Source organism: Vicugna pacos, chromosome 8 (assembly GCF_048564905.1).
Source record: "Vicugna pacos chromosome 8, VicPac4, whole genome shotgun sequence".
In the NCBI taxonomy this organism is placed as follows: Eukaryota; Metazoa; Chordata; class Mammalia; order Artiodactyla; family Camelidae; genus Vicugna; species Vicugna pacos.
This window is the reverse complement of record NC_132994.1, coordinates 16,992,379-17,064,467: the sequence shown is the minus strand read 5'-3', so window position 1 is coordinate 17,064,467 and position 72,089 is coordinate 16,992,379.

The window sequence follows — 72,089 nt, the reverse complement described above, 5'->3', positions numbered from 1 at the left end:
AAACTGGAGCTGTCCCTCTCCGTCCCCAGAAAGGCCAGATCCGTACCATCAGATGCAGCATGTTTGTCCTGGAAGGGGCTGTCCCTTGTCTCACCCCTCCTTTGAGAAGTGTGGACACTGAGGTCCTCTTTCATGGCAGAGGTTGGACTGAGTTCAACCCAAGACAGGTCCTGCCTGGGAATCATGCTCCACTTTTCTCTGCCTTAACCCTGCCACATCTCAGTTCAAGCTTCTAACCAGACACCAAGATTTGTCCATTTTATACTCTACATATGCATAAATTCCATTTTCCTTTGCTAATGCCATTTGATCAAACTCTTTCATTTCTTGTCTGGACTAAGCAAAGAGCTCCTGACCAGCCTCCTTTATGAAAACCTTTTAGTGGCTCCTATTACCTTCAGAATTAAATTCAAGCTTCTTAGCATGGTCGTGTGTGGTCTGGCCCCATTCGCTTCTGGTTAATGTCCATCACACTTTCTGAAATAGGGGAACTAGGTGATTCCTGTTTTTCTGAAGCCTTCAAGATGCTTCTGGCCTCTGAGCCCTGCATAAGCTTATGATCCTTCCTTGTCTATTTGGCAATTCCCTATAGGCCCTGTAAAACTCTGGACAGGGTTACTTCTCTGGGAAAGCATGACATGCAGGCTCGACAGTGCTCCTCCTCCTCTGTAGAGTCCTGCACCTGCCATATGATTGTTACGGCAATCATGCTATTACATTGTGATAACTGGTTTGCTTTAGGTCTGTGTTTTACCTTGTATACAATGCTGCTTTCCTCATGGCATAATGACTCTTAGGACAATGGAATGCCAGATAAGCAGAGCTTTTTTGTGTGTTTTTCTTAAAACTTTATGCCTTAGATGGTGAATATATGTCTTTTATGTCCATATGGGCAGATTAGGTAACATGAAAATCATGATATGGTCCAGAAGTGAGGAATTATTCCAGCTAGAGGCAGAGTTACTTGGTAACAAAGATCTGATCACAATAAATGATCATAATGGCCCAAGAATGTAGCCATATCTTTTATTTTGTAAGAGAACTGATGATCAGAGATAAAAATTCAGATATTTCAAATTAGATGTTTATTTATGGAAATAATATGCACAGAGAGTAAAGAAAATTGGCCATTGAAATCTATTTAGAAAATATAGTACTTTTAACTTTGGAATTACAATTACAATATGGATGTCATTTAGTAGGAATGATAGAGATATTTTTGTTGAGTAAATTTGCCAGGAATATATTTATTTTATTAGAGGTCATGGTAGTTTGAGTAAACTAACAATCAGTTAAATTGGTTATAGATAAAGTAATAGATTTTAAATGCAAATAAGAAGAAAACCACCAGAATCACCACTAGATAATTTTATAGGCTTACAAGTATAAACTTGACAAATACTCTTTTCAGAATTTGAACTTAATTATGTTATACTTGGGAGAAGTTTTTAATATATAAAATAGCCCATAGCTGTTAAACATATGTTAAATTTTCCAATAAAATAATATGACAGCTTATCTTTGACATTTGAAGATATATATCTCTCAATTGCTTAAGAATTCTAAGCACATTCTTTAATCTATCACTTATATATATAGGTAATAATACTTGTAAAATAAATGACATATACTTCAAAAAAATTAAATATTATTTTAGAGAGAGAAAGTTGAAGGGGCTAACTGAATGGCTGAATTAGAATTATGGCAAAAAATATATTGTAATATTATAAAGTTTAAAAGAAATGTCTTCCTCTGAAAGTTCAACATTAAATTATCATTGGACCTGGCAATTCCACTTTTAGGAATATATATACTCAAAAGTACTGAAAACAGATAATACTCAAACAGATGTACAGTCATGTTCATAGCAGCACTATTCATAATAGCCAAAAGGTAGTAGTAGGCTGAATGTCCATGAATGAGTGAATGGATAAACAAATTGTGGTATATACATACAATGGAATATTATTCAGCTTTAAAAAGGAAAGAAGTACTGATACATGCTAAAATGTACATGAATCTTGAAAATATTAGGCTTAAAGGAAAGAAGGCAGATGTGAAAAGTAACATTACATAATTCCATTTATGTGAAATGTTCAAAATAAGAAACTCCATAGTGACAAAATGCTCATTAGTGGTTGCCAGGGCCTGGGAGGGGGTTGGGGTTGGTGGGAGGGGAAACCATTGCTTAATGGATATGGAGTTTCTCGGGGGGATAATGAAATGTTTTGGAGTTAGATAGACAGAGGTGGTGGTTGCACACTCTTGTGAATGTACTAAATACTGCTGACTTGTCCACTTTTTTTTTTCTAGCATCAATTACAATGTGTCAATCTCTGGTGTACAGCACAATGTCCCAGTCCTTCATATACATACATATATTCATTTTCATATTTTTTTCCATTAAAGGTTATTACAAGATATTGAACATAGTTCCCTGTGCTATACAAAAGAAACTTTTTAAAAATCTATTTTTATATATAGTGGCTAACATTTGTAAATTTCAAACTCCCAAATTTATCTCCTCCCATCCCCTTTCCCCAGTAACCATAAGATTTTTTACCAAGTCTGCGAGTCTGTTTCTGTTTTGTAGGTGAGTTTGTTGTGTCCTTTTATTTTTATTTAAGATTCCACATATGAGTAATATCATATGGTATTTTTCTTTTCCTTTCTGGCTCACTTCACTTAGAATGATGATCTTTAGGACCATCCATGTTGCTGCAAATGGCATTATTTTATTCTTTTTTATGGCAGAATAGTATTTGGCTTGTCCACTTTAAAATGGTTAATTTAATCTCTGTGAATTTCACCTAAAAAAGGCATTTCCTAAGTAGTTCAAACGTTTTAAATGGGAGCATAGTCAAAGGACACAAGAAACATAATTTGGGAAGAAATCTAAATGACATTTTAAAGTTGCCATGCTATTTTAGTAGCTCAACTGGTTTTTTTTTCTTTAAAACTTGTCCTAAGATTGTATTAGTCAACCTCTGACTAATAGAAAACATAATTTCTTCAGGACGCTAGTAGAGTAACAATCTCACTAGTATTTTATGCTGAGTATTGGAGGGTGAGAAGTTAAGCGCTTTTTCTTCTGACGGCTGTAGTCAGAGCCTGATGTCCTTCTGAATAAGCTGCAGCTGTAAATTGCACAGCCCTGCCCCATGGGCCATCTCACACCTCCTCCCTAGATGCAGGCTTCTTTCACCACGAGGCAGCATATCCACTTTGAGCATGTAGGAAGATGCTCTTAAAGAGAGACAGGGGTAAGGATCAAGAGAGACAGGAGCCAAACTTTTCTTCAGTCAGATGAGTCACTTCTCTTCCTCTTAGAGTTAGGCATACATGTTGGGGAGAGAGTCTAGAAAACGTGAGGAGTGAGAAAAAGGTGGTTTGCCGTGAAAAACACAAAAAGTTGTTTTCAAGAATTTTTTTTTTGTCTTTGATATTCCAAGATTTCACTGTAGCTTGCCTAGGTTTGGATTTTTTTCTCTCTTATATGAGATTCATGTTTCTTCAATCTAATGATTCATGTATTTCATAATTTCTAGAAAACTGTCAACCATTGTTTCTTTGGATGGTGACATGTCTCCATCCTTAAACTCTATTCTTTAAGAGGTCTTGTCTGTCTTTTATGGTTCTTAATCTCTATTTTACATTTTCTCTCTCTCTCTCTGAGTCACCGTCTTGATGTTCTTTGGCATGCCCATCAGGTCCTTGTTTTAGGGCCTTTGCCCTGGTGTGTCCTCTGTCTACAATGATCTTCCTCCAGATGCTCCTGTGGATCATCCTCATGAATCCTCACTTTAGGTATTTGCTCAAAAGTCATCTCTGCAGAAATGATATATCTGAATCCTCTCTAAAATAGCATTTACTCTCAGTCTCTAGCTAACTCCTCTCCTTTCTTTTTCTTCAAAGACTTACTACTACCTGACATGATCTTATACCTTTAGTTTTGCTTATTTGACTAGTATAGCTTCTCCTCTAGATTGTAAGCTTGGAAAGGTCAGAAAAGGGACCTTTCCTCTTTATTTGTGTCCAGTATTCTATCTTAACTGTTTTTGAAAAAATTTCAGCTCTTTAAAGATGTTGCTTTATTGTCTTTTGGCTTGCAGAGCTGCAGATGAGATTTCTGTTATCATTCTTACTTTTGTTTCTTTTTACATCCTCTTGACCAACACGAGTTTGAACTGTATGGGTCCACTGATACATTGTTTTCCAATAAATGTGTAGTACAGTACTACACAATCTGCAGTTGTTTCAGTCTGTGGATGTGGAACTGATCTTATGGAGGGCCAGCTGTTAAGATGTACATGGATTTTTGACTGTGTCTGGGGTTGGCGCCCCTAACCCCTGCGTTGTTCAGGGGTTAGCTGCACTTTCTCTTTTCTCTAGTTGCTTTTAATTGTTTTTCTTTATTATTGGGTTTTAGCAATTGGATTATAATGTTCCTTGGTGTGATATTATTTAGACTGACTCTGCTTGCAGTTCTTTAATCCTTTTTCTAGGACCTGTGGGGTTGTAGTTATCATCACATCTGAAAAATGTTCAACCATATTTCTTTAAGACATTTTCTCATCTCTGAGACTGTAATTAGATGTCTGTTAGATCATTTGCTGTTCTTCACAGTTTACTGATGCTCAGTTTTTCTGTATCTCTCTTCTCTTTGTGTTTCATTTTGGATAGTTTCTGTTTCCAGATCTTCAAGTTCACTTATTTTTCCTTTTTAATTGTCTAACCTGCCGTTAATCCCACTTGGAATATTTTAAATTTAAGATATTATGTATTTTATGTCTAGAGGTTCCATTTGTGTCTGGTTTTTTTTATATTTTTCATTTCTTTTCTCATTATACTCATTTTTCTCTACCACCTTGAATATAGGGAGTATATTTATAGGAACTGTTTTAATATCCTGATGTGCTAGTTCCATTATCTTTGTCGTTTCTGCATCTGTTTCCATTGAATGGTTTATCTCTCTTTTTGTTGTTGTGGGTTATATGTTTCTACTTCTTTGAATGCTTAGCAATTTTCAGTTGTATACTAGACACTGTAATTTTACCTTTTAGGTATTAAAGTGTGTTGTATTCTTTTAAGGAATGCTGGGCTTTGTTCTGACACACAGTTTAGTCACTTGCGATTAATCTGACTCTTTCAAGTGTTGATTTTAGAATTTGTTAGGGCAGGTTCAGAATAGCCGTTAGGGGCTAATTTACTAAGGCAATACCCTTCTACAGACTTTACCCAATGGCCTAAGTATTTAAAAGTCTCTGCACCCTGGTAATATAAACTGTTCTCAGGCTTGGGTGAGCTCTGGTAATTGTTCAGTCTTATGTTTTCTGGAGGTTCTTTCTCATCCTCATAGAGTTTCACTACATTCATGGATAGATAAGAATTTAGTCAAAGGTTTGAGTGGACCCCTCTGCAGATCTCTAGAGCTTTCTCTCTGTACAGCTCTTTCATTTATAACATTATGCTCCACAAATTATAGCCTAGGTGGGAGCTGGGTATGGTATGCACATTGCACCAAGATGTGATGATCTTCCACCTTCTGACTGAGTTGTCTTTCGACAGGTGTCAAGAGGGAACCGTACTAGAGAGGGAGAATGAGTTGAGGTGTGTGTTTTAAGAGTTTCCATTTAAAACTAACAAGACACACAACAGTGCTGCTTTGAGATGTGACACGGACAAGAGAAGCACATGTTAGCGCAGTCCTGAGTACCTGCTTTGATAACAAGCTAGCATTCTCAGTGAGCTAGGATTTGATGGGCATTGGAAACATTTTGTTTCTCAAATACCTTGAGAAAGATTGTAATCCCAGAGTCCAGGAAAGACATAGAAGTGAGGAGGAAGATGTCTTCCAGAGGTTTTCTCCTTGGAAGAGAGGACTTAGGGTCTGAGTTACCTGAATTCTGTGGAAGGCAACCGAGTCAGAGAAATATTGCTCTGTTACTTTTTGGTAGTTTTATAGGCTGGTGGTCTGTGAAGTACTATTTGATCCATGAGATTCCCAATAGTCAGAGTTTTGGCCAAAATTGAAAGACTAACAATGACCGAGATGCTGCCATGTTAAGAGCTTAATTCTGATAACCATAAATCAGAAGGCAGAAGAGTTACTGTGAGGAAATACTGAATTAGCATAACTGTAGAGTGTTAAGAAAGGAGTTGTAGGTTATCCTACTTTAAAGTTGATGACAGTTTCAACTTGATTTTGGCTCTTAATTGTCTACAAAGAAAAAAAATGGAAGTCCAAATATATGTAAATTGTTAATTTAAAAATTGAATTAAATTTTTATTTACATTTATAAATTATAAGATTATATGACATATTACATAAAATTATATATTATGTATAAATTATATCTGCACTGGGTTCCTAACAAATGTTATTGGACTGAATGATCTCAAGCAATATGTTTTAACCAGGATAGATCTTTTTTTGCTTTAGGATTATGTAATTTTCTTCTAGTGTTTGAGTCTAGATGGTGTTTTAGAGTGCAAAGAAATGGATTGAATTTGGAGGATTGAATTTAATCTAAAATATCTGCTTGTCATATGTTTGCATAATGACCATATAAATTATAAATACTGAAAATTAATATGCAGAGGTAATTTAAGAAATAACAAATTATGCTTTATAAATTACAAGGTTTTCTGAGAAGCCAAAGGTTTTGTTAATTCTTTTTTCCCCTCGTTTCCTTTTATGTCTCCTTTTTTAGTAGAAATAAGTGATCTTTATCATCTTATAGTTTTGTGAGGGCTATAATTTTAAAAGTCTGATTTGTGCAAATATAGAAATTTTCAGGATGCTGGAAAAAGTAAACATGAAGTAAATAATTCAAATGCTCAACTGATTATAAAATTTTGTTTGAAAAACATTGTTCTTTGACAAAAAGAATTGATTATTTATAAATGTGATTACTTAAAAATTTAATTTTGGGTATGAATTTAAATTCTACTTTGAATGGATACTTCTGGTTTTTAAGCCTTATTTTCTCTTTCTTAAGACTTTACTTTGAAAAATATTCAGACTTATAGAATATTTCAGAAATATTATTAGGAGTTCCTTGTTTTTCACAATACCCATAAATATATCTATTATTATTTTTAGTTTTACTGAACCATTTGAGTCAGTTTATTTCCTTTTTTGATCCAGGAGTAAACCTAGGATTGTGTGTTACATAATATTTAGCTTTCTCCTTTGGTCTTTCATGACACTGATATTTTTGAAGAGTACAGATCTGTTGCTTGGTAAAATGTTAATTTGTGTGTCTACAATGTTTCTTCATGATTTGATTTAAGTTACATATGATGTTATTTTATGCCATTTACTGATTATATTAACTTTATTACTTGGTTAAGGTTGTATCCACCAGGTTTCTCCTTTTTAAGTTACCATTTCTGCAATTATTAAATTATCTGTGAAGAGAATCCCTTGAAACCGTTTTACCCAATGCATTTTACCATGTACTGATGGTTCTTTCCTGAATCAATTATTATTATTATGATTGTATAATGGTGATTCTCTAATTTTGTTCTTTTATATTTATTATAAGAAAGAGCTTTTACTCCTGCATCAGTTTGCTAAAGCTGCTGTAACAAAGTGACATAAACTGAGTGACATGAACAACAGCAATTTATTGACTCACAATTGTGACAGCCAGACAGACTTCTAGTCTGAGATCAATGTGTCAGCCAAGTTAGCTCCTTCTGAGGGCTGTGAGGGAAGGTCGTATTCCAGGTCTCTCTTTGGCTTGTAGATGACTGTCTTCTCTCTCTTGTCTTTTCGCATTTTTTTCTCTCTACGCATGTCTTTGTGTCCAAATATCCCCTTTTGATAAGGTCACTAGTCAGGGTGGATTAGTACCCACTCTAATGACTTCACTTTAACTCAATTACCTCTGCAAAATCCTTGTCTCCAAACAGGAGCATACTCTGAGATACCGGAGGTTAGGACATACGAATTTTTTGCAGGGTTGAGAGACAGTTCAACCCATAAAACTGCCTCCAATTATTTATTTAGCATTAGTATGGACTCATGAATTTTTCTAAATTCAATCAATAGTCCATTTCTGTCATCATTAATTTTAATGCTTAAATTACCCCAGATTCAGCCTACTGATGCTTCTTTGATCTCACTCCTGCATCCTTTTGACTTATGCACCTGTCATTTTTTTCAGCACTTCCCTACTATCTGCACCAGGATGTTCCAGGTTTATATTGTACTTTCCCTGCTGTACTCCTAAAATTAGCCATTTCTCCAAGGACCCCTAGTTCTCTTTTTCTTTAATTCAGACTTAGAAAACATAATGAGAGTCTGAGACTCTAAGCACTAACTAGAAGTTTGCTGAGAAATCTTGTTTGTTTTGTGGATGCTGACTTATAACCTTGAGACTAAAAATGCTTGTTAAGGGGAACTACATTTGTTAAAGCACTTTTTGTAGCAAGTTTATGTCCTCAGGCACATACATTTCTAAACTGTATTTTTCATCATGCATTGATTTTGCCCATTATAAAACTATATGGTCTCTCAATTTCTAATTAACCAGTGTATAAGTTACTGTGTAGAGTCTCTTAAAATTAAGCACATAGTTTAAGTATTTATTTTTGGTAAACATTTACTTTACCAAAATAGTAAATGACTCTAAGAGATCAGCTTTTCCGCTCCATTTGCGATAACTCTGCACCCTGTATTCATCCTCATGCCCGTCCTCACCGTCTCAGAGGAACACATGTCCTTCCCTAAGGTAAATCCATTTACCCGTGTGTTGGTTTCATTCTTTCCCATCTCCTCAGGGTCCTTGTTCCATTAATTATCTCCATTGTTTATAAATTTGTCCATCTCCATTGAATCCTCCTCGGTCTGTCAGCATTATAATCACAGCCTGTCATCACTACTTTCCGATTATTTTTAGCCCCCGCCTCATCCAGTTTGAAGTCTCAGGACCATTGCTTGAGCCACACTTTTTCTGGAATCCTCAACTCTCCCGATTTGTTGTCCTTCCATCACATCCACAAATCAAAACTCTAACCCAGATGAATACAACTGCTTGCCCTCTGCTGCCCGCATCTCAGCTGCCGGTAAAGGTTACACACACAGACTGATACCGCCATAAATTCATGCCAACAACTTCAACCAGGATGTCCGAGCTGCAGGACAGCCCCACTGTTTCCATGGCTGAGTCTCTCCACTTTTCACAGGGGTGCTTCCCACATTCTTCTTAAGTCTCCTCCCTCATGCTCTCCTCCCGATACTCTGGGCAGATGACATCTCCTCCTGCTCTGTACAGACAATAGTTGTGAGAGAATCTGCAAACTAATTGCTCCATCCTTACACCCCATCTCCTCCTTCCCTCCTGCGACACCGTCCCTCCTCTGAGCTAAGGCTCTTCCCTTCACCTCTGCTCGGCAAAGCCCCCTCCTCTCTCTTTCCGCTCCAGCTCCAGCATACCTTTTGTCTGCTAAATCTTCAAACATTTCTTTTCTGTACAGGCTTTTCCTATCATTTAAAAATTGTTCAAATCTTTCTTACATTAAAAAATAACAACAACAGTCCTTGAGCCCTTCTGTAGCTACTGCAGCCTCTTCCCCCTTTCATATTCAAATTTCTTCTCTGACTTCAAGTCCCATCACTTCTCAAGCCATTACACATACTCTCTCTCTCTTTTTTTTTAAAGTTAAATACATTTATTCTGTTATACTACTATTCTTGACGTACATAAAGTGATGGATATCAAGCAATTCATTTTACTGCATCTTTATGTGTACAATTTTTCTTGAGGTTGAATTTACAATTTTATAGTTCAAACATCCAGTAAATATATTAGCTTGCATGGTTTGTAAGCCCAAGTTGAATAAAAATGCATGCTCCTTTATAATTAATGCTGATACTTCATAAGACATTTTTGTTTGTTTTTAATTAAACCCAAACTATAAGCAAGTCTTAATTGCCAAAGACTTACCCAAGTCATGTGAACATGAAGAGCATTTGGGTTACTTAAAAAAATTTTTTATACATAAACTTACATATGTATATATATTTTTAGTTCCTTTTCCGTTATGGCTCATTGCAAGAAATTGAATATAGTTCCTTGTGCTATACAGTAGGTCCTTGTTGTTTATCTGTTTTATATACAGTAACATACATTCTCTTTTAAGTTACCAAAGTGGGAAAAAACCTCTCACCGACACCGAGCCTGACACCCGTTCAGTCCACGTGCCTTAGTCCTTTTTCACTTTCCACCTGGCAACATTTGACACCTTTGGAACTCTCTTTTTGAAGCCCGTGTTTCCCTTACTTTCCATGATCCCATCCTACTCCAGGCTTTCTTTAACTGGCTGTCATCTCTGTCTCCTCTGCACGCCCCTTCTCTGTGCCAAGATCCCCCACTTCTGTCTCTGGCCCTGACCCCTCTTCAGAGCTATAGACCCACGTGTCTAACTGGCTCAGGCTCTTTATGTGCAAATCTGAACTCTGTCTTTTGCTCCAAGCCTGATCTTTCCTTCTGATCCCTGGTTCAGTGACTCTTTGATGCATTCCTCTGCTTATATCCAACACGTTATCAAGTCTGCGAGATTCCAACTCTGACGGTCTTGAGTCTTTCCACTTCCCTTTATTCCCACTACAAATACTATTCTTTCAACTCAACAGTGCCTTTCACCCAGAGCACCTCAAGCCTCCCAAGTGCTTCTTATTGCCCTTTAATCTGTCCATTCCCTACACTGCCACCAGAGGGAGCCGTCTGCAATGTAAATCTGATCACGTAAGCGGATGAAAACTGATGGCTTCCATTGACTTCCATCAGTCCTGTCGTTTACAAGGTCCTTTCCTGACAGTCCCCCTAATTAGTCCAAGCTTTCTTTACTGCTCACTTCCTTGCACTTTATTTTCATTTCTTGCACTATGATTTCAAATTAATTCAGTTCCTTTAATAAAGCATGTGCACTCTCTCAAGTAATAAATGAGTAAATAATACCATTTTTCTCAACTGATTGATAAATACATTGCATTTGATTCTCATGTGGGGAAGATTGGTTTACATTTACTTATGGTATCTTGCATGTGATAAAGTAAGACTCTCATGTATATTCCTCCTAATGTACTCTTTGGAATGTACCTACATTCAGAGTTCTAGGAACTAAAATTTAGATAACAAAATACCATTCAAGTAAAATAATCTGATTAGGTCATTCTGACTTTAATATGGGAAGACTGATAGGACATTTTTGTTGTCACTTCTCCATCCTAATGCTAATCAACCATGACATTCTTTTTTAAAGAGCTCCTATTCAACCTCACAAACCTCATTAACACCCCAGGAAGCCACTGCCAGTAGGAGGGACTCTAAAGATGACACTAACTGTTATATATAAAACAGATAAACAACAAGTTCCTAATAGCACAGAGAACTATAGTCAATATCTTGTAGTAACTTATGGTAAAAAAAGAATATGAAAACGAATATATGTATGTTCATGTGTGACTGAAGCATTATGCTGTACACCAGAAATTAACACATTGTAAACTGACTATACTCCAATAAAAAATATATATATATACAAAAACCAAAACCAAAAACCAAAACAAAACAAAAAAATCAAAACCTCTTTGCCATTTGTGTGTGTGTGTTTGGCAAGAAATTTTGCACTGGGGACTTGAGGATAAATGAGCCCAGGGAAGTGAATTCTTGTTTGAATTTTATTTCTTTCTTGTTTCTCCCAATGAGAACATCATAATTTGCTGCACATCTATCTATCTATCTATATTTTTTCAGCCTTAGAGGAATCCCAGTTCCGGTATCTTCAACAGGGTATTTATATCCCTGAGGGGCTTAGAGACTTTCTAGGGGTACACAGCATAAGCAGCTTTAAGGAGATCATTTTGTAGATGTTCAGCTTGCACATGTTCAGCTTGCACATGTCCCTTCCTCAAGCGAGTCTGAGACCGACTCCTGCAGTCAGGTTTTCCCTTTTCCTTCCTCCCTTTTCACAGCTGACTGCCTCCTATTTTATAAAAGAAATGTAACCCTTGTCCCATCTGAATCTTATGAGGTGCTTCCCAGGGTATAAAAAAACTTAGGGGCACCAAACAGAAGGATGTTTAGTGTGTCCTGAATAAGAGTCCTTAGATTCAGTTAAAAAAAAATTAAAATTAAAAAAAGGAGAGCAATACCTGATTTCATGCAGGTTACAAACTTATGAAAAAGGCTCTGTGCCCAACTGTCTCTGTCTACGCATGTTAGAATTAGGATTCAGAAATAAAATGTTTCTGTGGAGTACATTTTGACATTTTTACTTAAATTGAAAACTGAAGTTGGACTTTTTATGACAAAAAGAAAGTCTTGGAGGAGGGTGTAGCTCAAGTGGTAAAGCACATGCTTAGCATGCATAAGGTCCTGGGTTCAATCCCCAGTACCTCCTCTGAAAATAAATAAATAAACTTAACTGCCTCCCACACCAAAAAATAAAGATAAAAATACAAAGTCTGATTTGACTTATTGGTTTGACCACTGGGACCGGCTCTGCCAGTGAGGTTTTATGCAGCAGATATATTTTGTTTATCGAATGGGCTAAATCTGCAACTCCAAGTATATTTAAAAATATATTTAAATCTCACACATAATCATGCAGTATTCAAAAAATTTCATCTTTGTAACTATTTAGGTTCAACTTAAAAATATACAAGGAGGTATATAATTTTCCAAAATGATGGTGTCAAATAAGTTGACAATATTTTAGGCACATTGGAAAGCTCCAAGTTTAATATCCTATAATAACTTTAAAACAACCGAATTATGCTTTGACCAGTAGGGCTTGAGCATTTGCAGAGACCATAAAGACCCCCGTCAACTTAACAAAGAGGAAACTCGGGTGCAGAAAATTCAGTGACTAGGCCACCCCATACTCTAAGATAGGGGCAGGCCTCATCTATTTCTCCTAATTTGTCAGGATGCATGCGTACAGCTCTACTGTGTCATAAATTTATTCTAATAGTGATAAAATATGTATAATAAGCATTCATTTAGCATTTAATTAACAGCATTTTTTCCTTACCTTCCTAACAGTTAGAAGGGCCTTTAGAAGTTCTTTTTATCATGCAGTTCTTTTCTAATGCTCTCTAGGGAACTACCGATTGATTTTTCTTTTTCATTCAATGATTTTTCCTTTGGCAAACAGAGGCATTTCCAAGCTGTTACAAATATCATTAATTTACTTAACCATCACAATACCTTGTGAAAATAGAGCCTTGGTATCAGGAGATAGGAGTCCTGGATCCTCGTCTCAGATCTATCACTAATTTGTTGTGTGACCTCAGGCCTCGGTGTATACGTGCCCGCTTCATTGTCAGGGTGTTGAGTAGGTTTCACTCTGAGGACCAGCTCTAACTCATGACAGTTTCCTAGCATTTTGCATAAAGGATGATTCTAAGGCAACTTCTGGTATTTGTGGGAAAGGATGCTCTGACGGGTTTAGAGTATCTACCATGGGCAGAGATGGGGGATGTTATATATTTATCAGCCAAAATGATAAAAAGAATTATGTTGTCAGGATTTGGTTTTCTGGTACATGGGGTGTGTAGATGTGTGTTTCCCCCTTCTAAATGGAGGTTTATTAGACAAAATAAAAAAAGTCAGGAGCAATCTTATTCCTATAATTAGTGTTAGAGTGGTTGTGCGTTAAGAGTTTTCAGAAATAACTGGCAAGATCACCTCACCATTGCCCTAGATTTACAGCTTACGAGAGATCTACTGATGAGAATTAGAAATGCATTTGAAGGGAGGCCAATGAAGCTGTCATTTGGGGAACAATTTAGTTGTAAGTAAAGCCTCTTAGGAAAAGCATTTTAATGAAGTCACCATTTCTACTATTTGTCCCATTCCCTTGCAGGTCTAGGGATAATGTGTGTGTGATTAAACGAGACATTATTCTCTCTCTCTCTTTCTTTTTAATTAAAGCATAGTCAGTTTACAATGTTGTGTCAATTTCTGGCATATAGCATAATGTCTTAGTCATACATATACATACATATATTTGTTTTCGTATTCTATCTCATTATCATTATAGGTTACTACAAGATATTGAATTGAGTTCCCTGTACTATATAGAAGAAAACTGTTGTTTATTTACTTTAAATATAGTAGTTAGTATCTGCAAATCTAGAACTCCCAGTTTATCCCTTCCCACCCCGTTTCCCCACTGCTAACCATAAATTTGTTTTCTATGTCTGTGAGTCTGTTTCTGTTTTGTAAGTAAGTTCATTTGTGTCTTTTTTTTTAAGATTCCACATATGAGTGATATCATATTGTATTTTTCTCTCTCTCTTCACTTAGAATGATGATCTCCAGGTCCATCCACGTTGCTGCAAATGGCATTATTTTATTCTTTTTTATGGTTGAGTAGTATTCCATTGTATATACCACGTCTTCTTTATCCAGTCATCTGTTGATGGACATTTAGGTTGCTTCTATGTCTTGGCTATTGTAAGTAGTGCTGTTATGAACGTTGGGGTGTATGTATGTTTTTGAATTAGATTTTCTTCTGAATATATGCCCAAGAGTGGGATTGCTGGATCATATGGTAACTGTAGTTTTAGTTTTGAGGAATTTCCATACTGTTTTCCATAATGGCTGCACCAAACTACATTCCCATCAGCAGTGTAGGAGGGTTCCCTTTTCTCCACACCCTCTCCAGCATTTATCTTTTGTGGACTTTTTAATGATGGCCATCTGACTGGTGAGAGGTGTGAAGTGATACCTCACTGTAGTCTTCACTTGCATTTCAGAGATTATTGTCTCTTGGTAACAGCCCTGCTGCTGTTACACTCACATGTATCTCATGCATAATAACACTCTATTCAATTTACTGGGTAGTAGGCCTTTTGTGAATCCCTTATACAAGGTGTGCACTTCTGGTATCAAAGTGTCTAGGAAGTGAGCTTATTAGTGAGTGGAAGATGAGCATGGCATGATGGTACTAGAGGCAGAGTGTGTTGAAGAAGCATTGAAAAGGCTCACATGGTACACTGGGCACCTGGCTTAAGGGACAATGTCCTCTAATCAGTAGGGGACTTGTTTTCCATTTTTTCTTAGGATGTTGAATGGCACATGTATGCACCTGTTTTGATTAAATCATACCCCCTTGAGTCACAATTTGGTGTTTGTGGAACTTGAGGAGGATAATCTTGGGGCTGGTGTTACCCTAATTCATCTGGAGACGTGCTGTAGCTAGCTGGGGGAGGGCTGCTGCCTGACACAGAACCGCAAGCATTTCAGCATGAAGAAAAGTCAATAAGAGTGATCTTCAGGTACAAACATCCCAAAATGGAAGCAGTAGACTGTGCTAGTTTGCTTCTTTCTTTCCTCCTTTTTATGGGATTTGAACTATTATGGTGACTGAGAGGCTGAACTGGGAATGTGTGATGTGTGGAGGTTTTTATCTATGGAAACTCATCAAAGAGGAGTCTTTGGGTCTCTATTTGAGATGCTACATTGCATACTGTGCTTTACAGGCTCTTAGGAACCCACGTTAAAACAGGGAGTCAAAACGATGAAGTAACAGTGGGCTAGGATTCTGAAGTCCCCATGTGGCCGAGACTGCTGATTGCCCTTCACTAACCATTCTCGGTTGTGGGATTCAGCGGGTCTGTGCGTGGGCAGTAAAAGAATTTACCAGAGACAAGAGAGGATGATAGTAAAGGAGTTTATTAAGTACACTGCTATAGGCAACAGTGAGCCACACAGACGACAGGTGTCTTTGTGAGCCCTGAGGGTTGCTGAGGTCTTTTGTTAGGGAGGGTAACCTTTAACTCCTTGGGCTTACGTGACACGGGCACAAAGGGGGCCGCAGAGTGTGTGATCAGTTTGTGCACAAGTCTCTGATTGGTTGACGTTGAGGTGATAGGGAAGGGAGGGGGTCGTGAAAGGGTAGGGCTAGCGGTTTGGGTAGAGAGTTGTGATTTTCGGTAGGGAGTTGTAACCGGTCCTGGTGGTCAGGCTTCTGGGTGTTGTATAGAAAATCATTATCTCAGCTAAGGCAGGTATGAATTAGAAAAGGAATGTTCTTTGTTATCTTCAAAGGACAGCAACTGGGCACCTGAGGGGTCTTGGAGCAGAAATCTGCTAGATGTCTGTGGAACCCACATTCTCCTCTTTATTTTTAGTATTAAAATCCTTCTCCAGCCAGTTTTAGAGGAGCAGGTGGTTCTCCAATTCGAGAATCCATTTGAATCAAGGTGGGGCATGTAAATAAGTGTAAGCCAATAGGATGTGAGTGGAAATGTGTGTAATTTCTAGGTCGGCTGCTTAGAGAGCACCTGTTTGCCTTGGATTATCCCTTCTCCGTTGTCTGCTGGCTGGGAAATGGTGACAATGGGCACAACCTTGAAGGTCACGTGTCACCAATAGCGGAGCCACCCTGTGAGCTCTAGACTGCCTCGTAGGAAAGTGATGAACTTCATTCCTATTATAAGCCATTCTGTTTGGGGCCTTTTGTTATAGCAGCTAACTAATACAGAAAATGGTGCCCAGAAGTGAGGTCCTACATAACAACAACCAAAACAAGGCTTGGTCGTCTGACTGTGGGTTGCAGGGCAACAGAAACTGCAAGTTCTCATGCTGCTGACTCTGAGCTGCAGAAAAAAATATGGTAAAACTTAGTCTACAAGAACTGAAAAGACGGACTATATGCCTACTTAGTCTGTTGGTCTAGGGTAACTACACAGGAAAACTCAAATGTTTGATGTTAATCAACTTTCTTACTTTTTTTTTTTTTAACAAAAGAGACATGAAAGCAGACAAGATTAGTCCATTTTGGAAGCAGGGCTGGAAAGAAATATAAATCTGCTAAAGGAAAGTCCCTCTGCCTATGACCTACAGGTTAAATTTAGAGATTTACCGGGGTGGGAAAGTCAACTCTTCCACAGCAAACTTCTGAAGATAAAACTGTCATTTAGTTCTTTTCTCACAAACCTGTTAAGACACCACATCCAGACCAGGGAGCACCTTAGTGGCAAGGATCTGATTAAGAGCACTGCTCTCCCTCCCAAGCTGATGGTTTCAGGTGGTCTCAGGGTAGCAATCATGTAGCTGAGGAAACACAGACGGCCGTCAATAAAGGGGCGAGTCACTCAGCTTAAGAACTGTGCCCTGAGAACGTTAGGGACAGTTACTGCACTTGGAACTTGGCAGAAGCAAGCCCACAAGAGCCTGTCACAATTTTGAGGGATGTGTTCTGTCAAAGAAACCACAATTCTGGCCTACAAAAGCTTATGAAAGTTCCAAAGCCCGCCTCCCTCCCTCCTGAACCTGCGCCAGTAAGGAGTTGGGGTATTTGCCAACGACCACCTCTCTGGTCATGGGGCCACTATGATGGTGAATGAGAGGAAACCATGCAGAGGGCAATGCCAGTGACCACAGAGAGTAATTGTCAAGGAGGTGCCGCTTGATGAACAGAACCAGGTTCCAACCAAGAGAACCATACTTCCAGGACGGGGGGTCTCTCCATAGATGCCACCCAGCAGGGCGCACCATTGCTGAGGACTGTGCATTGCGGTGAGTGTGTCGTTCTTGCCTTTTATGTATACGGGATGTTATACCGCTCTCCTGGTCCGTCTCTACTATTGCCTGTGAACATGTACATGCATGCACACGTGTGGATGTGTGTGATTGGGAGAGAGGGAACACACGTGTGTTCGTCTGTCAGTCACTGAAATGTGAGGAGCCTCATTTGGACCTGATGGAAAGGACTTTTACGACTCAGAGACGCACGGCTTTGAGTTGGAGGACCTGCAAGGGACTTGGGGAGGGTGTGTTCTATGTGTGGGAAAAGGCTAGGCGTGACCAGAGGGTTGGACTATGACAGAGACTAACAACCTCCTCCTAGTACCCTTTCTCTCCTTTTTAGGGAGAAACCGTCCCTCCCAGTTAAGAATGGAATTTCCTTACCTCTCTTGCAGCAAATTACTGACCGATTGGGTGTGAGCAGAAGGGGTATGTGTGATTCCCACGTTATCCCCTTGCTGGTTAATTCACATGTCCTGAACACCCTTTTTGTCCTGATTCTAACTGGGGAATAGTGGGAACTGGGGAAGCCTGGGAGCCCTGGTAGGAGATGGGGGAGGAGATGTGAACCATCCACATCCAGCCTGCTCTACGAGAGAGTAAAAAAGCCTCTATCTTATTCAGGCCGCTGTACTTGGGGGCTGTGATGTTTCATGTATGTTTTCCCTCATATTCTTAAGTAACCCTGGTGTCTCCCGGGAGTAATAACAGGATGGCTTCCTGGGCTCTTTCTACTAAACCCTGAGGAAGTATGATCACATGTTACCAGGCCCCCAGTGGAGAACAGCTCTCTAGTGGTGGGTCGCTTGTGTCTGTCTTGAACAGCGCTAGACAGACAGTGACACAGTTTGTTTTTCAAAATCTTGTCTATTTAGCTTGCTTACCTTCTTTTCTGGTGAGACCTTCATTAGATGTGTTTATATTACTGATTATATTCTAATAGGGGTGGAAGATACCCTGTACAGTCCCATATGTATTTGTATAATTAGTCCAACCCCCAGCATTCGTGGAGAACCTCACTGTTACAGAGTAAATTAAAGAATTAGTTTAACATGACCTTTAATGAATAACAACAACAACAAAATGTGGAATGAGATCTGCCGAATAACGGGTGCTGTGTGACGTCTACAGTAGTGACACCATAATAGCCTCATTCAAATAAGGTCATAGAAATTAATGCCACCATTCATTTTACATTTGAATAAATTGAGAATGTACACCTAGTTAACGTTATTCTTAAAATATATTTGAGTTTTATACCACTGAGGCTGAAAGTAGAACCCAGCTCCCTTGGGTACCCAAAGGATGACCCGTCGCCACGTTTCATTTTGGGAGAGAGACTCTCAAGAGAGTCATGTTACCACCTACCATTTTAACTAGGCCAGAATTGTGGTAATCTTATTCGTAGTGTGGTTTTAGTGAGGCAAGGATCTGCCATAGTTATTGTTAACTGACTTGAGGTGTTTTGCATCAAAATACGTAACACGTGTAAGGAAGCTTGTTTGCATATGCGTGACGTATGGAGGGTTAGTACACCTCCTCATACCCACAGGCACGTTGGTATTCCCACCTCTATACTGTAGCAGGTAGGCTTCATAGTTGTACTAACAAATGGACTAATAATACTTGTAAGAATGATCTAAAAGGTTTTATCAAGTTGGCACTCCAAAGATGTTTTGGGATAGGCCAATAATCATATGTGCTCGTGGCAGAGATACAACAAAATATCAAAATAAAGATATTTTTCTAGGTGTCAAGAGATTTTCCAACCTGAAGAGCTGATCTCCAAGAGCTTGGATTTATAACCATGATCAGGAAGGGAGCTTTGAATACTGAATATGAGGCCATGAGATTTTAAATTACCATGATCTGCTTTTCATATCCAGACGTCATCACGGCGTCTGACCCACTGCCCATTGAGAATGCCAACTGGATTGCAGTTGGAGTAACTGTGTTGGTTGCATTACTCTGTCCTTAAGTTTATTAACTCAGGTTCTAACCCGCTGAGTTAGCATCTCTGTCCAGACACTGGGAAATTATTATGCATTTGAACCTGGTACATAGTGTTTTTATGTATAAAAAATCTAGTAAATCTGGGAAGTCAAGCTTAATAGAAATGCATCACTTCATTTATTGCTCTGCTTGGACATCCTTCAAATTAATTTAAAGACAGAAAAAGTAAACTTTTACTTTAAACATTTTCCTGTGGTTGGTAGCTTATTTATTTTAATGTCCACAAATTGAGAAAGGTCATTTAAACAGCAAGTAGAGGAGTCTCTTCCATTTCCTTTATTCTAGGTCATTGGCATTCAAATGTTCTCAGTGCTCCTATAAAAACAGAGAATAGGAACTTCTCTTTCTTACTCCAAGTTTTCTTTCCGCTTCTGGGTAACTTTTGGTGCACCACTGCGCCTGTGTCCAAGCTGTGCTGATGTGGTTTTGTGTTCAGGTATTTCAAGAGTAGAGTCAAGTAAACATCCTGCAATCACAAAGGCTTTCTTATGTTACGTTCTTGAAAATAATACGCTGCAAATACTTTGTTTTACATGAATTTTCTATTATTGTTTATTTGGAGCAGATAATGGTCTTAATAAAACTTCTAAGCTTTTAGTTCTACCGGCTGACATTATGAATAACTAAACTGTGACAGTTCAAGTTTTCTTTCTGCCAGAATGTGTTGGGATGAGCCAGAAAGAATGCTGAGATGTTGAACTTGATGTTTTCCTCTCCCTTGACACCACTGGTGTCAGGTGTGGCCTTGGCTTCGGTAGTGAGTGTGTGTTATATCCATGTAACCATGGAAATTGATGTTAGACTAGGGGAGTTATGGGATGGAGCAGTGGGAGCAATGGGGCTATTTTGGCCAATGTCAAAAGGTTAATGGTTAAGTTAAAAGTCACAGGGTCATAGAATTTTTAAATGCAAAGGACCTCAGAGATGATTACATCTCTCACTTACTTGGTTGGGTTAAGTTGCACTTGCGTCACTCCCTGCTGGTGGTGGTTTACTAGTCCCAGTGGCTCGAAAAAGGTTGGAGAAGTGCCTGGGTCACAACCTGGTCGTGTGACCTGAGCAGTTCACACAATATTCCCTCTCCTGGTGCCTGATTTATCATCTCTGTGTGGCTAATGTCCACACCACCAAAGTCCTCATTACCATCTGCACTGTCATTTTAATTTCTGTCTCTTCTTCTAAGAAATGAGTTAGGAATGGAGAAAAGAAGAGGAGGGGGTGGGAGGCAGGGTCTTGTCATGACAACTTTCCATCTCAAGAAGAAACATCATTTCTCCCTCCTTTGCTCCCTTCCCGTGTCAGTAAAACCTCTTCACCCTGCAGCACTGCGGACACGGGCTTATGCCCCTCCACACTCCAAAACTGGCCTGGAGCAGATCATCTGTGACTCCTTGATCACCAGAACCAATGAACCCTTTTCCAGGCCTTCCCTGACTTGACTTTTCTGGACACTGACATATTTTGAAACTGCATCCTTGAAATTGTTCCTCCTTTGGCTTCTGTAGCAACACCGACTTTCTCCCTATCTTCCTACTCCTTAAATATTTATGTCCCTGCTCCGTGTGCATCCCAAGACTGTACCATTACTTGGGAAGCACAATCATGTAGTGTCTAAAAACTTGAATTCTGGAGCCAGATTGCCTAGGCTTGGACCCTGGCTGTCCCACTTGGATCAGTTACTTAATTTCTTGGTGCCTTAATTATGTCATGGAAAAATGGGGATATTCCTAGCAGTATCTCATAGTGTTGTTATAAAAATTATATTATTTAGTATACATAATATGCTAAGACTAGTGCCTGGCAAATGGCAAATGTTTTGTAAGTCTTTACTGAGAGAGAGAGAGAGAGAGAGAGAGAGAGAGAGAGAAGTTTGTCTTTCCTCATCCAATACTCAGAGAACTGAAAGAAGAAAACAGAAAAGAAAAAAATTAAAAAGGAAATAAAACTGTCAGCACGTGACGTTTCTGGGAGTGAGCAGTGCCTGAATATTATTTCAGAATCTCTGGAAACAGACCCCAATCTCTGCCTTTTTATTATACTTCCATCTCATATCACACTGCAGATGAATCACCAGGCAGCTTCTCAGTATTTTGCCAAGTACCTCAGGGTGTGTGGAGGGGATTATTGTACAGGATCGAGGGGTATACATCATCTGAAAGTCACGGAGACGTTTCATGTTTTAGATTTCTGAAGAGATGAAGCTCAAGTTACTGCATTTTGGGGAAATATTGATGGTAAGAAATTGATGCTGACACTTGAATTGGAAAACTGTGATTGTAATGGGAATTTAAAAAGGGAATTCGCACAGTTTCAACACAATTTGGAGTATTACAATAAACTGGCTTTCCAGAAAGGCTGTTGCGGTTTTGATGACACTTGGATGATCTCTTGGGCTTGACCGAACACCCCTTGTGCTTTGCCTTAGAGTCATAGTGTGAGGAAGGACTGGGTCAGTTAGTGCTAAGTACACTGGCAGTATCGGTAATACATCCCAGAGTCACGTGACGCAACGAGGCCCGAACTTCAGTGTTGCTGAATGCGTCACCCACGCTCAGCGCCGGCGTAGGGATTGAAATTAATCCCAGCAGACAGCACTCACTGCGCTTAAAGCCTCGTTTTAGATGATGCGAGGGCCCCCGAGGGTGAATGACACAGCATCGCTGTCCTCTGCCACCTCACGATTTTAGTGGAGGAACAGCACTCGTTCGAAACTCAGTAAAACAGAAGGTCCTGAGTGTTGTTCGAAAATAGCTGCTGAAGCGCGCGGACCCGTGCTGTGCGCTCGCACAGTCTGACCCGTTATCCGCATACGCAGCTATCCGGACTGCAGTTGCTCTGGTGTTCACTTGCCCAGTGACAGGCTTCCCAGGTTTGGGGCACTCCTGCGTGTTTGAGACACAAACCGAAGGGGACACCGCGGAAGGCGTGGCCAGCTGCTTCTGGGCGGGAGGGGCCGGAAGGAGGAGAAGAAAGCGCAAACCAGCGGCTCCTCCAGGGGAGGGAGAGACCCTGTGAGTGGAGGGAACAGCTCGTGCCTTCTCGTGTGTGCATCTTACACGGGTGCTTACAGGTTAATCGATGTCGTTTTACACTTAGAGTTTCCTCAGGAAAGTCATGATTCGATTTCTCAACTTTCTATAACCGTGGAAGCGAGATTATCGCAGTCTCATTCCACTGTGAACATGGAGTGACGCTGTTATCGGAATGACCATGACAGTAAGAACTGAAACAATGTGTAGGGAACGCCTCGGTAATACACACCTTTCGTTTTTTTGGTGGTTTTTTTTTTCATTTCAGTTTGCTTTATGTGTGCTGAAGTTTTTGATAAATACGATGTACGAGGTGTGATATTAAATGAGAGAACCACGTTTTATGAATATTCAAAAGTCTTATTTCAAGATGAGTCAGACCTTTATTTGAAACTGCCCTCGTCCTTCCTCCTCACTGCAGTCTTTTACATATTGTAATCTTTTCTGGAAATAGTCATTAAATGGCACAGTAAATCACTATCACTTATTCTTATTTTCTTCTGGAGAGATATACTCCTTTTAGAAAAAGAAAAATTAAGGCCTGCTAAAATAATTCTAACTTGAAAATGTGGTTGTGATAGTTTTTTTTCTTTTAAAGCAGACGGTTAGTTCTGAGTATAGAAATGTCAGCCATAGCAAGGAAAAAGACACTTAAGTGACGATAGTGTAAACTGTATACTTGTTAGTTATATTTAAAATGGTCAGCTTTACCTCTGTTTCTTAAAAACAAAGACAGAGAGAGAGAGACATCAAAGGAATGTATTTATTATGTAATCTTTCTTGTTATTTCTAAGATTATTAATAACAGATAGCATTTACTGATTGCTTACTCTATCACCGTAAATCACTGAGGTAGGGACTATGATTATATTCACTTTACTGGTGAGAGAACTGAGGCCCAGAGATGTTAAGCCACATGCCCAGGGTCACTCAGCTAGTATGGAAAAGAATTGAAATTGAGCACAGATTGTCCAGAGGCAAGGCCTTGGTGGTTGTACCATCTGGAACCTGTAGACTCCTCCATCTAGGCTTCAGGGGAGGAGGGTCAGAGATCACATGATGGCTCTTAAGTGCTTCCTCCTGGCAGGGATGAAAGCTACTTCTGCTTGCAGCCTACTGTTGGGGCTGGTCACGTGACCCTCTTAACGGCAGGAGAGGGAGAGGTGGGGAGGGCAGGGTACTGGATGAGCAGCACATGTCTCTGCCACAGCTGCTATCACTACAAACTTCTTTCAAAGTTTGAAATAACAGAAACCATTGAATATTATGAATTTTAAACATTAAGCTAGGAGAGAACCTGTATTGATACTCAGAATTGCTGGGCAACCTCAGCCCCACGCAACCTCTTCATCTCATCTGCTCCCCCTGGTGTGGTGCTCCTTTCTCCGGGTGCGTATGTAAGACTGGATGATATTTACCTCTCCATTCGATTTTCTGGCACTTTCTGGACTCCATTTGACATGTGGAATCTTGGAATGATTGAGATTCTCTCTCACCTGTGCCTCCTCCTGTGGTTCTTCTCTTCCCGCTGGGATTGGTCCTGCCTTGCAGAAGACTGTCCTGGGAAAGCACTTGCCTTTTTGACTAATTCCCTGAATATGGGACAGCACCGAAACTATCTCCAAAGCTGACAGAGGAAATAAGGAATGTTACTTATTTCATTTTTCCCCCCAATTTCGTTCCCTTGCCCCAATTTTATTCTATGACCGTTGGTTCTTCCAAGGATGCTTTTATCTCCCTGTTGATAATCCACCCATTTATCCATCTACCCATCCATCCATTCATCCATATTCATCCATCCATCCGAAAAAGTTTTTACTAGGCATCCTCCTATCAAATGAGTCTCCTTTGCATCACTTTTTGATCCTTCATTTCATTAAAGACTTTTCTTCTGGAAATGAGCTTACAGCATTGTGTCAGCCCCAGCCACTTCCCCAGGGAGCAGACAGCTTACCCTGTGGTTGACACCTGTGTGCCCAGCCCATCGGATTTCCCTCAGGGACATGACTGTGGTAAATACTTGACAGACATCCAGATCCCTAGAAATGCAGAGAGAAGAAAATGTCATATATATGTTCTTTTGACATAGGAAACATGAGACAGAATCCTTGATTCAAAAATCTCACTGTTACTCAAGAAACATAGTACACGTGAAAATCACAGCTCTAAAACTCACCTCCTGAAATGTGGGAGATACAAGAGGGGTTAGACTAGACATGCATACTGAAAGATTTTTCCTGTAAAGTTTACACATAACTAAACTAAATGCCATGCTATAAACACAGGTATTGCTTTAGTCATGGATTTGTTGCACTGTGGCTCTTGCCAGGCTAAAATGAACATTCAAACCAAAAAAGCCATGGGCACACCTGGGACCTTTGGTTCTTAGCCTGGTTTTTGGTGGCCTCTGCAGTCTGAAAATGGTGTAATCGAAATTTTACCCAGGCCTCAGGCTGGGGATTACTGGGGCTCTGAACCAAACTCTGCGGGAAGGATGGATGTGAGAGAGAGGGGGGGACCTTGTGCATAAGACAGCCTTTGTTCTCTAAGGTATAGGGAGAAAATCCTGTTTCCTAAGACCCTCATCTGGCCCTTCACACAGTGTCAGTAGTAGACACAGTCGCTTAGTCATAGCAACAGCAATTCCACTAATTAGGGATTCACTTATGTTAACAAGAATCCTTTTTAAAATGCAATTACTTCAGGATGGCAATTGCTAATTTACAAATTCATGCAAAACTTCTAAATCAGATTGCTTTTCTTCTTAACACCTGGCTGAGATGAGTGTTTTTGAAGGAAACGGAAGAGGAATTTCGAATTTGGTGGTGTTGGAGAGGTGGAGATGGGCAGAGGGTAGAGACAGAAGGAAAAAAGTAATTCAAAACGAATTTTTCCAATTGTGTAAATCCTTCCTGCCATTTAGTGGAGTGCTTACCAGTGCAGGCTCCAGAGCCAGACCACAGACCATTCTTGCCAGCCCTGTGACTGGGCCAGTTGCTTCCCTCTCCATTCCCTCAGTGATAGGAGGGTAATAGTAATAATTATCTCAGAGGTTTGTTGTTGCGTTGTTAGATTAAATGAATTAATGCATATGAAGAGTTTCATATATAAAAAGCACTAAAAATATTAGCTATTTTGAATAATTTAGAAAATGCAAAAGAAAATGAGCTGCCCATAGAAAACAAACTTATGGTTACCAAGGGGGAAAACGTGGGGAGGGATAGATTAGAAGTTTGGGATTAACAGATACACATTACTATATAAAAAGTAGATAAAAAACAAGGTTCTACTGTATAGCACAGGGAACTATATTCAACAGCTTGTAGTAACATTTAATGGGAAAGAATCTGAAAAGAAAAAATATATGTATGTATATGTATAACTGAATCACTTTGCTGTACACATGAAACTAAGATTGTAAATCAACTACACTTCAATAAAAACAATAAAACAAAAAAGAGAGAGAGAAAATGAGCTGCCCGAAGTTCTACAGCATATCTCCATCATACTTTAAAATGGGTACTGTTAATATCCTGGCCAATTTCTATCTGGTATATTTATAGACCATATACAAATACACATATAAATTGGGACTATATACTATACTTATGTCTTAGTGTTTCATTTTTTTCAGGTAATATTAATTTATAAGTATTTTGGAGAGGGCTTCGTGGAGGAGGTGGCCAGTACTTCAACATGTATTTCCATAGTCAGATTTGAAAGGAGTTTCCAGACTAGGATTACAGTGTAAACAAAAGCATCAGGCACGAAGTCCAGGAAGAAGTGAGGAACCAATGAGGAGCAGGAGGTCTGGGGAGGCGGGGAGGCTGAACGAGAGCTTGGGTCTGATCAACGAGGAACAAGAGCTCTTTCTGTTTATGTAGAGTGTTGGGTTGAAGGCAGGTTTAGGGAGACCAGTTGGGAGTCACCTGTAATAATCCAGGGCAGAAGGACTAAGACTGGGCCTAAACCTTCCCTATTGGGTTGACTAGGAAGCAGTGGATAGAGGAGGCAAGGCAATAGAGGAGGCAAGGAAGAGGGAGGAAATAAAGATGGCTCTGAGAATTCTAGAAAGGATGACTAGGACGTGCTGTACTATTCAGACCTTTGAGAGAAGACTTTTAGAAGATTAATGAAGAGTAGTAAACAGAAACCAGATTACAGGGCTAGGATCACATGGCTAAGAAGTTTAGGAATGAGTGTAGACAACTCTTTTAAGAACTTGATGTCAAAGAAGATGGAACTTGGAATGGTAGTATAAAGGAGGAATACAATGGGGATAAGTCTTTTGTTTGTTTGCTTCTTTTTTAAAAAATTTTAATTTCTTCCTTAGAGATAAGGAAGACTTTCATCCCATGGGAAGGGAGCACATGAAGATAAAGGGGAATATGAAAAGGAAAGGAAGAGCCCACCTCAGAAAAAAAGGGGATTCTTACCCTCATCTGAGGGTTCGCTCAGAAATATGCTCACTGAGACAAGGTGGGATTTGGAAAAAAATGTCCATGGAAGAAACTAAAGGAGATCAGGTCATGGGCCAAGGAGGAAACCAAGTGTGGGTCAGGAGATTTTCATAGAATGGAAGTGATTCTGAGAAACTATGGGGAAAAGATGGGCTAAGGTTAAGAATGGAAAAAAAAAAAAACCCCAGATATGCAAGAGCTTGAAGACTTATTTAATGAAAGGAGCATATATGCCAATTTTGAACCAGACTTGATATTAAGTCAAAAGCTATACAAATGCTTTAGTTATGTAAACCTAATACTAGTCATTGAAGACGTCTTCTTTCATCTCAGCAGCAATGGAAGATATAAATCTTCATTAAGGTGATGTGTTACTTAAGTTCTTAAAACTCTGGCTTGGATGAGGGGTGCAGAGAGAAGAGTGTCTTCTATGCCTGTCTCAGGAAGTGATCATAAAAGGTCCTTCCATTTTTCCAGTGCTTTTCCATTTAGAAAATATGTCCATTCATATATACTCACATGCTAAAAGGCTAGGATGGGATAACAAGTCTCAAACATAAATCACGCTGGAAAAATCTTTCCAAAGAAGGGGAAGAATCTCTTCATACAGAGACTGGAAATGAACCGCCTTTTCCAGAGAGGATGTGTAGAAAGAGCATTAATATTTAAGAGTAGCTCAGAGCTCTTCTAAGACCTTGATAAATACGCCTTCTCCAGGTTAGTGACGTGTTCTTGGAATTTGATACTTTGCCAGTAAATACTATATTTCCTTCTCCTTAAATTCATGTAGGTTGCCCAGAAGCCTCTGGGCTTCTTGAAATTTCAACTAGAGTTTTCAGATAGTATAGCAATAATTATTCCTTAGGCAGCTTTGAGCACTTTTCCAAGAATGTTGATGAGTTTTAATAGATTAGGCCAAACTTTTGTGTACGCATTTTGAAACATCTATGTGATGTTTAGGGTAGGCTGTTGTTCCTTAGGACAAGTCAGAATCACTCTTCACTCAAAAGGTTCCAAAGTATTGGCTTTGACTTTGACATAATTATAAAAAACTGAGTTAATTGCCCCGTGGAAGTCTCTCTGGGGCTTCTGTCCTAGTTTATAATGCTATGCTTTCACATTTGAAACTTGGGAATGTGGCTTGTTGGATTCCCCGTACGTGTTGTTTGTAATGATCACTTCATGTTTTATATCCTTTACAGTTGTATACACTCCATTGGCTGCTCACAAATCCCTATGAAGTGTGCAGGGCAGGGCAATGCTATTTTTTCAACAAGAAAATAAACCTGCAGTGAAGATGATTTGCCCAAGGTCTCAATGCTAGTTAGTGTGGAAGCCAGGATTGGAACCCACATCCTCTAACATCTGCTTTTAACCTTTTAATATGATATTTTGATGTCCATTTATCTCAGGCCTTGATTCAAGAGAGGACTAATTTTATTTATATTAATGGAATCATACACAGTTTCCATTTTTCTGTCTAAAATGGTTGACCATTGGCAATAGCATGTGTTTCTACCCCATATAGGTAACCAAGGCCTGTGTGGAGGTAGTGCAGACTTTAGAGTCAGACTTGCCTCGCCTAGAAGCCCAGTTCTGCTCCAAGTCAGAATTATTACCTCTAAAATATTATTCAGCCTCCCTAAGCCTTTGCTTCTTCATCTGTGAAAAAGCTTGACAGTGCTACCTACTTTAGAGGTCCTTACAAAGATCACATAGTGCAACGTTCACAAAAAAATTCCTATCTCAGTACATGGTATATTCTAAATAGGTCACCTCAAATATCATTGTCAATAAAGGTTAACAAATATTACATTGGGAAATAAAATAGACATTAATTGTTTATAGTATGTTTAGCATTGTACTTTGAGATGAGAAGTAATTTGTCATTCTTGTTTAGTACTGGTGTGCTGTCTCTTAATTTATAGATTATTTGGGGATGTGTCGAAGAGAGGCATATCGATCATTTTACTTTTCTTCCTTTTACATACAGGTACTTTCTTATTTTCTGTAATAAAATTGTGCTTTTAGAGTGGGTACGAAGCTATAAAATAAAAATTGGTTCAAGCATTAAATGATAAAATATTGAGAATGTGAAAAAGGAACAACTTCCTAAAAAATCAGTAGCCTTTAGGTGAACAGAAGTGTTTGATGGTTAAAGCGAAATCCATCTACTTTTTCCTTCTACTCACCTGCACTCACTTGCTCATTTATACATTTATTCATTCACTCAACAAATTATATTTAACTGTTCGCTATGTGCCATGAATTGTGAGGGGATGAAAAGAGAGTAATGCATTACTAGTTATCGATTATTTATCTTTTTATCAGCATGTAGGAACACCAGGAAGATTCCCCCGTCTTAGGCAGCTGGATGAATGTTCTGTATATGCATATGTGAGCTCACTAAAATGGATCAGGGCACAGAAACTCAGCTTTGGGAAAATAATAGATTATGCCTATCATCCACTCAATGACAACTGGTAAACTAATAAAATAAGTAGTATATTTGCCGTTGAAAATCTTACAAAAGATGCTAAGAATAAATAATAACTGTCATTAAAAGCCCTGTGCTAATATTAAAGAAACTAATAATCAAAACTCACACAAGGAAGAATAAAATAGGACTATAAAATTTTATGAAAAGAATGTTTATTATGGGATAGAGAAACCCATAACTGAAATTTAAGGAATCCTTCCAACGACCAACAGCTGTTAACCTGCTGTGAGTTGTGCACTGAGCTTGGCGCATTTCCTGGTCCAATGTTTTAGGGTTCAGTTAAAGGGCATTGGTGTTTATTGATTTATTTTTAATATTGTGATCAGAAAAAAAGTGTATATTTTCAGGTGTTCCTTGCAATATAACAGCTGAGTATGAATTTTGTTTCTGTCCTAGTTAGATGTATAATCTTAGGCAGGTCACTGAACAATTCTGAGCTTCAGTTTTTTCATCTATTAATTAGGCACAATGGTTTCTTAGACTTAATGACGATTGTGAGGATTAAGTGAGACAAGATGAGGAACGTGTGGAGGACAGTATCCAGGACACTGAAGAGATTCAAAAGTGTTATGCCAAAAATTCAAACAATTTGATGGATGGAAGGTGTGGTTTTCAAAGATTTGCTATGACTTCAATTCTACTTTTGATTATTTCTTAGAGTCAATATTTTTTCCTCCTGCGGCAAGAGGAGAAAGTATATATAAAAATCAAATGGGTAATATAATTTAATTCCTTAAATTTACTTTTTTTTTGCAGTTAGCATTTTAGGACAATGTCTATTTTTTTTTAAAGGATAGACACTGTTGTATGTTTGCAAACATTTCCACATGACACAGGGAAATAGCAGTACCAACTGATCCTTGTCAACAAATATGTATTGAGTACTTTTAGAGCATGGGGAAGCCATTGATGGAAAGTCAGAATTGTAAAAGGTCTGTCCCCTGTGTTGTAATTTAGGTTAGAGATGGTCATGGATGAAGTTGGTGGCATGACAGGTTTGGAGAAACAAGTGAAATATTAGTCTTCTTTTTTGAAGATAGAAAGTATAAGGGTTTTTGTCTGGGTTTTGGAGGGTTTTTGTTGTTGTTTATTTGTTTGTTTTTGCATGGAATGGATTGTGAGATAAAAGAGGTGAAAGATGAATCTGGGATGATTTGCAAGATTCTGACAAATAATTGGATAGTTTCTAGTACCATTTACTACAATAGGAAAAAGTGAAGAAGGTGTAGGATAATTTTATTTTATTTTGATGGTGGGAAGATGAAGAATTCTGTTTAGGACATGTTAAGTTTGAGATGCTTGTGAGACATCAAGTAGAGACATCAAGCAGACCACTAGATCAGACTGTATCATTCACTTGCTCGAAACCCTCCACTGGCTTCTCATCTTGGTTAGAATAAAACCTAAAGTTCTTATAATGGCTGGCAAGGTCTTGTTTTGGCTTCTGCTTACTTTTCTGATCTCTATCACCTTTCTTCCCCTCACTCGCTGTTTCAGGCACAGTTGTCTTCTTACTCTTTGTGGAAACTCACCTTGTCATTCCTGCCTCCGGGCCTTTACACTCACCCTCCTTTCTGCCTCAAAAATCTCTTCACGCAGATCTTTGCCTGTCTCTTACCCCTACTCCATTCAGCTCGCTGATGAAACTTCAACTCCTCAGAACATCTTCCCTGACCATTGTACCTAGAATGGTTTCCACCATCAACTTCGATACTCTCTCTTTGTACCCTGATTACTTTTTCTCCTTAGCAGTTATTGCTTCTAACACATAAATATTTTACATGTTTATCATCTTTATGAACCTATTTCCCCACTAGAAGAAAAGTTTCATGAAGGCAAGGACTTTGTTCAGCTCACCACTGTACCCCCAGGCCCAGTTTAATACCTTGTACATCACGGGCACTCAGTAACTCCATAAATATTTATTGAATGAATGGCAATGCAAGTCAAAGGGCAAAAGAGTGGTTGAGTCTAGACTATACACTTGGGATCCATGAGCATGTAGATGGTGTGTGAAACTCCCAAAGTGACTGAGATGGTCCAGGGGAGAGTATGACTTATGCAGAGAAGAGGGCCAAAACTGTCTTTTAGAGGTTGGATTGAGGAGGCTAGTGGAGGATCAAAACCAGTGGAGACTAAGGGGTGCTAATGGGAGAAGATTGAAGATCTGAGGGGAAACCAGAGTAACTTAGAAACTTAATTCCAAAAAGTGTGTACTATTAGAGAGCAGAAGCAATCCCTTCTTGTTTTATCTTTTCTCCCACAAAGTTATTTTTCAGCTATTACATTATGATTCAAAGCTAATTTCTTTACATACTTAAAACCTAGCCACACTGAGACTATTCATTATAAATTGAAAGCCCTCAAATTATTAATCTGCTATTATATATCATAATTACCATCCTTTCATCAACTTTTTCCCCCATTACTGTTTACTGAAATTTATACTTAGAATAAATGTTATACTTAGAAATAGCTTCATCCTTAAATGGCTTCATAAGATTATTTTTGTTCCCAGTTGCCTGTCCTTTCAGCTTTGTGTAGATATCACCATATAGCTGTCATCAGAGCTGGGTGGACTGGGGTTGGCGGATGAGTGAAACCAAGGAGGCATCAGGATAGGTGGGCCATTGAGGGAAATACAGTTGGCCCCTGTATCCGTGGTTATGCACCATGGATTCAATCAACCATGGATTGAAAATATTTTAAAAAATTCAGAAAGCTGTAAAAAGTAAAACTTGAATTTGTCATGTGCTGACTACTATTTACATAGTATTTACAACCATTTACAGAGCACTTACATTGTATTAGGGATAATCGTAATCTAGAGATGATTTAAAGTATACAGGAGGATGTGCATAGATTATATGCAAAAACGACACCATTTTATATAAGGTACCTGAGCATCTCAGACTTTTGTGCCCTCAGAGGTCCTGGATTCAATCCCTCGCTGAAGCTGAGGGCAGAGGGCTGCCTGTAGTATTGTCATTCATCACTTTTATGCCTGTATCCTTGAAGTTACAAATACAGTACAAAGAGATCATAAAAGTTGCTTGAGAAGTTATGGGGTGGATATTAATGTTTTATCTATTCAACTAATACAGATTTAATAAATCAAGATTTCAGGCTGGGTGCTACTTAAACAAGGCTAAGTTTGATTTGATTTTCTAAAGCATTATCAGAAACTTAATTTTACTTCATTGTTGATGTTGCCAAATAATTTCCTTGGTTTTGAACTACTTCAAGGAGGTCTTAAATAAATGAAGCCAAACATGCATTTTCATAGCTGATTTTATCTGCCCTCTAATATCCTGACTTATTTTATTATTTAGAAATGTGTTTAAAGCCAGTCACCTTGGCCACTGGTAAAATCCACATTATCTGCTTCTCTCAGAAGAAATTGTTCTTCCAGTTTAAATACCACATAGTGTTTCAACACTGTTCTCTTGGGCCACAAAGAAAATACTGCAGTCTCTGATATTACAGAAAATCATATACAATTACGGCAGACTTTGCTTGAGGTTATTTCTTACTGGTCCATGCAGTGTTCATCACTGCATATGGACTATGTTAGTTTTAGGAAACTCTAAAACCATTTTTTATTAACTTTAAAATATCAGCAAAATGGTTTCTCTTATAATTATTGTCTCTAATATAAGTAGGACAAAGTGTTCTGAATTTGTACCTTCATGTTAATTTCAGTTTGAAAATGTAATAAATGAAGGCTGAAAAATCTGTCTTTTCATCATATATGGAAACTAATCTTTCTCCCTGTCTTCCTCCCTCCCTACTTTGGTCTCTCTCCTTTCTCTCCTTCTCTTCTGTTTCACAAAGATTTAAAGTGGCATGCAAAGATACAAAGAACAAATTAAAATAAATGTAAGACCAGTAAGAAATATGAGGCAAAGGGAAAAAGAAAGGATAGGAAAGTAAAAGGGAATTAGGAATGAGGTTAAGTGCTCCAATTCTAGCCACAAAAGCCCACGGATTTATGAGCGGCAGGCGGTGTGTAGAAACTGACACTTTCAACTGGGAATAGGAGGAATGCAATAAGCTTTTCCAAAAATAAAAATAAGCCAGTCACCTAGGATAATTACCATTATTCCCCCAGTGAGACCAGAAAGACTTTTTCTTCTCCCCTTGGCCCTCATAGAGGGAGCACTGTGTAGTGTAATGAGCAAAAACTTCAACAGCCTTCTCGGCGATTAGCCGCCGGGATCATTCTCTTACGGACTTACAGTATTAAGCCAAAGGGCAACTCAGTAAAAGCAATTTGGGTTCGTGGGGATGCGAGAGTGGGAGGGATGCTTGCCGTAAACTGTGGTCAAGGGGAAATACTCCCTAATGAGCCCCTCTCCTTTGGATTATATGATATTTAGATGAATAGGAAGTGTCATATCTTTGAGGACATTGATTTTTAAGCTACAGGTTGGATAATAAAATTAATTCAGTGAGGGGCAACCAACATTTTAAAAGGAAAAAGAAATAGAAGAGTACAAAATAGAAAGATCAGAGTGTCCGGAGAAATGTTTTATGTTTTCCTTCAACTACATGATGCAAAATGTATTTCTTACTGTGACTCTAGTTCAAAGCTTTGAAAAATCCTCTGTTGAAGCTATTCTTATAAACTGTCTTCCTCGCCTAATTTTGGGGAAGGTAGTACTTGGCAGTAACTGTAAGATGACATCCCTGGCAACATTTTGGGAGCTGCAATTCTGAGTTCGTTCATCAGCTGGGGGCTGGAGTGCGGGTGCAGAGGTCAGGGAGCTGAGGGAGCAGCACTGAGAATACTCTTGGAAAAGGGAGGTCATTGCTAAGTCCTCCACACTGTGGCGTGACGGTGAGCCGAGACCGTCCACACCAGAGGAGCAAGAGCCTCTTTGGGAGCAGAAGGAAAGCCTGTGGAACTAAATTCATAGCTTAGTACAAAACCTCAGCTGCTGCCTAGTTAAAAGTTGAGAGTCACCCATCCAAAATAGTCATTTTGGTCCTTTTTGCAGGTGATAACTATGCTGCAGTTTCCATGATAAGTCGTAAATTGACTGCATTATTATGATAACAATCGTCTCATTTACAAGAGAGCGACCCATGAAAAAGCACCCTTTGTTTCCACAAGGCAAGTCTCCCTGAGGCTAAAGACTGTTCCAGCACTTTGCAATCTGATTAGATTTCATCAGCTACAGTTAGAAGATTCAGCCTGTTTCACTCTCACAAACTTCCAAAGTAATTTCCTGTGTGTTGAAGTGACACCATTAGAAATGTCTTAGCAAACGACTGCACACATACATGATAATTTCTACATTCCATTCGCCCCATAATTAAACCCATGAAGAATCACGTAAGGGGAGGTTATAACACTGCGTGTCTTGTAAGTTCTTCTACCAGTTTTTAAAAAAGATACACTCAGTTATTGTGAATCGTCTTCTCACTGGCCTTGCCTTACTTACCAGCTGTAGGCTCCCTGAGGTCAATGACAATGTATATACTTTTAAAAATAAAGTGAATTTACTGATACGCGGTTTATACACATTTACCCTTTTTGTGTGTTAATGAATTTTGACAAATGTATAGTGTGTTGTGAAACCACCACAGGAGTGAAGGTATAAAACTCTTCCATCCCCATGAAAAGGTTCCTCACGCCCCTTTCTAATCATTCCTCTTTTGTTACTCCCAGTCCTTGGCAACCACTGATCCGTTTTGGTCCATATTGTAGTTCTGCCTCTTTCAAAATGTCATTTACATGGAACCATACAATATGTAGAGTTTTGAGTCTCATCCATGCTGTTACGTGTATTGGCAGTTCCTTTCTTTTTAATGCTATTGTATTCTATAAACAACTTACTTGTCCATTTACTTGTTGATGGACATTCATGTTTTTTCTAGTTTTCAATGGTAATCTCTGAAGCTACTATAAACATTTATCTACAGGTGTGGACCTATGTCTTCATTTTTCTTGGGCAGATGCCTAGTTGTGGGATTGCTGGGCCACATAGTGAATGCACATTTAACTTCATAAAAGCAAGCTCTTCTTGGCTACATCATTCATTGTTGGCCAAGGATCATTGCTGATCTGGAAAAAATTAGGTACATGTAAATGAAAAACCACCAATCAGCCACTAATCCCAATGCAATTATTACCAGAAAACACAGGAAAATTGACTGAACTTGGCTTCTACCTCCTTAGTTACTGTTGATTATTCTCAATTAGTTGCTAAAAAACAGTGCAATGGCTTAAAGGTGGCAGAAAACAAGTTAGGCAAATGAAAGTGTGCTAAATCCATAAATTGGAAAATAAGTGTCTAGAGAAGTAAGGATTAGCTATGCTTACAAATCATGCAGAGTGCTTGCTTTGATCACCTTCCTACTTTGAGCTAGAAAATTAATTATATTTCTAAAGATGCTGGCTTCAGGTTAAAAGGGTTGAATTTATGTGCAAGTAATATAGTAGTGACTTAGATTATTTCTTTCAAAAATGCAAACTAAAAAAATCCATTTTGTGTTTATTGTGATATATTTTAGCCACTTGAACAGAGACACCTCAACAAATGCTGTCAGACTGAAATGCTCCTTCATCTTCAAGTGCTCTGATGTTTTGTCACAAATAAGAAACCAGCCACAATAAAAAATTCACATTTTAATCAGACTTTCCTTCTAAATTTCCACTGTGTCTTTCCTTGTGGTTTATGTTATCTATAAGAACTCAGTTAGTTATTTTGAATGAGGCTCAAAACTCCATCCTTATGGTGAAAAGCCATTTTACATCTTTAGTGTTTAGATGAATTCCCCCAACTGAGTCAATTGTCAGAATCCCGTTTAAAGAAGTGGTGCTCACTGTCAGAATTAGAATTCACAGGACAAAAACCACATGATCATCTCAATAGATGCAGAAAAAGCTTTTGATAAAATTCAATGCCCATTTATGATAAAAACTCTCACCAAAGTGGGTATAGAGGGAACATATCTTAACATAATAAAAGCTATATATGACAAACCTACAGCCAGCATAGTACTCAACGGTGAAACACTCAAAAGCTTCCCACTAAAATCTGGGACCAGACAAGGTTCCCACTATCACCACTCCTATTCAACATAGTCTTGGAAGTCCGAGCCACAGCAATCAGGCAAGAGAGAGAAATAAAAGGGATCCAAATTGGAAAAGAAGAGGTAAAAGTGTCACTATATGCAGATGACATGATATATAAAAAACCCTAAAAGGTCCAAACAAAAACTACTAGAAATAATCAAAGAATTCAGCAAGGTAGCAGGTTACAAGATTAACGTTCAAAAATCAGTTGCATTTCTTTACACTAATGATGAATTAACAGAAAAAGAAAGTAAAGAAACAATCCCCTTTAAAATAGCAACCAAAGTAATAAAATACCTAGGAATAAATCTAACCAAGGAGGTGAAAGACTTATATATGGAAAACTATAAAACACTGATTAAGGAAATTAAAGAAGACTTAAAAAAATGGAAAGATATCCCATACTCTTGGATTGGAAGAATCAATATTGTTAAAATGGTCACACTGCCCAAGGCAATCTACAGATTTAATGCAATCCCTATCAAATTACCCAGGACATATTTCACAGAACTAGAACAAATCATAATAAAATTTACATGGAACAACAAAAGACCTAGAATTGCCAAAGCATTACTGAAGAAAAAGAAAGGCTGGAGGAATAACTCTCCCAGACTTCAGACAATATTGTAGAGCTACAGTCATCAAGACAGCATGGTATTGGTACAAAAACAGACATACAGACCAAGAAACAGAATAGAGAGCCCAGAAATGAACCCACAAACTTTTGGTCAACTAATCTTCGACAAAAAGAGGTAAGAATATACAATGGAATAAAGACAGTCTCTTCAGCAAATGGTGTTGGGAAAACTGGACAGCAGCATGTAAAGCAATGAAGCTAGAACACTCCCTTACATCATACACAAAAATAAACTCAAAATGGATCAAAGACTGAAACATAAGACAAGATACAATAAACCTCCTAGAGGAAAATATAGGCAAAACATTATCTGACATACATCTCAAAAATGTTCTCCTAGGGCAGTCTACCCAAGCAATAGAAATAAAAGCAAGAATAAACAAATGGGACCTAATGGAACTTACAAGCTTCTGCACAGCAAAGGAAACCATGAGTAAAACAAAAAGACAACCTACAGAATGGGAGAAAATTTTTGCAAATGAAACCGACAAAGGCTTGATCTCCAGAATATATAAGCAGCTCATACGACTTAATAAGAAACAACCAAACAACCCAATCCAAAAATGGGCAGAAGCCCTAAACAAGCAATTCTCCAAGGAGGACACACAAATGATCAAATCAAATCAAAACTACAATGAGGTATCCCCTCACACCAGTCAGAATGGCCATCATTCAAAAGTCCACAAATGATAAATGCTGGAGAGGCTGTGGAGAAAAGAGAACCCTCCTACACTGCTGGTGGGAATGTAGTTGGGTGCAGCCACTATGGAAAACAGTATGGAGATTCCTCAAAAGACTAGGAATAGACTTACCATATGACCCAGGAATCCCGCTCCTGGGCATATATCCAGAAGGAACCCTACTTCAAAAAGACACCTGCACCCCAGTGTTCATAGCAGCACTATTTACAATAGCCAAGACATGGAAACAGCCTAAATGTCCATCAACAGATGACTGGATAAAGAAGAAGTGGTATATTTATACAATGGAATACTATTCAGCCATAAAAACCAACAACATAATGCCATTTGCAGCAACATGGATGTTCCTGGAGAATGTCATTCTAAGTGAAGTAAGCCAGAAAGAGAAAGAAAAATACCATATGAGATCACTCATATGCGGAATCTAAAAAAAAAAACCCCATAAAATACATAATAAAAACATAAATACAAAATATAAAATACATAATAAAAACATAAATACAAAACAGAAACAGACTCATAAACATAGAATACAAACTTGTCGTTGCCAGGGAGACAGACTGGGATTTCAAAATGTAGAATAGATAAACAAGATTGTACTGTGTAGCACAGGGAAATATATACAGGATCTTCTGGTCACTCACAGCGAATGAGGATGTGACAATGAATGTATGTATCTTCATGTATAACTGAAAAATTTTGCTCTACACTGAAATTTGACACAACATTGTAAAATGACTATAATTCAATAAAAAAAGGTTAAAAATAAAAAGAATTCACAAGAACAAACACTGTGTGATGGATAATTAACCTTATTATTCCTTTAACAGTCAGTATGTTGTGGGGATTTAGTCACACAGAAAACTAAACTGATTTTTCTCTTTTTCAACTTTTTGAAATAATGATGTGCTTTTCAAATCATGCATTAAACATGTGCTGTAGACCACGGTGTTTGCAAGACAGATTCCAGGATCATGGAAGAAGAAGTCAGATCATATGGGGGAGACAATAGTAAGTTATACACAGAGACACCAAATGGTGCTCAACCAGGCCAGCACCATTGCTGGAGGATCATTAAGGCCTAATTACGTACACAGACATGTTTCTCCTTCTAAAGTCTTGCACACAGTAGCGCCATTTGTAAGTTCGATGATTACACAAAGACTTGTTGCAATGTAGAACTTGATGCTGCCTCTTCTAGTTCTTCTGGCTGGTAGAAGCCTGAATTTCATTTTTTACATTTCTATATTTTTGACTGAGGTTTTCACTCCTATTAAAAACTGTGATAAACAACATTATCTCTTACATTTGTCTTTCACACTATCGTATGAAAGACAGGCTGAAGAATAGGTGTGACTAAATAGCACTCAGGGAAACTGTAGCAGGAAAGGGAAACCTCTAGGATGGGAAAACACCGTACATGCTTCAGAATCCACAAGAATAGCCTTTACCCTGGAAATGTAAACCACCATGCTTGCTTCCTTTATTTTAGATTGTGTTTTTTTGGAGGGGTGGGGAGAAGGTAATTAGGTTTATTTATTTATTTATTTTCAGAGGAGGTACTGGGGATTGAACCCAGGACCTTGTGCATGCTAAGCGTGTGCTCTACCACTTGAGATGTACCCTTGCCCCCACTTCCTTTCTTTTAAAAACCGACACTAGAACATGTTTTTAGACTGATGAACACAGCCTGGTAGAAACTGAGAATTGATGATATGGGAGAGAGAGGGGATAATAACAGAGTGAAGATCTTGAAAAGGCCAGAGAGACAGGATCCACAAAAGCAAGGTTTGCACTTGAATAGGAGGAAAAACACATTTTCTATTTTAAGAAAAGTCAAGGAATAGAAAGTGGGTGCTGATGCAAGAAGGTGTATAGATTTGATGAGAAGAAGGTGAGCAAGTTCCTGTTTGATGGCTCCTATTTACTCCTGGGGAAGAACTGAGGAGTAAGAAAAAAGTATAAAATAATCATCTTAGAGAGTGGCAAAGCTATGGGGAAATGCAGTCAGAATGCTGACATTTTGAGGACCATTAGAGTTTGTGGTTGTAAATGTTCTGTGAAGTCGTTCCACTTTCCAATGTGATTTTCTCCATCAATGTTCGTGTTTGGTTACCCATGTCAAATACTGGCATCTAACAGGGATTTTTTTTCTCTCTATTGTTACTTACATTTAGGGAGAGAGGGGCAAAAAAGATGGGCTGATGGTGAAAAATGGTGGAGTCGATGGAATGGAGGTCTTCATAAGGTTCAAGAATTTTGTCAGTAGGGTATTGAACAAGTGAGCTAGAACAGCTGCAAGTGAGGATTGGAGAATGAAATGCTTGAAATTAAGGTTTTGAAGGTAGAGCAATTTCTGCTGAGAAACATAGGGCCTAAGATATAACCATAGTGTGGGTGACTGGGGTTGGGTGGGGTAGAGTACATTAGAGATGGTGTCATTAAAAAACTAAAATCCTATGTGGGTAATCTTGTGAACATTGAAGTCATTATGAGTGATGACAGTAGTTTCATGGACAGGAAGACCATACGTAAAGAAAGGGCGGGAGAATGACAAAGGATTAGTAGATGACAGCAGACAAGAGAAAAATGAGGTGGTGTATTGAGGCATCAAGGGTAGAACATGTGTTCTCTCCTCACCTTTTCCTCTCCCTCAGGAGGACATTGGCCTCACCCACTGAGAAGTAAACTTACGCGTTAACTTTCATGATGGCCTCCGAGGCTCTGCATGATCTCACCTTCCTCATCTATCTCCCTCATCTTTCCTAGTCTATTTCTGCACATTATTGACACTCCAGTCTCAGTGGCCTTCTTTCAGTTCCTTGAGGAGGCTGAACTCTCCTATCTCTGGACCTCTACACACACTTAGACTCTTCACATGAGTGGTCCCTTCTGAGCCTCAGCTTAGATAACATGTCTCTCTCCTGAACTCATAAAGGTGAGTGTTCCCTCCTATAATGCTTTTTCTTATAATTGCTTTTCTTTGGCAAAAATTTATCAGAATTTGAGAGGGTATGTTTAATAACTGGTTTATTTGTTTATTATTTATGTCAGCTCCATAAAAAGAGATTTTTTTCCCCTACTATTGTACTTACAGAAACTGGCAGAGTGCCAGGGACATGGTAGGTAGCTCAACAGAAGAACACTGCCTAGTGTGATCTGTGCAGGCTCTGAGGCTAGATGGCCTGAGTTCAAGTCCCAGCTCTCCCAATACTATTTATGTGATCTTGGGGACATTACTTCACCTCTCTGTGCGTTTGTCCTTTTCTACCCAATCTGTAAAATAGAGAAAGTGGTATTTGTCTCCTAGAGCAGATACGAAGATTAGAAATAGTATATGCGGTTGGAATACCTACCGCAGAGTAAGTGCTCAATAATTGTTTCTAAAGGATGCTGTAAATAAACATTCATTGGTTCAACTTTCTCCTATGCTTTCTATTTGTGAAAGAAAACCTCTTTTAATTGTACAACCATATCATGTCTAACACTATGTAATCAAACCTCTCTAATGCTCAGTTTCTTCAACTGCAAAATGACGAAACTGGAAATTGTGATCTCTGTGTGTGTGTGGTTTTTTTTTTCTGGTTCCAAAGTACTCAATTATATGACTATACAATAGGATTTGTTTTCCTCCTTTGACTTGCCATAAAAGCAGTCGTCCTCAATTACTTAAAACAGTGAGTTTTGTTTGTTTGTTTTTTTGTTTTAGTAAACGTCAGAAGGTAGTGGAATCATCTAGGAAGCTTTTTAAAATTACAGATACTCTCCTTCCTTTGCCTCTGATTCTGGCACATGTAGAGAGGGAGCGTTGTACCTTAAAAACCTCCCCAGCTGCATCACATCTCCTCCTCTGGCTTCTCCCACTGAAGACCTTCTGCAACCTGTCCTACTGAAAACCATTGCTTTAACCTGTATTATAAAAGAAGAGATGTTTCGCATCATTGAATATGTATAAGCCAAACAACAGGGTTATTTTTTTTAATAACTTGATGACTACAACCATGCACCATTGATTTTCCCCGATCGAAATTGTTATGGATATCACTGTTCAAAAACAATTCTGTTCATGGCTCTATGCAACTACATCTTAATCTTTAATCCTTAAAACTTCTGTATCAAGAAGCATTTTATTATCACAAATTACTCTAAAAATACACTATAATAACAATATGAAGGATTTTAGTGACTTGAATTTCCTTGTATTCTATTTCAGTGAAAATCTAGTTAGAGTTTAAAAAGGATTATATGCTGAAATATGTTGCAATTCAATCCCAGGGAAAGAACACAATAGATCTAGGTTTCCAGTGTAACGTTTTGGATAAATGTTTTACTCCGCTGCTTGTCTGGTTTGCTTCAACTCTTTTCACTTACCTCCAACCAAATAAAGGAGAGGGGAAGGCAGACGCACAAACAACAGGGGCATGGGAGATGGGGCAGGTGTGGGATATTTGATCTCAGTAATCACCAAGCTTTGGTGCCTGGGAGGTCCCAGTTGGATCCTTGGCTTCTTTGATGGTGGAAACTGATTTGTTGGCTTAGGGGGTGACTTTGACCTGGCTCACTTCACAGCGGCTTTGTCTGCCTTGGCTAGATAGCCCCTGAGGCCCTTGCTCTCTGCAGGTGCAGTGAGGGAATTTTCTACAGTTTGAGGAGGCCTACTCTACAAAAACCACATAAAGAAAATTTTTCAATAGAGAACTCTGAAACTTAGTCTTACTCTTCTTTCATTTTCTTCTTAGAGCCTCAAATTTTTCAGGTATAATCAATTTTGTTGTGTGAAATTTCCATTTCAATGAGCACCTGCCCCAAAAAGCTTTCCAGATCATCTCTAATTTATACCTGCCAAAGCCTGGCTCCTGTTTTGCAAGGTGTTTGGATGGGAAAACTTCTTCCTGGATTGAGAAATCTTTTTTTTTCAAATTCTTGTTTACATTTGCTGTTGCAGATGTAACTGAAGCTCTAATCGCCTCATTATTTCAACATTCTCTTAACAGAAAACCTCCCAGTGTTTCTGATATAAGTGAACATTTGAAATAAAAAAAATATAGTTTCTGTGAAACTTTGAATGGAAAAAAATTTGTCCATTCCTTAGTGCTGAAAAAACTCAGGCAATTTACTTTCTGCAGGCTTAGTGAGAACATTTCAGAAGAGAACTTTGTGTGGCTGTGTGTACCTTGGAAAATACTGACACCAAGAAAGATTTGTTTCACTTTGTGTTTAGGAGAGTAAAGTTTAATTGCGTTCTAGCTCCAAAACACAGAAACAAGAGAGAACTGCTTCTCCATTCCAGATGTCTTTTCTGAACTTAAAAGATATTTCAATATACATCTACTAGTGAGAGTAGATCAGATCAGACACGCATCGAGAAAGCATTAGCCTCCCAGGGACCCCAGAGGGAGCTCCCAGTTTTGAGTGTGGATTTTTTTTTTTTTTCATGATGGCAAGAAACACTTTATTTTTGGTTGAGTCATTGGTCTAGCTCAACTAGAGCTTGGATTATAAGCACAATTTGATTCAGTTCCGCAATGTTTGGAAGCACAAGGCATTGTGGGAGATAAGCATGAATGAGACCCAAACCTGGTCTCTGGTCTCCTGGGAGTTTATGGTGCAATGGGGGAGACTAAGAGTTAATGCACACGATTCAGATTAGGGAGACCTTGAGAATGATGTGTTAGGGATATACAGGAGTGTCTTTGGTCACACGGAGAGGGCCTCTGGAATCTTAGGCTTCTTGAGCTCAGCCTGGAAAGATGTGGCTGGCACGGTAGTTTCTGAAATGCTTCCTATTTCCATTAAGTATCATATACCCTTGGGAATAAATTAACTCTACCATTTAATCTTTCATTTATTCATTCAATAATATTGAGGACGCACTGTGGGCCAGTTACTGGACCTTCCTGGATTTACTCAATATTTATTCATTCAATGTCTGTTATTCGAGCACCTACCACATGCCAGCCACTGTTCTAGACTCCTCTCCCTAGGACTATAATCTCTCTCTAGGATTACAGTCTAAAGATGGTGAGCCATGGGAAACCACTATGACCATGGAGTCCAATTCAAACTTCTTCATAGTCCCCATACTTTACAACCAACTCAACATTGTTTACCTTACCACCATGATTGGAATTTTTCCAAAGTGGGAGCCATTTTAAATTTAATTGATGTCATAGTTTGGGATAAATCAATGAGTTAGGAGATAAAAACTTGAGTTGTAGTTCTGGACTCACCCCTTATAAGCGTCTCCATCTTGAACAATAATTTTGACTATTTAATATTAGAGTGGGTAGTGTGAGGATTGAATAAGGAAGGGTATCTGAAAGCCCCTATCATCTATGAATCCGTAAAATAACAGAATGTTTTATTGACTAGCAACTTGCTTAGCATAGCGGGTACTCAACATTTACAGAATTCTTGATGATGAGGAGGATGATGGTAAGTGCTTGTTGATGTTGAATACTATCAGTATGCCCCCAAATGATATTGGAAATGGGTCTGTTATGGACTGAACTGGGTACCCCCTCAAATTCATAAGCTGAAGACCTAACCCCCAATGTGACTGCATTAGGAGATAGGGCCTTTAAGATGTGATTAAGGTTAAAGGAAGTCATAAGGGTGGAGCCCTAATCCAATTTGATTTACAAGAAGAAGAAATATACCAGGAGTGCTTGTGCACAGAGGAAGGGCCATGTGAGGACACAGCAAAAAGGCAGCCATCTATAAGCAAAGGAGAGAGAGCTTGTGAGAAACCAGTCTTGCCAGCATCTTGATCTTGGATTTCCAGTGTGGGGTAGAGCCTGAGATTCTCCATTTCTGACAAGCTCCTGGATGACACCAATGCTGACGGGGACCACATTTTGGGCAACAGGATTAGAGCAGTGGTTCCCAAACTTCTCTGATGATGAGACTCTCCCAGAGACCCGGTTAAAAATACGAAGTTCCAGGCACCTAACCAGAACCACTGAATTAGAATGCTCTGGGGAGTGACCTGGGGAAAGATTTTGACTCTTAGTTTTTTTTTTGTTGTTGTTTTTTAATACTTTAGGTGATTCTTATCATAAGATGTTTGGGAAAGTCTTGTAGACCAGTCCTTATATTTTCTTCATACCATCTAAATGTCCCTAATAGGACACACTTGACAATGACTCAATGACCAGGGTTGTATAATCACCTCTATTTGAATATTCAGTGAATTCCTGGACATGTCTGTCTCCCCCTAAGTGATTTTGCCTAGTGGAGGAGCAGATAATTACAAAAATCATTGACTTTCCTGCTTCCTTTGTTTTGTGGTGTCTCTCCAGGAATGGGAGAGAGGATGGAAAGAAAGAAGAATCCAAATGGTTAAAACACTTTCTTCCACCTTGGAGATGGATGAATCACTCTACTACTCTCTGCACCATCTTTCCCAGCTTCTTAGAAGGGGCTGCTCTGGCCTCTCTCGCCGTGTTTTCCTGAACATAGAGCCTTTCCCAGGGACCTCAAGCCAGGCTGGGCAGCCAGAGGTGAGTCTGTCTGGAGGCTGCCGGTCATTCTTTGGATGGCACCTACCTCCCCTAGGGCAAGGATGCATGAGCATGACCATCTCCCCTACACTCTGCAGTCTCATTCTTGTAGCCTCCTGTGCCTTGCAATACATTTTGACCTAATTGTTTGTGGTTATAAAGAAATCATTTTTAGATAATTTATTGATGCATTTCTTAACCCTTTCAGTCCCAGATCCAGTTTGCTTGTATTGTTCTTCTTACTTGGAATGGCTTTTCTCCTTTCTTTATTTATTTAAAAGCTACATACCTTTCACTGTTAGCCTCGGTCTCAGTCACTCAGGAGCTTCTTTTGAAGGCTCCATCTTTGTCAGTTCCCTATTCCTTAACTACTACAGTGCTGACATTGATGCACAGGGAGGCAGACGAGTAAGGTGGTAAGAGAAAGAACATATTTTAGAATCGAAAGATCAGGATTTCAATTCCAGGTCTGCCAGGTCATAGTTGTGTGACTTTGGGCAAGGGATTTAACATCTTTGAGCCTCATACAAAAAGGGAAATTATAATATCTACTAATATTTGGGGACATATGAGGTGACATTTATAAGGAAGCTTGGACAGCATGTGAGACATAGCAGGGCTTTTGTTATTACTACCATGTTTTACAATTTTACTGCTCCATGTGTTTAAGTTTTTACCTACCTTAAAAACAACCAAAGACAGAAATAATGTTTGGCTTTGTTTTAGAATTCCCTTTGGTTCTCCAAATGGTGCCGGTCTTTGAACAAAGGTCTGAAAGTCTCACTTGAAGAAGTGTGAAACCCAAGAATAAGTTAAAGAAATTCTGTCTTCAGAGTTAGGAGCCAACACAGACCAAATACCAAACACAAGATACCAGTTGCATTTTCCAAGTGATGCTCTGTAGAATCCAATACATTCTATACAGTGATCTTGGGAAACGCATAAACTGGGGAGGTGGGGGGGAACACTTGAGTTGAAATTAGTTTAAGAAATGTTGCCAGATACAGCCTCCTCTTAACTAAAGACAAATATTAAAGCCTTGCTTTAAAGAGATCTGTTTAACTTAGTTTAACCTTAGTATTTTCGAAATGGTTTGAAACATTTTTTTCAATTAGCATCTATGCACAATAGACATTTAACTGGCATAAGAACCATTATCATTACCTTTAGAGATAGCCGTCTAACTGATCTGTGTTTTAGTTTCAGCAACTTTGTGTTCAGCTGGGTTAACCTAGAGAGGGCGGGGGTGTGCCTCGGCCTCTGAACACTGTTGTATACCTTATTCTTCTGTGATGTTTTCTTTTGATGAGTTGCACCTGGCTTGAATGAGGTACTTCTCAGCAAACATCTAGACTAGTATATTAGCAGAACTTCTTCAGCCAAGCTATATGTATATAAAGTTTATATTTAAGCTCGATTTGGAGGAGAGCAATTGAGTTTCATTTACTGCATGCTCAAATGGCGAGAATTGGGTTTCTATGAGATTACAGATTCATCTGGTCAGGAAAAATTGCTGAGATCACTAATGCACCTCCTTACTGACTTCATTCTCTGTCCTTTAGATAAGCAAAACTTGTTTGTGCTGTCTGTGCCTGGTCTTTCTGTCAATCTAACCTACTCTTGGCATCTGTTAATACTGGGGTCAGAGAATCCAGTGAATACCAGAAATATTTTCCCAGAAATAACCAAAGCAATCCTCTATTTTGACTTGGAAGCAGTTTATATATCTTTCTGTGCTTTTAGGAAGTTACCATAGACAAATGTAAAAAAACCACATTTTAAATTTAGAAATTAGATTATGAAATTATAGTCCCTTAAGTAGCTGTCATTAAACTGATTTGCAGATTGTGTCCTCCAGTGAGTTGCACACTCTCCCAAGGTAGATGTGCTTGATGGCACACCTGATCATGCCAGTTGTGCTTCTTGTTACACTTCCATAGTTTAATTAGAACTTACACACCAATGACAAGAGTGCAGACAAGAAGATTGCTGTTGAATGCTTTGTATAAAAAAACTAGATAAAAAGTAAGCTGTCAAAAAAAAAAAACACCTAAAAAAGTAAGTTACCTGAATATTACTTCTATAAAATTAGGTGCGGGTAAAACAGTTATAAAAGCTGGGGGAGGGAAGTTCATAAAGATCTCAAAGTGCCTTTAAATTCTTGGTTGACTTAAAAGACATTAAAATGGGACATAATAGATAATATATTATCAATTATGGACAAACAATGGAGAATTCCAACCAGTGAATCCATATGTTAATGAAAAGTTTTATTCTAAACCAAATCTTGGTGAATAAATAGGTTCTTATATTTTTAGTCAAAACAAATTATGTATGATGTATTTTATTACATTATCATTTTTTCTTTTTTATGTGTATTGTTTTTAAAATCTTTTTTAAACTAAAGTATGGTCAGTTTACATTTCTGGTGTACAGCACAATAGTTGTCATACATATACATACATATATTCATTTTCATATTCTTTTTCATTATAGGTGACTACAAGATACTGAATATGATTCCCTGTGCTCTACCGTATAAACTTGTTGTTTATCTATTTTATACATAGTAATTAGTATCTGCACATCTCGAACTCCCAATTTATTCCTCCCCACCCCGTACCCTCAGTAACCATAAGTTTGTTTTCTATGTCTGTGAGTCTGTTTCTGTTTTGTAAAGAAGTTCATTTGTGTCTTTTTTTTTTTTTAGATTCCACATATAAGTGATATCATTTGGTATTATGTATCATTTTTAAAATAACCTTTTAGTTTAACCATCTATCTTTCTCGGTTAACCAACTAACTTGTTGGTTCAGTCCTGTTATACTGGATAAGAGTCTGCTGTATGAATGTTGTGAGAAATGAAGCATCAGATCTCCTCCTGCAATTGCAGCTCTCCTCCCTCACCCAGTTGTAATGTGAACACACCTAAAGCCACAGAACCCTGTGCTCCCTTTAATGGAAGTGGCTGCACCCACCTTTTGGCTCTTGTCTGCTCAGCAGTCTGTATGAAAAATATAAAAGATGACGAGTGGCCTGCTTCCTTGCTTCTGGATCTATCAGCTGTTACAGCTATCACCTTACTCTCCCTGGGTTCCTGAAGTCCTGACATTGGTTGTCTTAATCCCAGAAACCCAGTTGGCCTTTCTCAGCATTGCATTCACTTCTTTAACCTGGTGACTTGCTTTGGTAGCTGACAGCTAAGACTCTCTGATTCACCTCCTGTCTCCCACCTGTCCCGCCCATACTTTCTATGAACTTGTTCATCTCTGAGTTGAGCTTCCAGTTGAGGGTCCCTTGTCTTGGTCTTCATCTGGCACGGTCTTCATCTTCTAGTTTCTAATTTCCTAACTGGGTAGTGAAGTGATTTTGCTCTTTTTACTGTGTTTTTCAGCAGAGACAGAAGACTGGAACTTAGCTAGGAAGGCAGCCATGTTTTGCACATACTGCTTCAGCTCTGTTCTTCTTCATGTTATTTTTGAGCTGAATCTAGGGGCCAGGATGAAACTGGAGGGACTAGTCTCTTGTAATTATGTAGCTTGGTCACAGGCATCTATGGTAACTATCCACCATATGATCTCAAGCTAGCTCTGGATTATTCATTATATATATCTTGATCATGATTTTGGCTTTTGGGAACCAAGGCTAGGAGTTCAATCCAACCATGGAAGGCTGGTGGATTTTGCCAATAAACAGATAAAGAGGAGCAAGATGGTGTGGTGGCAGTAGTGGTGGTAGTGAATGGCTATTCCTTATTTTAAAGATGAACTATTTTCTTGGGTCATGGTAGAGAATAAAGTCAGTGATGTTATTATGAATACAAAGGCTGAAAAGGAATAAGAAAATAATGCTTTTTCTTAGAATAATTTGTCTGTAGAATAAATACTGCTTTGTTTCAGATTTCAAGCTTAAAGAAGGCACTAGGGCAAGTTAAAACATATTTTAGACTTAATATTATATAAGAACAGAACCAGAATGAGAACATGCATCACCCTTTAGTTCTGGTCCTTATACCACTCTCCTCAAATACCCTTGTGTGATGCTGACTCGGGGCTCTCCAGTGACCTAGCAAATAACAATCCACATGAACGAGTACAAAGGTCAACATGCCTACACCAATTATTAGCCCAAGTTGAATCTCCAATCTAACCATTTATTTCCAAAAGGACTTGTAGATGTTATTATATGGTTTTATAGCTTGTTCAATATTGAGACTTCTACTTCTGTTTGGAATTCATCTGTTAGATTTAGATAGCACATGTGTTGGAAGTATTAATAAATGTGACTCAGTCTTAAATGAAAAATAGTCTATAGTAATTCTCTGTCTAGTATCTTGCAGTTCTTAATTAGTGAGGCAAGAGCTGAGGGATATGATTCAGTGACACAGAAAATAAACACAGAGTATATTGCATATGATGCTGAAAATCCCAAACAAATTCTAGTATCCTGGACATACGTACAGGAATAATTTCCACAATAGAAAAACACAGTATTTTTTTTTTAATTAAAGTGCAGTCAGTTACAGTGTATCAATTTCTGGTGCACAGCACAATGTCCCAGTCATGCATATACATACATATATTCATTTTCATAAAAGGTTATTATAAGATATTGAATATAGGTCCCTGTGCTATACAGAATAAATTTGGTTTTTTTTAAATCTATTTTTATACATAGTGGTTAACATTTGCAAATCTCAAACTCCCAAATTTATCCCTTCCCACTCCCTTTCTTTAGGAAAAGTAATACAGGTAGTGTAGACTTCTTTTACATAATAAGGTGCAATAGTTGTCCAGGTAACTTCAGCAACAAGACACCATCCTGTGCTGTTCAGCCAATAGTTCCAAGCAAAATGTCCACAAACAATAAAGAATGTGATTGCTATTAGTAGAACATTCCTGGCTACTTCTACCTGATACAATAAAGGGTGATAATGCAAACAGAAGGGATTTAAATGAACTTGCTTGGTTTTTACTAGCAATAACAGTAATTTACATTCATTTTTGGATATGTTGATTGTTAAGATGCAAAGATTTTTAAAGCATACATCAAAGATTCCTTTATTGACATATAAAACTGTTGTACCTAAAAATGTCTTCCACTTAATAAGCCATATTGCAAGATCAATTTGGAACCTGCTTGCTGTGCTAAAAAATATGAGAACAACACAGTGCCAAAGATCTCAGCAGAGTGTGAGTTTTTTGATAGAAAAAAAAATTGATCATGTTGAGGCTTATTTGGGGTTCTCATAACGTCTGCTTCCCATTTCCAAACAGAAACTTCCTGTCCTAAACAAGGGGTTGCATGAGAACACCTTAAGAAGGTCCCTTCTGGGTTATATTAGCATCAGGCAAAGTGCACCATCTCCTATGAGGTTATGTGTATGTAACAGAAACAGTGATTCAGCTCTGAGCAAGCACTCTGGACTTTTATTATATAGCACTTTTATTCTTAAACCGCCACGCACCTCTGCCATAGCCTTGCCTCATCTTTGGGTGACAATCTGAACCAAGTTATCTACTCTCACTAAGCCTCTCTACCCCTGCCACTTTGTTATCTCTTTGAGCGATGCCTGTGTAATTGGTACCTGGAACAAGCTGGGTGCAGGAAACTGAGGTGCTACAGCAAATTGTTTTCTTCCTTTTCACTCCTTTTAAACTTGGGCTCTGATCTTATTCTTCCATGCTCCTGGAGAAAAAAACTCTAGGCAAGTCCTAGACTTTACTGAGACTCTGAACAGAATCACTGTGATGATTGAAATGGCCCCTTGAGTGTAATAGTCAAACTCCAGTCCTCACTTGATGGATATCTTCACTTCTTCCCCAGCTTACTCGCTTTGAGATACTTTGTGACTCCTTTTTATCAGGAAGGTAAAACTTTCCTAGAGGCTCCTTAGAAGACTTTTGCATCTGTTATGTTAGCCTATGTCACGTGACCACGTGTAGCTGCCGTGAGAATGGGAAAGTGAGCATTTAGCTTTTCCAGGCTCCAGAGTGGAGGCACTGCAGGAAGACTGGGAAGGGGTGTTCAGTTACCAACTGACAGTTTTTTCTATAACCTCTCTCTATGCTGTATCAAGAAAGGCAGTGGTGGAAGTTGGATTTCGGTATTTCCTCAGATCCAAATTTAGGTATTTGTGAGGCGGAAGCCCCATAAAAAGACCGGCAGGACCCCTAGGCAGAGTGGCTGCTCTCCTCCCAGTACCATCCGGTTCCCTGGCCCAGAGGCTTTATCTCACTTTTTGCCTCTAAAGCAGCTAACTTACACCTAGAATTCTATTGGTTCCCTGAGGTCACTTCTGATTGGTTATTTCCTTCACTCCTGATTGATTGGTTATTACTCTCACTTCTGATTGGTCCACTGCCCTAACTTCTGATTAGTCCATTTGTAGTACTTCATTTGCATGGAGCTCACTCCTGACTGGTCTATTTCTACAAAGCTTGTTTCTGGTTGGTCAATCTGTTGTACTTTATTTGCATAAGATGTTGCAAAGTGTAAAACTGGCAGCCTACAAAAGGCCTGTGTAAACTTACAGACGGGGTCCAGAGCTTGAAGTGTTAACTCCTCTGGGCTTGCTGGCGTAATAAACCTGAGTTCTCCAACTCTTCGAGTGCTGCTTGGTCTGTCGCCTGCATTCAGGTTGCTGTCATAACTGAGCTGTAATATCTAGCTGTAACACATTTTCCCACAACATTTGCATTAGCAAATGGATGGGAGGGGGAAAGGGACACACACGGAAATTATTTAACAGAGTTAAAGCAAAGACAATAGGAGGTTCAAGGCAACTTAGAAAGTTCTAATTCTTCCATTTGCCTTTTAATGTAGCAAGTGACTGTGCGCTTCCTGATATCAGGCAGATGTATCTTTTTGAAGAACTCTTTCACCTGGAGGCATTTCTATGGCCCTTTTGTTCTGAAAATTGAACAGAAAGGCCTAGGATTTGGTATCCTGCCTCTGAATGAGGTATACAGTGGAAAATATTTTGGAAAATAACCACAAAAAAAAGGGTAAAATTATTATGTTGATGGAATAAATAGGTGAAATAGTCCTATCTTTCTCTTCCATTTTATATTAGAGAGTTAATCAAATAAATTATTGTTTGTGATATTTATTTCATAAACAGTATATTGGAAATGAGGAAAATAGTTATGTTTTTATTATTTTAAACACAATAGTTTTTCTCTTAGAAAGACGTCAGATAGAATGTTTTTAACAGCAGACAACAAATGCCTTATCACTAAAGACTTAAAAAAGAAGGAGATTTATTTAACTCCCGTAAGTGCCTAGGGAGTGCTGACTGCAGGGGTCAGTTACCCCTGCCCTCCTCTAAGAAGCCCTGGCCTCCACCCGCTTCTGCATATGGCTGTTAACCTGCAGGCTGGTGGCAAAATTACCACCGTTTAGGACATTACAAAACAACTCCCCACAGAAGAGCTTATTTTCAAAAGCTAAAAGTGCTCGAAATGTGGTTCCAGACTGGCTTCATAGAATCACCTGGGAATTTTTTTAAGATTGAAATTCTCAGGCTTCCTAATTCAAAGCTCTGGGAGTGGGCCCAGCACCCTGCAGTAACAAACACTCCTGGTGATTCTTGGCTTTACTCAAGTTTGGGAACCACTGGCTCAGGCCAGAAATTCTAAATCCTAGCTGTACATTGGAATCACCAGCGGACCTTTAAAGGCACCAGACGCCAGAGCTCTACCCCAGAGCTGTTGAAACTGGAGGGAGGGGGTGTAAAAGGGGGAGGTAGGAAGGGAGGGACCCGCATTGGTACCTCACAAGGTTCCCTGGGCTGAGAAACTCCGACTTCACCTAAGTGTGACCTTCACCTGGGCTGGGCATAGCCTGGGCCCGGACTTCCCTGAACACAGGTGTCGTGAAGAAGGTCGATACCTGCACAGCATGGTGGTCTTGTTGAGAAGAATGATGGCTGTTGGGAAGGCCACCAAGAGCCCCTCCCTCACAGGTTCCATAGTTATGATCTCAACACAGATCCCAATTCACACTCCTTCTCTCTCTTAATGTTATAAAGTATTTTCACACTGTTAACATAGTTTTATTTCATAATTATTACCTTAATGTCTACACAATGACTTGAATTATTTTGAAGTAGAAGTGTATGTAATTTTCACAAACTTAAGAAATGCTCATAAAGATTATGAGGAGCTGGTGTTATATAAGCTTAAAATTACCATAGAAATGGATTCGGCAAACCTCTGCTGTCAGAGGTATAGTAGACGTGTGTGTGTGTGTGTGTGTGTGTGTGTGTGTGTGTGTGTGTGTGTGTGTATGTGTGAGATGATATGTCAACATGAGGGAAACACAGCTTTGGGGAGCAGTGCTGGGTGTTTTTCTACCGTCCCTGATAACAGAACTTATAAGGAGATAATTCCCAGCAAAAAAATGTGCAAAAGACTTTTTCAGCTGTACTCTGTAATTAGTAGAATATTAGTTCTTTTAGGTATAAGATGGAAACATCATGATTCATGCTGGATTGCTAAATATTTAGGAAGTCAATGCCAGAAATTACCTAACTTTCTTCTGACAGAGATCTCATTAAATGGGAAAAAGATCAACCGACAGAGCGAACAATGGGTACCTGTTTAGGCACCTATAAGACATTCCTGCAAGAGAGTCTGCTAGGGGCTGTGCAAGAGGAGGGGGCAGAGCGCTGCTCCTGAGGCTCTTACCTGATGGCTGAGAGAAGAGTCTGTGGACAGAAAATGGTATCTGATTCAAGGGACCAAACAAAGAACTAAAATACTGTGCCTTTATCAAATGGCTACTGTCGACATGAGATTACCAGGTGTTTAGTGGAAGGCTCTGGATTAGGGTGATGTGGGACAAAATTATAGCAGTGTGACTGCAGCAGGATTCAAAACAATGGACAGCATTTAGTCCTACATGGGGAAGATCATGGGGGCAGCGTAGTAAGGTGGGGGAAAGGCACATACAGATGTGTAGAGGCTTTTGATGGTGAAGGTTTGAAAGGTAAGATAAAATCCACTCTCGTTGTGTTTCTGGTTAAAGCAGCTAGAGTTTTTGCATGCCAACTACAAGCAGGAGACTTATACAAAATGAGATTGGAGATACAGGTGTGGACTGGATCATGGAGGTGTCTGTGAGCCATGCTATGGTCTTAAGCTTTCTTGTGCATCAGTTTCCTTATCTACAAAATGGGACTAATAATACATACCTCAAAAGATTTTATTTAGGATTAAGCAAATTAATACAAATTCACAGCACATAGTAATTGGGCCAGTAGATGTTTTCTGTTATAAGTAGTATTAGTACTATTGTCTTAGCAACGGGAGACCCTTAAAAAATATTGAACAGAAAATACAAATTATCCAATTTGCATTAAAAGAAATTAGAACAAGAAGCTGTCCAGGGAAGAGGGGCCCAGGCATTGGGAATGGCACCCACAGGATGGAGCCAGCATGGGAACAAGAGGAGAAGCCACGGGAATGGTGGGGGAGGTGGATGAATGGTGGAGGAGAGACGTGTGATGGCGGGAGAGAGGTGTGCAGGAGCCAAGTTATGCAGACTCTCCCAAGCCTTGAAAAAACATTGAGGGGTGAGAAGGGATAAATTTAAGTGTTTGAGATTTGTAAATGACAACCACTATATATAAAAATAGATAAAAAATAAATTTCTTCTGTATAGCATAGAGAACTATATTAAATATCTTGTAATAACCTTTAATGAAAAAGAATATGAAAACAGAAAAAAACATGGAATGTGTATTCAGCTAGCCATTGAATTAAGTATATTGTAAGTTGTGTTCAAGAAATATTTAGCAACCATTATCATGCCATCTATGTCTTTATTTATTCACTGGAAAAATGATAGAAAGTCATAGAAAAGAACGTAGTTCTAGGACACAACTCTTGTGACTTTTCAGTAGTTTGACATCAATCCATTAATTTATACTAATGATAATTAATTGCTTATCAAGTGCAAGATATTTCAGTAACTTCCTTGCATACATTATTTAATATAATATAACAAGTCTATAAAGATGGTATTACATTATTACTTCATTCCTATAGTTGAAAAAAAGCCAAAGCTTAAAAACTAACCGCTCTGAGTCACCCGAACTATGGAGCTAAGGTTTCACCTCAGAGAGCCTGACACCGAGGTTATGCTTTTAATCACTCAATAGTCTTTGAGCCATCTAATTATATTATCATCCAACGCTTTTCATCTTGATCTCATGGATGCAACTATGTATTTTGTCGAACAATGGCCTAAAATCCATTTTCAAAATATTTGTTATTTCTCTCATTTACTTATATTTTACCTCGATTAAAAAAAAAGAAATGTCAATATACGTGGGTAACATTCGAGTTTCTTTCTTTTAGGGATTTTCCTCTTAATATGATGTAACTGTACAGAGTCCACTTGAGTCATTTATTCCTTAGTATGAATGAGACTGGTTTTGTTTGCAGGAAGGAGATAAAGCATCATTGTATTTATGTTCCAGTCAGAAATGGTACTGGGTGGGGAGGGTATAGCTCAGTGGTAGAGTGCGTGCTTAGCATGCACGAGGTCCTGGGTTCAATCCCCAGTGCCTCCATTAAACAAATAAACAAACAAACAAACCGAATTACCTACCCTCTCCCCTTCCCTCACAAAAAAAGAATGATACTGGTGTATAATGTAAACCCCAATCAATATGGTATAAATAAAAGTTACTTAGAAGTTATTTAGAAGATTCAGTTAAAAAGCTTGACAATATTTGAGGAGCAAATCTAAAAATAAAAACCAAAGCTTAATTTGGGGGGAATATTATCAAATCAAAAGAGGAAAGAAATTAAGGCATCTATAATTTCACCACTTAGAGATAATATCTTTTAGCAGAAATGTGTAAATTCCAGAACTTTTGCTGTTTTCCCCTTTCTTTTTTTTTAATAATAAACTTTACTTCTTAGTGAAGTTTTAGGTTCATGGCAAAATTGAACAGATTGTACAGCCAGTTCTCCTACACACCCTGCCCCGACACGCATACAGCCTCCTTCACTATTGACACTCCCCACTAGAGCATTTTTTTGCAGTTAATGAACCTACACTGACTCATCATAATTACCCAGCATCCATAGTTTACATTAGGTTCACTCTTGGTCTTGTACATTCTGTGGGTTTGGACAAATGTATAGTGACATGGATCAACCATTGTAGTATCATACAGAATAGTTTCACTGCCCTAAAAATCTTGTGTGCTCCCCTTATTCATGCTTCCCTTCTCTCAGTCCCTGGAAACCACTGATTCTTTTACTGTCTCTGTGGCATTGCCTTTTCCAGAAGGTCCTACAGTTGGATTCATCCAGAATGTAGCCTTTTCAGATTGGCTTCTTTCACTTAGTAATATGCTTTATTTCCTCTATGTCTTTCACGGCTTGATAGTTCATTTTTCTTTTAACCCTGAATAATATTACATTGTCTGGAAGTACCCCAGTTTATTTATCCATTCATCTACTAAAGGACATCTTGGTTGTTTCCAAGTTTTGGCAATTATGAATAAAGATGCTGTAAACATTCATGTGCAGGTTATTGTGTGGACATAAGTTTTCAGTCCACCTAGGTAAATACCAAGGAGCACAACTGCTGGATCATCTGGTAAGAATACGTTTAGTTTTGTAATCAAGGAACACATTTTAAGTTCTACCGAGCCGTGCGGAGATTTGAATGGCAAAGCTAGGTTACCTGAGGGCTCATGGTGCCTTATTGATTTTTCTCTCTTATTTTTGACTTTCCTCTCCAGCGTGACTTTTTCCTATTCTATTGCTCTCGTAATTTTGGCTGGTATGTGGTGCTGATCCTACAGGATTCAACACACAGCCCTCCTATTCAGTGTACATCATTCTCTGATGGTCTCTGTTCAGATTCAGGAAGGGAGCAGTCTGATTGGTTCAACCTATCCTGTAGGACTGACTGGTTTCCTCCAGCTTTGGTGTGGTCAGCTGGGGCCGAAGGGCAAGGCCAAAGCCTTCAGCAGAAGCTCCGAGCATAATGCGGGTGGGGGCAGATTTCAAATCAGGGAGTTTCAGCTCAGAGGTTATGCTAATCTATACCATTAGATACTGCTGATCTCAGCTACCTGTTTCTTTGGTCTAGTTATTAACAGTAGTACTCCCTTGTAATTTCAAAACTATCCTCATTTGGATGGTAAATTATATGTGGACCCTAAGTACAGTCTACTTAGAAGTTTTGACTAGGATTACATGTGGTTATCAGGTACGTAGTAGGGAGGTATTCTAAAAATCTCTCCTGAAGACTTCTCTGTGTGTTTCAGGGAAAGTCAACTCCATAGCATAAGAAAAACAAGAAAAAAAATTGGCCCCAAGTTATAGCCTACTGGAGTTTCATTACATTTTTTTCAGACTAAATAAATATTAGCTCTTAAAAACGAAAACATGAAACAGTTCAGAAATTTTAAGTTGACCGTCTTCTATAATTAATCTACTTTAGTTAAATGCAAATGAAGATAAATATCTTGTTGGTCCAATTTACCTATTAATTAAAGTGCTCTTATTTTTTTTGCATCCTTCCAATAGTTGAGCCAACCAGTTAATGACAGTAGTTCTATCACATAAATTCAATAGTTCTTCCCGAAAGGTAATTAATATGTAAATAGTTGGCTTTCTTACCCATTTAACCAAAGAATGTTTTCTTTTTTATATGCTCTTCTTCTCTAGCATGCTTTTCTTTTAACATTGTTTAATGAATCCCAAGCAGTTCCAGCATGTTTTAGCTTTTTAGGATTACTTTAAATTTACTTTAGCTTCAGTCTTGTAATGCTAAAAAAGGAGAGGCAGAAAAAGGAGTAGATTCTACAAACTGTATTGGTCCTTGTCACGGGCAACAAACATCTGTTAAGACATGGTTAAAGGAGATATATGTACCCAAGAAGATGACGACTCTGCTGTTTTCAATGATAAATATTCTAATGGTAAACATGAATCCTTCCACATTATTCTCTTATATTTATTTTATTACATTCTTTAACTAAGTCATAGAGGATTGTAGGTAGGGAATGAAATAGAGATCAAATTAGAACTTGATTCTTTGAAGTTTGGGAGATGGTTGTTCAATTTTAATTCTGTGAACTGGTATTATTTCAAAATCCTCTTAGGAAAAAAATCTACAAAGACAGCTCTGAGGATGTGAGTATTGTAAACAATAATTTTGACAATCTGTTTGACACCAGCCAAGTGATGAAAGGGACAAAAATGTTCCAAAGTGAAAGGAGAAAAAAAGTTATGAAAAAGTGCTAGTTTTCAAGTGTGATGAGCCCCACAGTTTGAATCACCAATTTATCAAATCCCATTATAACATCCAATTCAACATAATGGGGCTTTTTCCGTAGTCTGGACCACAGTTCATGCCAGCACTGCTTTTCTTATGTCGATACAAAGGAATCTGTTACACTAAAAACTTACATAATAGAGTTGGATGTTGACTGCAGTTCTCTGCTGCCTGGTCACTAGACCACTATTAAATGGAGACGTTGTCCTTTTGAAAAGGAGCTGGGTACAGTAACTCCTGGAATACAACGGGTGATATTTTTAATGCGTTTTGACATGTTTGATAGATTCCCCACCCCCTTCTTTTTCCAGGGCTGGAAAGGCTGATGTCTAAGACAGAACTCTGCCCTCAGGCCCAGACCCACGGTGGCTGATGGCATCTGTGTCTCAGGACAGGCTCAGATGCGGTCATCATGATTCCCAGCTGACTTTAGGACATCCCACCCTTTTGTCACTCCTAGGTCTCAACACGGCCACAGTATGCAGTCGTTCATCAGGACACCAGCTGCTTCACATGTGTATGTGCACTGACCTCCTTGTCAAGGACTGTGTCTTCCAGTCACCTGTATTCTTTAAATGTCAGGGATTATAGTGAGCAAATGGAAATCACTCTGAATGTTGAATAAAGGAAACTACAGGCCACACAGCTTTAAACTCCCCCCCCCCCCATTTTACTGCTTAAATACAGATACTCAGAGATGGACTGAATATTAAACTAAGCTTTAGGGCCCCTTCCTTGTAGTGCCCCTTTTAAGATACTGGAGTGGCCTCAGTAGGTGTTCATATGGTCATGTGATTTTGTAAAATTTGCAATAGTTATCATTTTAATTTAATTAGTTAACACTGTTATCTCTCCACATAATTTATTCCTCTCACACTTCCTTTTGTAGTGAGTGGCATTAGAGTGGCTGCAGGCATCTTGGGATTCAGCTAAAGGGAGTTTGATTTAGTTTGGATATTAACCCCTTATCAGATATATTATCTGCAAATATCTTCTCCCATTCACTAGTGGCCTTTCCATTTTGTTAATAGTTTCCTTTGCTGTGCAAAAGCCTTTCGGTTTGATGTAGTCCTATTTATTATTTTGCTCTTGTTTCCCTTATCTGAGGAGACAGATCCAAAAAAATATTACTAAGCCTGTTGTCAGAGAGCTTATTGTTTGTGTTTTCTTTGAGAAGTTTTATGATTTCAGGTCTTACATGTAAGTCTTTAATCCATTTTGAATTTCTTTTTGTGTATGCATGAGAGAGTAGTCCGGTGTGATTCTTTTGCATGTAGCTGTCCAATTTCCCCAATACCATCTATGAAGAGACTGTCTTTTCCCCATTGTATATTCTTGCACCTTTGTCATAGATTAATTGTCCGCATAAGTGTGGGTTTATTTCTTGGCTCTCTGTTCTGTTGCATTGATCTATGTGTCTGTTTTTATGCCAGTACCATATTGTTTTGATTACTGTAGCTTTGTAGTATAGCCTGAAGTCATGTGTCTGGAATACTCTGCAATTCTACACGTAGATATAGTCTAAAAGTTTTCTTCCTATAAAGGTCTGTCTTTATAAATTTGAGTTTCATATGTAATGCATTGGAGAAAGTATAAAAATCATGACAGTTCAGTTACAAGTAGCGTAAAATTTTCACTTCCTCAGTTTTATGTAATGGCTAAGGGTCCCCATGAAGAGTCAGACATAGCCATTAAGGGCTCATTCAGAGGGGGAGGATATAGCTCAGTGGTGGTACACACACTTAGCAGGCACAAGGTCCTGGGTGCAATCCCCAGTACCTCCATTAAAACAAATAAAACTAATTACCCCTAATCAATCAATCAATCAAATTAAGCAAAAATTCATTCCAAAACAAAGAAAGAAAGAAAGAAAGAAAGAAAGAACTCATTGCTAAGACCCCAAAGACTATGACTAACTCTGATGATTGGCTCCTACAGGTAACAGGGATTTTCAAATTTAGTGAAAACAGAACATCTTAATTTAGGTAAGATGGGTTCTTATTTTTATTTATTTATTTATTTATTTATTTATTTATTTATTTATTTAAAAATTCTGTAAAATTTTTTATTTTAAAGAAAAAAACTGTAAAACTGCCATGTTTCCCTGGGTGTTTCCCTGGATTGCAAGTCCATGGGTTGCAAGTCCACATTTTGTCATTAATGGTTGCATCTTGAAGCCATGAGTTGTTAATTCTGATTATGTCATTTACATTTGTTATCACTCAGTATATTTTATACTTACTGAAAGCAGACATTTTTGAATTTCAACAAAATACTGGCTAATTAGGTTGGTAAGAGAAGTCTAAGCAAAATCCAAAGTCCCAGCAAAATTGACGCAAATACTGGCTTTACCCACAGCCGGGTTCCCATCAGCATCACAGGCCTGCGGTGAGCCTCAGCACCAAATGAGTCATGCAGAGTCACACACGTTAAGGGCCAGGAGGAACACATGAAGAAGTGGACTCACGAGAGGAGAGAAGAATTGGACCAAAGGGAAGGGGGAGCCTGAGTCAGGAATAGGATGAAGCCAGGGTCATGATGTCAGCTGGGGCCTTCCAGCAGGGTGACAAGAGAGTTGACAGCATGGTGAGGGCCAACAGGAGCGTGGAGGGTGGTGCGGAAGTCATTTCTACCCATTATCTGCTCCTCTGTGCTTTAGCTTAATGGGGAAACTTTAAAGAATTCCTGGTTCAAAGGCTGCTAGAAATGTCTGCAGTTGTGAAACTTAATACAGCACTGAGAAGAAGGAGGCTAATTAACCCTTCGTGGTACTTGCTAAGTGATTTTACATAAATGGCAAATGCATGCAGAAACAATTCGGAATTATTCTGAAGTTCATTGGGGATGTCTATGGAACAGATAAAGGTTTAACTAAAGCAGAAATAAAAGGATGGCTGCTAAACCATTCCTGTGGGTTAATGACTGGCTGAGGGACTATTGTGTGTGACACCAAAGACGGTGGGGGTTGGGAACCTCCAGTGTGCAATTTATTAACTGTTGCTTCACCGTCCTTCTTTTCATAATGATAGTGACATCATGGGGGAATCTGAGAGTAATTTTCAAGCAAGTGTTAAATGACTCCATTTTGTGTCAGAAAGTAAGGAATGAAGAAGTTGAGTGGGTAGTACAAATACCACAAAACCCGAATTTCCTTTTTTGTCTCAGTCTTGGCACAGATTTGAAGTACATCTATTCATCTTCCATTCTATGTAGAGCATCCTCTTAAAGACAAATATGGAAAGATATATTTTTCTAGAGAATAGCAAAATAGAACAACAGACAGTGACAAGCACAGCTTTATTCTGAATGAGGTAGCAGTGCATTCTGAGTCGTTCAGCTCTTAAAATATTACATGGGTCACAGATGTGGGGCCTAAAACTAGAATCAGCCAAAAGAGTTTTGGTTTGGCTTCTTAGCTTCTGGCTCAGTGGACTTCTAACCCCATTTATCTTTTGAGGAGCTCATAGATGTTTTTCTTTTTGTTTTGCTTTTTACTTGTCTGTTTACATGACTGCATTTGTTAGGTATAATATTTTGGGAGGGGAAAGAAGCCTCCAGATTCTCTTTCCCTAAGGAGAAATTGTTTCTTCAACTGAACTTTTAAGACCTTCAAATGGAATCTTCATCCTGAGTCTCCATTCAATTGTTGCCCAATATTGGTTATATGGTTTTTCCTTACAGTTACTTCAGTGACATGTTAAATGGTGATTTCTTTTCTCTCCAGTGGTCTGAAAAGGGCAACCCAGGGAAAATTTCTTATGGATAGCCTACATTGTGGCTATTGGGATTATGGAGTTTTTGCTCTGTTGCCTTCTCTACTCAGAGGAACAGAAAACTTGGGGAAACTCTGGATTTCGTGAAGGGGCCAGGTCACACAGATAATGCCCTGCTTTGGCATGATTTCATCCCTTTAAGGTCTCCTGCTGGAATTCATTTAGAACCACATTGAGAGGGAAGGTTCTATTCCATTCTGAGATTGGCTCTGCTAATTAGTAATTAGCCTGACTTGCAAGCATCTGGTTTCAGGAATCATTTTTCCCCATTAAGGTGTCTCTCTGGGTTAAGGAGCGCTGCCACTCCCATCCCACTGCATGTCTTCTCCTTGATGATGGTCTTTCAGAAGCTTCCCCGAGCTACCCCAAGTGACTGTCACTCTGCTGCATGAACACTGTAGACCCATCTGCCACCAGCAGCCTCATGGCAGGCTGTCCAGCTCAATGGCAGGAGATCTTTTTCTTTGGGTATTATCTAGATTCAGAGCAAGCTATTTGTTCTCCTGCAAAGATGTATGCTGCCTTTGAATGCAGGGATTTACTTTTAACGATTTAAAAAATTGCTCTCCATACTCTTTGGTAGAATTAATCATTTTAGGATGTCTGATAGGGACCCATCTGGAGCTACTGAGCCGTAGGAGGATTATATCCCCACAGAATGAAAGATGGCCAGATTAATTTAAATAGGAAAATTCTCAGCTAATTTATAAACAGAATTTGGTGGGATTGAGTGGTAGTTTTTAATTATAAAGAGAACATTTCAGTGAATAATTCCTATTGAATTTATTAATAGATGTTCATATTTGGGCTTCCTTCAGCCTCTTTCTAACATGTTATAAATACATAAACAAAGTGAAATGCCATGAAGGTTGAAATTTGTTACAGTAAAATTTCTTTGTGTAGCAAAGCAGCTTGCGTATTCCTCACCAGGGAACAGCAGAACTGCAAGATAAGGAACACAAAGGAAGCATTTCCCACACACTGTTATAAAATTTAAGGTGTCTTTTGTATTTGAAGCTGTCATTGTTGCGGAGAAGACAGACTGTTCCAGGATGTAGCTGGATGCCTTCTCATCACCCCAAGACACAGTCTGGAGGTAAATGGTTCAATAAGTGAGATAATCAGTGGGGGAGCTTCCTGACAGAATATGAGAACTCCCCAGCGAGGTATTTCCGGGGGATAGCCAGCCTAGTCCATGGTGCTTTTCTTTGGTGATTGGTCATGCTGAACAGTAGTCCAAAATAACTTGTATTTAGAGCTGGCATGTCAGTCTTTTTAAGGACAGTATCCACCCAAATGTACCCAAAGACTGAAGTTTCTGGGAGCTCAAGAACATTACATATTGTATTTTTCTGCTTCAGCTTTGTTTCTTTTTTTTAAAGTTTTATTTTTTATTGAAGTGTAGTTGATTTATAATGTTAGTTTCAGGTGTACAGCAAAGCGATTCAGCTGTGCATATACATACATATATATTTTTTCTTTTCAGGTTCTTTTCCATTAAATGTTATTACAAGAAATTGTATATAGTTCCCTGTGCTATACAGTAGGTCTTTGTTGTTTATTTATTTTATGTATAGTAATGTGTATCTGTTAATCCCAAACTCCTAATTTATCCCTCCCCTGCCCTTTCCCCTTTGGTAACTATAGTTTGTTTTCTATGTCTGAGAGTCTATTTTTGGTTTGTAAGTAGAATTTGTATAATTTTTTTTATTCCACACATAAGTGATATCATATGATATTTGTCTTCTCTGTCTGACTTATTTCACTTAATATGATAATCTCTAGGTCCATCCATGTTGCTGCAAATGGCATTAGTTCATTCTTTTCTATGTCAGGTTTTTTTTTAATTTAAAGAAATTCAGCTGTGTTTATAATGAATAAGTACATAGAAAGAGAACTCTACTATCCCAGGAGGGATGAAGAAGTATAAATAATAATAATAAACTATCACCAAATTACCAATATGCAGTTTATTTACTGAAGGGCTCAATTTCAGTCTCAAGATTGTTAATATTGTCTTATGAGCTATAGATATATAGAAAGTATCACTTTGTAAGGATAAGGAAATGATCTCTTGAGTAGCTGTCAGTCAAGGAAACGTCTTGCTTGATAGTTAGCCAGGTGCTGCATGATTTTCCTACCATCGACATAAAACACTCAAAGACAATGAATATTTAAAAAATGTTTGATGAGTAAGCAGAAATACTGCTCTTCAGTCATCATGTGTGAGCAATGCCATGGCTTTACTGGGCTCTGTTTCTCAGGGTCTGTAGTTGCAGCTACATTCCTGGGCACTGCCTTGCAGGGGGTCGGGGATAGTTTAAGAGAAGAAGGGGAAGATGGGAAGACATGAGCAGCTGTTTCTCATAGCTCGTCTCATCTCTTTACAGCAACGTGGTACAATGGCACAAGCCCAGACTTTGAATTCACACAAGCCTGGTCTCCAGCTATTTCTCTGCCAATCGCTGGCTGTATGACCTTGGAAATGCTATTTAATATCCTGAGCCTCAGTTTTATCTTCTGTAAGGTGGGAGGACTACTACTGCTCCTAACAGCTGCCTTAAGGCAGAGTTTGAAAACTGAATGAGCTTCTAGGGTATGGCAAGCCCTTAAAAAACGCTGGTTTTCTTTACCACTGCCCTGTTTATTTTCCTCGACCCTGCTTTTTTCCTTTTGGCTTCCTGCGCTGGAAGAAAATTGTGAGCAGGACAAGGTTCGTGCAGAACTGCAATATTTTAGTCCCTCCTCTACTCCACTGAAATGCTCCTGAGGTTAGATTGCTAAAACTGATGAGCGTATGTCCATCCTCATCTTACTTGATCTTTGTAGCATTTTACTTTGTGAATAAAAAAGTCCCCCTACACCTAGGAAAAGTCTGATTCTTCTATAGCCACCAGAAAAGGTTTTAAACTTTTAAATTAATCAGTGACAGTTCTAGGAATGTGTTTTAACGAGCAAACTCCAGAACTGGTTTTAAACATTTCTAATAGGTCAGTGACATCTTACTTCATTGAATATGGCTTTGAAAGCCAACCAGTCAGTGACTGACACATCGGAAGTCAGACAACTGGAGGTAGACTTGTTTCAAGGAACATTCTTCAAAGGCTGAGGTCAACCTACTCTCACTTCTATGAGCAACTCAAACCCGAACAAACTCATCCTCAGAAAAATCCGTATCGTATTAGTAATCTGCTTTCCTCAGGAAGATTGTCCCTGACCAGTGCAGCTCTCCTTTGCTCAAGAAAGCAATACATTCAGCTTTAATTTTTGTTTCAGATTTTCTCTGATGGTTTTCTCTTTTCGTCATTTCACACATAAGACTAAGGCTCAGGGATGGGGCTATAGCTCAGTGGTAGAGTGCATACTTAGCATGCACGAGGTCCTGGTTTCAATCCCCAGTGCCTCCATTTAAATAAATTAAAAAATAAATCTAATTATCTACCCACCAAAAAAAAAACAAAAAAAATTTTTTAATATTAAAAAAAAAGACTAAGGCTCAGCTAGGATTCGGACATTTTAGAAGCTTAAACCTGTGTTACACCTGAGTCTTTGCTGGTTCCTTTTTCTACTCTGCTCTTCTTAAATCTTGGTGTTCCCTAGGGCTTTGTCCTTAGCCCCTCCAATTCCTCACACTCTCTGGGTGATCTCTTCCACTCTAGCGGTTTTAGGTATGACCTTAATGAATCCCAAATCTGTATCACTAAGTATTAGTATTTTACTTATAAGTTCCTCTGCCCACTGGATATTTTTCCATGTGATGAGGTACCTCAGATCTGATGTTTCTCAAACAAAATTCATCTTCACAGTCAAACTGCTGCCTCTTTATCTTGTTGCCCAGGCACCTAAGCCAAAACCTAAATTGCCTGTCCTACACTTTCAATTCACTATAGTGAATTTAAAGAAATTTGACTTTCTGCATATGAGTACCTGCCCTCTCTTTTCTAGGTCCCAGTCTCATCTTTTGCTTGTGTTATTACAATAGCTCCCTAAATGGTCACTTTGAGTTTAGTCTTGCTGCATTTCAAATCCCCACTCGGATCAGAGCGCTCTGTGTCACAGTGCATCAATTCTGAATGCTTTGCTCAGCTTCAAATAAGGAAAAATACAAGCAGTGGTGATTGAAATAATACAACATAAGTTTTCTGAAAAAATGGAGGTTCGTCTGGAGGCATCAGTCCAGGGCTGGTTCAGTGGTTCCATCAAGGACCCTGGTTCTTTATACCTACCTTGCTCTTGTTCACTGTTGGGTTTTTGTCCTCATGGTTGCAAGATGGTAGCTACAATTCTATGCAATATGTCTTCCTTCAAAACCTTTATATTTCAAAGCCTTGTGAACTTCTATTCTTTTTTAGAGGAAGACAAACATTCACAGAATGTCCCTGACAGATTTCCCCTCACAATTCATGGGTTAGAATTGAGTCACATAGCCCTCTTAGCTGTAAGGTGGGTTAGCAAGTGAGTGTCTAATTTTTTTTCCCCAACCTCCACCATGGAGGTGGGCAAGGAGAAAAGAAGTGGGAATAGGCATTGCGTAGACTAACTAGTAGTGTCTATCCTAAACTCATCAACTAATCTCCTGCCTAAAACTTCTCCAGTGAATCCCTGTTGCCCAGAGAACAAGGTCCAAGTTTCTTAGCATGGTGTGTAGACCCCTTCATCAACTGGCCCTTCTAACAATTTATTTCCTGATATTTCTCTTTCACACACTCTCTGCTTTTGTGGAGCTGGAGAAAGGAAGGAGAATCTGACAGACTAACCATATTATTTAAAGTGACAAAGCATTTAGCTAAAGGAACTTTTTAAATTATTACACTGAACAGAATTTAAATTACTATTTCTTTATATTATCCCATGTGTAGACGTGTAAGAAAGGTTAATACAGTTACATTTTCTTGTACATCTGAGGGGAGTGTGCTAAATTTGTTACCTACCAGAGATAATATTGGAGGAGATTGGGCAAGTTTGGATAATTTGGGAAGTTGCCTATTATAACAATGGATGTCTCTACAATTTAAGATCTCGGGGAAGAAAGTGTAAGAATATCCTCCAAAGACAAAGAATTATGTTTCTAATAGATTGATTATTTTTAACACTTGATTTACTGTGGTAAGAGCACTTAGCACGAGATCTACGCTCTTAATAAAATTCTTTGTGTACAGTACACTGTTGTTGGTGATGTGCAGCAGACCTCCAGAGACCATTCATCTTGCTTAACTGAAACTTATGCCTGTTGGTTAGTAACTCCCCGTTTCCCCCTCCCTCAGCCACTTTGACAGTTTTATTAATGACAAGTTTTGCCCCTAGACAAATATATACCCACTCATAGGCACCTTTATGCTTTTATAAAGCTGATTTATCACAAGCATAGGTGAGTTACCTGGAGAGGTCCCCTGTGGAGGGCCAAAGATACAGGACATGGTTTTGACTATGGTGTCAAAGAACCACTTTGGGTTCAATCTCCACACCTTTTTTTTGATATAAAAGTTTCGATGATATTTAGCACCAACACCTTTGGTCTTGATAAATAACTCAGTATCTTATTATTTACATATTAGTATGGAGAGGTTGCAGGACATATTCTGTCCATCAGTGACTTGCTTTGTTGGTAGAATTCAGCATGCTTCACTGTGGAAGAATGCCCTTGGATATACAGCCTTGTTGAAGTGCTTTTTCTAATTGTCACATCTTTGATAACTCTCCACATATTGAATCTGCCACATAATTGCAGACTCCTTCGAATTTCTTTCTTCATCGATATCTTCACTTGAACTTAACTTTCTGGTTTTCTGTTACAATACCCATTAAAAATTAAATTGGGCTCTTTGTTACCACATTCTTATAATCAAGTTAGTGTTCTATCAAGTGGTACCAATACATTTATATTATCATGTCATTAATACAATTACTATTAATTTTAGAGACAGTCAAGTGCTGAATATTTATTATCTAACAATATAAACTGTTTTTCTTTGTTTAAAATATACATTTTCTTTTATATCCTGTAAATGTTTTACATGTAACCTAGAGGATATTGGGCATGAAGTGAAGTTCTAAGCTACTGCTGTCTGAAATATTTAATGGTATTATACTGAAAGTAGAGAGCATTGTGCAAGTGGGAATCTTTTTTTAGTTTGACTTGAAGCTAGAGGAGAGGCTTTAAACTTTCTCTTCCATCATCACAATGCAATAAACACCCAAATATACAAAGAGAATGCAGCTGCCAGAGAGACTGAGAAACAGAGTGTGCAAGTTAAAGAGACAGAGACACAACATTTCAGAACCACTACTGGGGTTAATAAAACAAGAGTAAAGATTGTCCATGATCAAGAATGCAAATGCAGACCTCCCAGGTCAGGCAGTGAGGGGCACAGGGAGAAGGATTCATTCTGGGGCAGATCTAGTGTCCTGGGATTCTTTAGAACTGATCGCCAAATCCTTAGTGAGGAAGAAACAAAGACGGTATCAGAGCAACGGGCTGTATCTCGTTTAGTTGGTTTACCAATGTATGTATGGTCACCTTTCATTGCTTTACCAATGTATGTATGGTTACATTTCCAACTAGAAAGTGTAGGCTTAATTATCTAAAAGTATTTTGAGAAAAAAATAATGAAAAGACAGAAAATTAAAATATTACAAACATATGTAACCTCATCAGCCCCAACTGATCGAGTCATTTTCAGTAAATTTGTTTATTATTGTCAAAAACCCATACAGTAGGAACCCTTGGGAGTTGCTGCGTATAGACATTTGGGCCCTACCTGTTAGAGACAAGATTCTGTTTCAACGGGCAGAACCAGGTGAGCAGCCTTTACCAAGGAGATGCCTTGAGTTAACAAGGTTTCTTTCTTCCTAGTTATGGTTGGGCCACGGTGCTCAGGAGTTAGGAGGGGGAAGATCCCTGATGCTGTCTTTACCTGTTGTGCAGTAGAGAAAAAAACCTCTTTTAGGTGGGCATTTGGGTTGACAGGAGTACGAGGCCCCGAAAGACAGCAGGAGCCAGCACACTGGAGGGGCGTCTACTCACCCCACTGTAGTCCTGGCTTCTAGCTTTCCTGGACTCATTGCAGTTACACACATCAAGGAGATTTGTGTTGTTAATAAGAGTTCCACTGTGCCCTGCTACAAATTTAACGCCAACAAATCAATGTAAAGCTGTAGTTGCCTCTTCTCCATTTGTTTCCCTGTGAACCCTGCCTTAGTTCACTAGGTCTCCCATAACAAACAATGCAAATGGAATGGCCTAAACACCAGTTATTTATCTCACAGTTCTGGGGGCTGGAAATCTGAGAATGAAGTGTTGGCAGGGTTGGTTTCTTCTGAGACCTCCCTCCTTGCCTGGTAGATGGTTGTCTTCCTGTGTCTTCAGGTGGCCTTCTCACTCTGTGTCTGTGGCCTAATCTCCTTTTTTTTTTTTTTTTTGTAAAGACACAGTTATATTGAATTAGGGCCCACCTTAAAGACCAAATTTTTATCTCTAAATACAGTTACATTCTGAGGTACAAGGAGTAGGACTTATGAATTCTGAGAGGTGGGGGAGGACACAGTTCAGCCCATGACAGACCACAACTCACACACAGCCTTTCCTGCTCAGATTTCATGACCTTTTCCTTCCTGCTGCTCTCGACACCCTGACAGAGCGGATGACAGCTCTGGGAGACTAATGAGAGCATTAGCTGGAGGTGATTAGCAGAGCTGAAAGTCCATACCGTTATCCTCACCTGAAGGGAATGAAACACCAAAGGATAATTGTTATTGTAAATTTTTCAAAAGGGGCTGTAATGAGCCAGAGGACAGTTTTGGTCACTGCTCTCTGCTTTGTGAGCAGCCGTCTCATCTGCTTTATGACATTAATACACTCATTGACTTGGGCCTCAGCTGTTACAGTAAATCCCTGCAAATGTGCAAAGGCCAACACTCCATAGGTCTCAAAATAAAAGACAGAGGTACTTAAATGATGGGGATTTTTTTCTTCTCCAGGAAATACCTCTGATGAATAAGGCTGCATCAGTGTGCCATGCTTCTTGGGAATGGTTAATGAGAAGGTGTGATGCGGTGTCTGGGTCTGCTTTCACACTGGCATTCATCGTCTGAGCAAAATTCTTTGCTTGAAAACAACAGATGATACATAAAGGAGAAGATGGACTAGCATCTTGTTTTTTTCCTGTATTACTTTGTTATTCAAACCCAGCCGAACACAGATTATTTTAGATCCTGAAACTAGTACATTTAATGGCAATAAAAGGGAAAATGAAGGAAAAAAACCCTGATGATTACTTATTTAGTATCTATTTATGTGCCAAATACCATGCTAAGTATGTAAAAGATGCAAGGAAATTTAAATGTCTGGTTCCCTATTATTCCTCAGACTCCGCATTTACATTCCAGTTGGAGAAACAAAATGCATGTGAGGAAATTTAAATAATGGTAACAGCCTGAACCCCAGCAGATAAGGCAGTAAATAATTATTGCTGAATGAGTGGAATAAACAGTAAAGTGAAGAAATTTTGTGGAAGAAGAGGTCCTTTCCAGCTGGGTAAGTGAAAGAAGGATTTAGGAGGGAGAAGAAATTGGAGCTGAATGTACAAGGGGAAAAAAAAGAATGACTGGAAGGGAAAGAAATGATTTTTTTAAGGGAGATTATTAAGAGAAAAACTGAGTCTTACACCAAATTCCAGTATAATTTAAGTAGAGGTACATACATCAGGGCGCATTAGATTTTACCCTGGCATTGGGAAGTCATTGAAGTTTTGGAGCAAGAGCACGGCATGATGAGATTGCCATTTTAGGAATAGTTTAGACACTGTTATAAGGCTTGTGTGTGGCGTGACTAAGAATCTGAACTATGCCAGGTGGTATAGAAAAAAGAAGGTGAAATGGAGAGAAGCCAAAAATAAAGAATGGGATGAACTTGGTGAACACTATGATGACACAAGGGGGAGGTGATGCCTGGGTGTTAAGTCTGGGTGAGCCCGGGTGACTCAGAGGACAGTGATGACACTGTGATGAGTGATGAGTGATGCTATTAGTGACTTGGAGAGTAAGGAGAGGACACTATTTCTCTCTGAGAGAATGAAGAGCTTCATAGAGGGAGCTGGCTGGAAGTTCAAGGAGGAGCATGCTGGGGGCAGCTGAAGATGTAGGTCTGAGAGGCAGGAGAGCAGCTAAGGCTAGAAAGACACAGTGGAGGGTCATCTTCACAGAAGTAGAAGGCAAAACAGGGCACATATCAGAAGCAGGCTCGAAAAAAGTAAAACTTGAATATAGAAACAAATAACATTTTAAATTATTAGCAGCTGAATTTCTCCTTTTTCCTCCATCTGAGTATGTAAGTAAAAGTGGAAATATGTGTAAAATACACATATAATTAAGAAAATCTAGGATCCGATATATGTGACGTTAAAAGGAAATTATGTATACTGATTTGTATCTGTGAAGAAGCACAAAAATAGCTGTAATTTTTATGAATTAAGTAATCACGTTTCAGGAGGGTGAAAGGAGTATGATTTAAACACATAAGTAGTGTTGCATCT